This window comes from Musca domestica, unplaced genomic scaffold (genome assembly GCF_030504385.1).
Source record: "Musca domestica strain aabys unplaced genomic scaffold, Musca_domestica.polishedcontigs.V.1.1 190, whole genome shotgun sequence".
NCBI lineage: Eukaryota > Metazoa > Arthropoda > Insecta > Diptera > Muscidae > Musca > Musca domestica.
Genome location: NW_026712246.1, coordinates 220035 through 292123, shown reverse-complemented (window position 1 = coordinate 292123; position 72089 = coordinate 220035). Strand labels below are relative to the sequence as shown.

The following is a 72089-nucleotide window of genomic DNA, read 5'->3' as shown; positions in this document are numbered from 1 at the left end:
CTCCACAAAGGACGTGGATTTTTTAAAAATTATTTTTTTCAACTACCAACAAAGACGTGGTTTTTTAAAATATTTTTGCAAATACCAACCACAAGGTCGTGAATTTTTTAAAAATTATTTTTTCAAGTACCAACAAGGACGTGCATTTTTTAGAAAATATTTTTTCAACCAACAAGAAGGACTTGGATTTTCTACAAATTATTTTTTCAATTACCACATAGACGTTGATTTTTTAAAAATTATTATATTATTATAGACTAGCAAGGACGTGGATATTTCAAAAATTATTTTTTTTCAAAGTCCAGCAAGGACGCGGATTTTTAAAAAATATTTTTTTCAAAGACCAACAAGGACGTGGATTTTTAAAATTACTTTTTTAAAAACCAGCAAGGACGGGGATTTTTAAAAATTATTTTTCAATTGCCCTGAAGATGTGGATTTTTTAAAAATTATTTTTCAATTTCAATTTTAAAAATTAATTTTCAATTACCCTGAAGGACGTGGATTTATTAAAAATTAATGTTTTAAAAATTTATTTTCAATTTCCCAGAAGGACGTGGATTTTTTTAAAATTAATTTTCAATTTCCCTGAATGACGTGGATTTTTTAAAAATTAATTTTCAATTTCCCTGAATGACGTGGATTTTTTAAAAATTAATTTTAAATTTCCCTGAAGGACGTGGATTTTTTAAAAATTAATTTTAAATTTCCCTGAAGGACGTGGATTTTTTTAATAATTAATTTTAAATTTCCTGAAGGACGTGGATTTTTTAAAAATTAATTTTAAATTTCCCTGAAGGACGTGGATTTTTTAAAAATTAATTTTAAATTTCCCTGAAGGACGTGGATTTTTTAAAAATTAATTTTAAATTTCCCCTGAAGGACGTGGATTTTTTAAAAATTAATTTTAAATTTCCTGAAGGACGTGGATTTTTTAAAATTAATTTTAAATTTCCCTGAAGGACGTGGATTTTTTAAAATTAATTTTAAATTTCCCTGAAGGACGTGGATTTTTTAAAAATTAATTTTAATTTCCCTGACGGACGTGGATTTTTTAAAAATTAATTTTAAATTTCCCTGAAGGACGTGGATTTTTTAAAAATTAATTTTAAATTTCCCTGAAGGACGTGGATTTTTTAAAAATTAATTTTAAATTCCCTGAAGGACGTGGATTTTTAAAAATTAATTTGAAATTTCCCTGAAGGACGTGGATTTTTTAAAAATTAATTTTAAATTTCCCTGAAGGACGTGGATTTTTAAAAATTAATTTTAAATTTCCCTGAAGGACATGGATTTTTTAAAAATTAATTTTAAATTTCCCTGAAGGACGTGGATTTTTTAAAAATTAATTTTAAATTTCCCTGAAGGACGTGGATTTTTTAAAAATTATTTTTCAATTCATTTTTTCAAAAATTATTTTTTATCTAATCTATCCTTTCGTGAATATCCCCACTAAACGCATTCACTTCAAGTCACCGAACAGCGACTATAAATGAAAATATATGAAATTGTTTTTGAAAAATGTTTTCTGCGAATGCCGTACATTTTGTTGCACTCTGGGAAAGCGGCGGTGGACGTGGTCCTCTATTTGGTTCATACACTTTTTGGCGTTGTTGTTGCTATTGTTTTAGTGAAAGTGGATGCCAACATAGCTGCTGATATTCCTGTAACTCTGAATGCTAGCACTTCTCCCGCTATTGTTGCTCACGAAGTACCAACAAAGGGCCAACCACAAAAACGAGCTGAGGAAACAACTTCAAGTGCAAATAGAAAATAGTAGTGTTGTTTTTGTTGTTGTTATTCGGAACACAATTGTGGATACAGTTGCCCGTTCGCTCCATTTTATAAATAAATGTATGAATTTTATTATTTTATTTCGCTTGGTTTTTGTTGGCTTTTGTGTGAGTGTTTTGGCGAGTTCTCTTTTGTTGTTGATTTTTTGGTTTTCACAGCATAGCTGCTGTGCAATGACTCAGTAATGATTTATGATGTTCGAGATTAAACAATTGTATAAAGCATTCCAGCTCTAGCCAGCGAACAAGCGTCGGCGGTACATTAGCTTTGTGTATTTTTGCCGAATTGAAATGACAAACCAGGCAAGGCAAGTGGATTTGGCGTAACTAATTAAAAGCCAAACATATATTTCGAAGATTTATGAATCGAAGCTTAGATGTCGTTCAATTTTGTGTTTGTGTGCGGGCACTAACTTGCAATAAATTTTCGAATATGAAATCGCATGGATTTTCGCAAAATGACATTTCAATAAAAATGGATGTTTTTAAACAATTAGCTTAGCTTTTTTGTTTTGTTTTAGAATTTAGTTATTGTCCACAATGGATTACAAATAAAAAATTGATTTAATGTATTAAAATAAATCTAAGTAAATTTATAATTCTGTATTGCACAATAAATAAATGTAAATAAATCCATGAATATAGCCTTAGTGGGATTGAAAGCAAATAATATACAAAAAATATATTTAAAAAAATCCACATCCTTAAAATATATGATATATAAATTAATATTAACAAAATATTAATTTCCTACTAAACCACGCCCTATAAACTAATTTAAAAAAATTGCATCATTTGACAAAAAAAAAATAAATAAATAGAATAAACAATTAAACAAGTTAAAAAGTATCTGTCGGTTTTGCAGACAGATGTATACCTCAGCCAATGTACGATTATTTTAAAATAATTTGACTTCTGTTATGATTACTCAAACCGTGGACCCTCTATGAAGTGGGTTCTGAGGGAATGGGCCGATATTGTCCATTTCGCCACTTGTATGAAATATGTGATAATTTTTAGATGATGTAGCTTGAGGTACCAGATATAGCCGACCGACTAATTACAAGGAAATTGAAATCATAAATTCCATATTCGTCTCAGGTTTCTGTTTTAGAGAAATATTAAAATACAGGGTGAGATAAAAAACTGCAAAAAAAGTCAAACGCCATAATTTTTACATTTTTTTTTTTTAATTTTATTGAATGAAAGCAAAAAATGTCGGAAATAGCATCTAATTTTAAAATAAGTATAGATTTGTTCGAATTGGTCGCCTTTGGCACGGATTATGGCCTTCAAACGGCCACTGAAACCGTCACACGCTGCCCGAATGTTGCTCTGCAGTATTTTGGCCCATTCCCGGCGAAGCGTTTGCTTGAGGTGATCGACACTTTGGTATTTTTTAGTGCCAACCTTGCTTTCGAAAATACTCCAGACAAAATAGTCCAACAGATTGGTATCCAGAGATTTTGGTGGCCCTTATGCACTGGAAATGAAGCGAGGAACCTCCAGATTATTTTCGCGATCATATTAGGCATTTATTCTGATCCCACGGTCGATTAATACGAGCGGAGAGCGACCATCGGTTTTTATGGTGGCCCATTCCATCACCATGACCGGCGCTTTAGTACTGGTGGCCAACAGAAGTTGCAAATTTTCAACTGACCTCTTTGGCAAGTGAACACGATTATTTTATTTGTTTACAAACTGCTGAACAATGAATGTTTTCTCATCGGAGAAAACCAAATTCGGCAGTTCACAACTTTCGGCCAAGCGAAGCAACTCTCTAACTCTTTTGAGTCTATTTTCTTACTGTGGCGGTGTAAATTCTTGCACTTTATGGAATTTCAATGGAATGGAATTTTTCGATTACTGCGACTTGTTTATTTTTCATTCCATTTCTGCTGGTGTTGCTGTTTTCTTGCGCCCACTTCCTTGACATCGGGCTACGCTACCAGTATCACGGTAACAAGCGATGGTACGAGACACAAAAGATTTATTTACATTCAAATGCTGGAGTGCTTTAACGATACCAACTTGTGGTTTTCCAGCCAAATATAATAAATCACACTATCACGCTAGAATTCCATTACGAATAACTTTATTTCTGGAAAATTCTCACCAAAATCCTTTTGTACGCTTGTAAACAATATAATGAGCTGTCACTGGAATAATTTTAACAGCTGTCGGACAAGTGGTTTTGAAATGACAGCAGTTTGAAATTGGTTGCAGTTTTTTCATCTCAGCCTGTATTTTCAAAAATCCTTGACCTTCCAAAATTCAATTAAAATATTTAGAACTTCGAAAAAAATATTTTTTATATCTATTTTTTTAAACTCTTTATTGAAAAAAAGAAAAAAAAAATAAAACCTTCCTTAAAGAAATTCTCTTTTAAAATTTTTTATGACTGTTTTTCAAGGATAAACAGAAAAGTGGATTTCTTAAATAATATTTTTTGAAGGGCCCACAGGATTTCTTAAAAAATATTTTTTAAAGAACCAACAGAAACGTGAATTTTTAAAAAATATTCTTTTAAGGACCAGCAGGATTTCTTGAAAAATATTTTTTTTCTTCTGGTTTTTCGTTTGGCTCGAGGTCAGAATTTAAAAAAACAGACGAATTTGTTTTTTTTTTATATATTAATTTATTTGTCCGATATTTCGACTATCTTCGATAGTCATCATCAGGGATTTGAATTGGATTTTAACTCTTCTGTTTTTAAGTTCTCTGATGCAGCTTTTCCATCCTTTCCTTTTTTTCCAGTTGAAAAATTCGAGTAAAAAGGAAAGGATGGAAAAGCTGCATCAGAGAACTTAAAAACAGAAGAGTTAAAATCCAATTCAAATCCCTGATGATGACTATCGAAGATAGTCGAAATATCGGACAAATAAATTAATATATAAAAAACAAATTCGTCTGTTTTTTTTTTTTTTTTTAAATTCTGACCTCGAGCCAAACGAAAAACCAGAAGAAAATATATTGATCAAAGGTCAACAATAACTATACAAATATTTTTTTCAAGGGCCAACAGGATTTCTTAAAAAAATATTTGTTCAATGAACAACGGATTTCTTAACAATTTTTTTCAAGGACCAACGGAATTTCTTAAAAAATATTTTTTCAAAGTCCAACAGTAACGAGGATTTTTTAAAGAATATATTTTTTTTTTTACTCTTAGGAAATTTTGCATTTGGGGTGCGGTTAGGGTCAGAATAGAGACCTATTGTTTTGCAAGATGTTCGCAAAATTTTTAGGAAATTTAGCTGTAAATGGACCACAACTTTCGTGTGAAATTATTTTGAATACCTAACAACACGAGGGAGTGCGTAAATATTGGACAAATGGCCCCTGTCAAAAAGCTAACATCTGGACAGGGCTTTATGACATAATCTCAAATACGAACTCTTCAAAAATGGATTTGGACATAAGGGGGCTTCAAACATATTGTGGTGTTGTAGGGTGTCACACGGTCGGCCCCGTACGACTATAGCCTTCGCTTACTTGTTTTGAATATATATTTAGCCCTCATTAAAGTATTTTTGTAAAATTTTCTAAGGGCAGGCATTCAAGAAGTAGTCTTTAGGGAAATCTATGTTAATGATGGGCATCGCCTTTTTAAAAGTCTTTTTCTTTATTGATTTTTATAATATTTATGATTATAGTCTATAAAAATGCAATTGAAAAATAAATTAATTCAGTCTTAAAATTGTACCAAATGCTGTTATCTTTTAATCTTTTTCGTCCACGAGTCATGTTTATTAACCATTACTTCCAGCCACCGCATAAAAAATACCAGTCAGCATGCCAACTTTCTTTTAATTAAAAACCAAAAAAAAAAAAAAAAATTGAAAATTTTCGGGAGGCGTATAAGTGATATGAATAAAAATACCAGTAGTTGAGTTAATAATACTCATACGCCCACGGAATGGCTGACAAGAGGCAATTCAATTATGGCAACGACAAGTTGGCCAGTTGTTGTTTTTCGTCCATACGTTTCTATGTGAACTCATTTATGTATTCATATGTGTGAACATATACACATATACAGATGGACATTCAATCATACATAGAGAGAGTGGGAGAGAGAGATTGCATGTGTCGAAAACATTCTTAAATTCCATAATTCTCTTTATTTTTTTTTTTTGAGCTGTGCTATGTGTTGAGAAATTTTTTATGGTATTCTCACACGTTAAATTTCAATTTTCAATTTTAACACAATAATTTATAATTTTATATAACAAATAAAGAAATTATGAGTTCGGATTGTGAAATGTTGCCATAACAAGTTGAGTTAAATTGCGTCTGGTTAACAAGTCCATTTCTAATCAGTGAATTACGAATTAGCATTTAAAAATGGGCCCAGAACAAATTTGTATTTTATGTAAATTAGAAAAATTTAACCCTCAAACAGGAGGAACGACCAAAAGAAAACAATAACCCAAAACTCTTATAAAATGCCACACTTTAAAAAAAAATAAATTTTGAAAATACTTCATCAAATTCTTCTAAATTTTCCGTTGAAATGAAAATAATTTCCCTTGAGTTTCAATACAAGCCCTGGTCATTTTTGGGTTAATAACTTGAGTTTCACATAAAGCCAAAGAAATGGCGAAAGGTCCTATAAAAATTCACAAAGTTCATGTTTATATTTAAAATATTTAATACGAAATTGTTGCAACAAACCGTGCCAGAGGAAAAACATCCAAATTACGTGAATTAACAAACGACAAAATAATGGGACTATGAAATGCCGGAGGTGGTATGCAACTGTGCATGCAATGTCCATCCGTCCGTTGGCTTGTTGTCCGCCTTTTGGGTATGTCACTTGGTCATACCATATAATATGCAAAGCTGAACATACCCTGGTATATTGGGGTATGACATGGATACAGTCGAGAATATTTATTCAACGACCAAAAAGGTGTCGTGGATTTTTTAAAGAATATTTTTGAAAAGGACCAACAGAAACTTGGATTTTTTAAAGAACAATTTTTCCAGGACCAACAGAAACGTGGATTTTTCAAAGAATATTTTTTCAAGGACCAAGAAGCAGGCGGATTTCTTAAAGAATATTTTTTAAAACGACTAAAAGAACGTGGATTTTTTAAAGAATATTTTTGAAAAAGACCAACGGAAATGTGGATTTTTGATAGAATATTTTTGAAAAGGACCAAAAGGAACGAGGATTTTTTTTAAAGAATATTTTTGAAAAGGACCAAAATAAACGTGGATTTTTTAAAAAATATTTTTTCAAAGAACCAACAGAAACGTGGATTTTTTAAAAATATTTTTTTAAAGAACCAACAGAAACGTGGATTTTTTAAAGAATATTTTTGAAAAGGACCAACAGAAACGTGGATTTTTTAAAGACCAATAGAACGTGTTTTTTTTTTTAAAGAATATTTTTGAAAAGGACCAACAGAAACGAGGATTTTTTAAAGACCAATAGAACGTGTTTTTTTTTTAAAGAATATTTTTGAAAAGGACCAACAGAAACGTGGATTTTTTTAAAGAATATTTTTGAAAAGGACCGACAGAAACGTGGATTTTTTTTAAGAATATTTTTGAAAAGGACCAACAGAAACGTGGATTTTATAAAGAATATTTTTTGCAAAGGACCGACAGAAACGTGGATTTTTTAAAGAGTATTTTTGAAAAGGACCAACAGAAACGTGGATTTTTTAAATAATAGTTTTGAAAAAGGCCAAGAGACACGTGGATTTTTTAAATAATAGTTTTGAAAAAGGCCAAGAGACACGTGGATTTTTTAAATAATAGTTTTGAAAAAGGCCAAGAGACACGTGGGTTTTTTACTAATGTTTTTTTAAGGACCAGCAGAAATGTGGGTTTTTTAAGAATACCTTTTCAAGAATCAACTGTAACCTGGAATTTTAAAAAAAATACTTTTCTGAAGAAAACAAGGAAGGAAGGCAAGAATATTTTTTCAAAGGTCTCAAACATGGATTTTTCAAAAGAATACATTTCAAGGATCGACAGAAACGTGGATTTTTGAAAATAATATTTTTCAAGGAACGACAGAAAAGTGGATTTCTCAAAATAATAGTTTTTCAAGGAACGACAGAAAAGTGGATTTCTTAAAAAAACTATTTTTTCAAGGATCGACAGAAACATGGATTTTTCAAGAGAATTTTTTTAAGGCCAGCAGATGTGGATTATTTAAACGAATATTTTGCAAGGACTTAAAGCCAGCAAAAGTGGATTTTTTAAAAGATTATTTTTCAATGACTTAAAGGCCAGCAAACTTAGATTTTTTAAAAGAATATTTTTCAATGGCTTAAAGGCCAACAAACGTGGATTTTTAAAAGAATATTTTTCAAGGGCTGAAAAGCCAGCAAACGTGAAGTTTTTAAAATAATATTTTTCAATGGCTTAAAGGCCAAAAATGTTGATTTTTTACAAGAATTTTTCCAAGAACATAAAGCCCAGCAAACGTAGAGTTTTAAAAGAATATGTTTCAATGGCTTAAAGGCCAGCAAACGTGGATTTCTTAAAAGAATATTTTCCAATGGCTTAAAGGCCATCAAACGTGGATTTTTTAAAAAAATATTTTTCAAGGGCTGAAGGGCCAATAATGTTGATATTTTACAAGAACTTAAAGCCCAGCAAAAGTAGATTTTTTAAAAGAATATTTTCCAATGGCTTATAGGCCATCAAATGTGGATTTTTTAAACCAAATTTTTCAAGGGCTTAAGGGACAAAAATGTTGATTTTTTACAAGAACTTAAAGCCCAGTAAACGTGGATTTATAAGAGAATATTTTTCAAGGGCTTAAAGGCCAACAACGTGGGTTTTTTAAAGAATATTTTTTCAAAGGCTTAAGGCAAACGTCGATTTTTAAAAAAATATATATTTCAAGGGCTTAAAGGCCATCAAACGTTGAGTTTTTAAAATAACGTTTGCCAACCATAAAATTTCGTTCTTGAAAAAAGTCCATGAAATTCTGTTTTTTTTTTTTTTTTGTCCTTAAAAGAAATCCCTTAATGATCCACATTTGTTTGTCCTAACTAAAATCCTTAAAATTCTTCTTCCATTTTTGTCGGCACATAAAAGAAATTTTCATTCTTCAGTTCCACGGAGAAACAACTTTAAGAATACACGTTAGTTGGTCCTTGAGAAAATTCCTTAAAATTGTTGTTTATTCTAGAAAATTACTCCCAAAATCCACGTGTGCTGATATTTAAAAAAAAGTTCTATATTGGTCCTTAAAAATAGTTGATCCGCGAAACGATCTTAAAAATGCTCCTTTTGTAGATTTTTTTGTTTACCAGAAACTGTTTTCTTAAAAACCGTATAAGTCCTTGAAATAGTTATTTTATTTTACAAAATTTTTGAAAATTTCTGAGACTAATTTTTTAACCCTTTTTCCGCATTCTAGTTCCCATATTTGCGTGTTAAACATAAACATTGTTTGCATTTTTGCCATAAACACGATTACGTTGTTCATTTTAAAGTTATCGCCGAAAACCCTATATTTAAATTGCTAACAACAACTACAACTACAACAGCAACAAAACATAAAATTATTAAAATAATGCCATGTTAAATCAAGCTACTTAAAATTGTAAGGAATTAATTTACAATAGAAGAACTAACTTTAATCTTGTTATAACTAATCAAACTGATGTGAGTGACAAGCATATGCGCTTTGTGGTGAATGGGTCAGGGCAGAAAAATTACAATAACTTGCCAACATTGTGAGAAAAGTAATCCTTTTTCGGAAGGTGATAACATTTTACAAGGATTTCCAATTCAGAAAATTTAAAGATTTTTTCCCATACAGATCTCTTTCTTTTTAGCAGTCATGGTCCCCGATTATTATTTTATAGTACAAATTTATATATATTTTTTAAGTTTTGCTTTTTACAGATATTTTCCAATGTTGTTTTTCTAATTATTCTATTTCGAGGCGAGTTTAGGTATCCGAAATTTGCAGTAATAAGAAAGGTCCTTCAGATTTCACTACTATGCGACTCCAACAACCTTCAAAAATATTCCCTTATTTTTCAACTTTGTATTTATGTCTTCTTGCAAAGGGTTGTTGCAATGCCATACAGTTTACGACAACTTCTCCGACGAACAAAAAGTGGAAGAAGTGTTTCGACATTTTCCGGAAATAAAACAACAATACAAAGTAAACGAAACACGTTCTCACGTTGATTAACAACATCCTTTATTCCGTAAAAGTTTAACAGCTACTGCAGTCAATGCAACATCTAATCAGTTTCTAACAAAAAACTAAAAATGTCTTTATTTCTTTTTTTGCAGGGACCACATAAAGCCTTTGTTCCGAAGAATGGTAAGTCAAATTCAAAATTTAAATTTAAGTTTTTTTTTAAATATTTTAATAGCACTTGATAATTTATTTTTAATGAACGAAAAGAATAAGTCGTGGGTGCCGACTATATGATACCCTATTTCATGTCAACGGTAATCGTTATTGAATCCGACTTACGTTTTAGAGGAATTTCGATTTCAGATTGGATGGAATTTGAAGGTATTCCTGCCTCTCACAAAATTAAAGTGAAGGTCCATAGAGGTGTGTGACGCTTGTTATGGTAGGTGATAGATCTTGGTTTTGGTAATTCGTAATATACAGGATGAGATAAAAAAACTGTAACAAAGTCAAACGCCATATTTTTACATTTTTATACCCTCAGCCATATGGCTACAGGTATATATCATTTGATACGGTCAAAACGTGCCTAGTCAAAATAACGGTTTTAGACCCTAGGTCTCTTTGGACCAAATCCGTTTCAGAACATTTGGAGTTGACCTACCGATGTCCGTCCGTCTGTCTGTCTGGCAGGTGCGCATGATAACTCTCGAAGCGAGTATCTGATTCGGTCCAAACTTTGTACATAAATTTATTTTTATCAAACTTAGATCGAATTCGGAGATGGACAATATTGGTCCACTCCTTCTGATACCTCTCCCACAAAAGTGGAAATTTTCAAAAAATATATTTTTTGCACAGAAAGAGAACGGATAATCCGATTTTGCTCCAACTTTGTCCACTCCATCAAGTACCTCCCCCACAAACGGTCAAAATTTTGAATAATTGCAACTGTCATAAAATGTGATGTAAGAGTCCGGTTTTATCAACCCAATGTCTGTTGTTAAGATGAAATATATCGGTCAACCCTTTCTGTAAATATGTAATATATCGGAATTTATAATTTCGCATAATAGTGGATATAAATGTTCGATTTCCTTCAAATTTTGAACATACTAATAAAATTTCCACATATCTCATAAGAAGTATAGGAAGTAGTCGATATACTCCAAATCGGTCACGTTGTAATATTTAAATCAGTCTTAAGTCAGATACGAATTTTTTAATATTGGCCAACTGCTTCGGAACCTCCCCCATAAACAGTCAACAGTTTGAACAATCATAACTCATGGCTGGGGGTATACATCTGTCGGCAAAACCGACTGATACTGTTTTACTTGTTTCATTTAAATTTTAATGAATGAAAGCAAAAAATTTCGGAACTAGCATCAAATTTTAGAATAAGTTTAGATTTGTTCGAACTGGCCACCTTTGGCACGAATTATGGCCTTCAGACGGCCAATGAAACTGTCGCACGCTGCCCGAATGTTGCTCTGCGGTATTTTGGCCCATTTCCGGAGAAGCGCTTGCTTGAGGTTATCGACACTTTAGTATTTTTTAGTGCCAACCTTGCTTTCCAAAATACTCCAGACACAATAGTTCAACGAATTGGTATCCGGAGATTTTGGTGGCCATTGTGCGCTGGAAATGAAGCGAGGAGGCTCATTTTGTAACCATTCTTGGGTGGCGCGTGCTGAGTCCAATGGTGCTGAGTTCTCTTGGAATGTCCAAGTTCTGCGGCCAAAATGTTTGCGTGCCCAAGGCTTAAAGACACCCTCCAGAATATTTTCGCTATAATATTCGGCATTTATTCTGATGTCATGGTCGATTAAAACAAGCGGACAGCGACAATCGGCTGTTATGGCGGCCAACACCATCACCATGGCCGGCGCTTGAGTTCTGGTGGCCGACCGAAGGTGTACCTTTTCAGCTGACCTCTTTGGCAAGTAAACACGGTCATTTTGTTTGTTTACAAACTGCGGGACAACGAATGTTTTATCATAGGAGAAAGCCAAATTCGGCAGTTCACCACTTTCGGTCAAGCAAAACAACTGCTTATCTCTTTTGAGTCTATTTTCTTTCTGATGCGGTGTAAGTTCTTGCACTTTTTGGAATTTCAATGACTTTACCCTGAGCTCATTTTTCAATATTTGCCGAATAGAATACTGCGATATGTTCAGCTCACGAGCCATTTTTCGGCCACTTCGACGCGGGTTTCGATCAAGTCGCTTCTTTACTTTTCGAACCATTTCTGCTGATGTTGCTGTTTTCTTTCATCCACTTCCCTGACGTCGGACTACGTTACCAGTATCACGGTAAAGAGCGATGGTACGAGACACAAAAGATTTATTCAAATTTAACTGCTGGAGTGCTCTTACTCTAGCCACTTGTGGTTTTCCAGTCATATATAAAGAAATCATACTATCACGCTTGGATTCCATCACGCATAACTTTTTTTCTGGAAAATTCTCACCAAAATGCTCTTGTACGCTTGTAAACAATATAATGAGCTGTCACTGGAATAATTTTAACAGCTGTCGGACGAGTGGCTTAGAAATGGCAGCAGTCTGAAATTATTTGCAGTTTTTTTTATCTCACCCTGTATATGGATCTTCCTATCTCGCCGAGCTGAGTCGATCTAGCTATGTCTCTCCTTCCGGCTGTCTGTCCATGTTAATTTGTAATCACGAAATTGAAAATGGAGGTGGAGTTAGGATCAGAATAGCCTATTGTATTTGAAGATGATCGCAAAATATTTAGGGGTTGAAAAACTGAAAAAATTTGTGATTTGCTGCTGCTTTACAGACCACAATTATAAACCAATCGACGGAGAATTTTGCATGAAGTTAGATTTTAGGGCTGGGCCGAAGCCTACTGATTTAGACGGTTATCGGACAATATTATCAGCATTAAATTTTTTGTCAAAAAATTCGAAAATATCCAACACTATGTCTTGAAGGCATTATATACACGTCGCAATTTCCGTCTAATCCTCACGAAATTTTGCATGAGAATAGGGTTAGCGTCAGAATTAAAGCCTATTTTTTTGAAGATGTACATTTATGGATTCAAATGGACCAAAAAATTAAAAGTTTCCTGATTTTGCAGTCGCTCTACAGGTCACAATAGAAAACCAATCGACATGAAATTTAGCATGAGAAGAGAGTTAAGGATGCATAAGAAGTCTAGCATTTTAGATTTGGATAATATTTAGCCGTAAAATGGACCACAACTTTCGTGAGAAGTTGGTTTGAATATCTAACAACACAAGGGAGTGCGTAACTATTGGGCGAATGCCCCTAGTCAAAAAGCTAGTATAACATATTTTCAGAAACGAAATCTTCCAAATGAATTTGGACACAATGGAGGGGGCTCCGCACGGCTATAGCCTTTGCTTACTTGTTTTATTTAGAATTAATTTGGCCTGAAAAAATTCGAACATGTGTGGAGGAGGAGGAGTGGGCCGATTTTGCCCATCCTAACACCAGAGCTTGGTTGGATAAATTATTGGGATGTGTGAAATTTGAAGACAATGGGACTCTACACAAATCTCAATACTGAAGGGATGGGTTTATATTGACCGTTTTTCCACCTGAGATGTTACGATGCTTCAAGAGATATCAGAATATGTCATGTTTGTACCAGCCCGGTTACTTTCTTGGAGAGCTATTGGGTACAACATTCAGGACTCAGAATGGACAGGACTTCAACCAAAGAGACTTAAAGTCCAAAACCATTATTTCGATGAGGTCCATCTTGGACATTTCGAATAATAGATGGCCATATGTGGCCATAGGGTAAAACGTTTTTGAACCCAATCATAATATTGTCCTACTCTTTTAAATATGAACATTTAAAGTCCATTTATTTTAGAAAGCTAAGCATCTGTACATTACCACACATTCTCTTATACCCTCATAAGATTTTAAGCCGCAGGCTGACATGTTTAGCCTGTTTCCTGACGTCTGCTTTTCACGTAACACGTTATCGCACATAACAAATATGTTACGTTTCCTGTAACATTTATAATCGTTAACATTTAAAATACACACACACATCCACAAATCAAATTGTAATTCGAGCAAAACGACCTGTTTTCGAATTTAATTTTAACTTTACAACAATTGCCACAATAATAACAATGTTAAAATATGGCCTCCGTTTTACAGTCGTATATTTAGAATTTTCATTTAAGTTTTGCTTTTCATGAAATATAATATGAAGAAATATGACTTTAAAGTTAAGAGAAAGTTAAAATTTATAACTGCGGAACATGCAATATAACGTTTGAGGATGTTTTATTTTTCAGATGAAGGACTTTTTTCGGAACCAAAAGTCAAGTTATAAAAATAATTGTGGCCATACGACACGAAAAGGTTAATGAAAACAAACATTTGAAATTGGGTCAGTTAATTAATTTTGAAATATCATCGATGACATCAGGTAATAAACAAGGAAATGGCAATCGTATGGCATTAAATATAGTAACTTTATCCTTGAAAAAATATTCTTTAAAAAATCCACGTTTCTTTTGGAGTTTGAAAAAATATTTTTTAAAAATCCACGTTTCTGTTGGTCCTTTTGAAAAATATTCTTTAAAAAATCCAAGTTTCTTTTGGTTCTTTTCAAAAATATTCTTTAAAAAATCCAAGTTTCTTTTGGTCCTTTTCAAAAATATTCTTTAAAAAATCCAAGTTTCTTTTGGTTCTTTTCAAAAATATTCTTTAAAAAATCCACGTTTCTTTTGGTCCTTTTCAAAAATATTCTTTAAAAAATACACGTTCATGTTGGTCCTTTTCAAAAATATTCTTAAAAAAATCCACGTTTCTGTTGGTCCTTTTCAAAAATATACTTTAAAAAATTCGCGTCTCTGTTGGTCCTTTTCAAAAATATTCTTTAAAAAACCACGTTTCTGTTGGTCCTTTTCAAAAATATTCTTAAAAAATCCACGTTCCTTTTGGTCCTTTTCAAAAATATTTTTAAAAAATCCACGTTTCTGTTGGTCCTTTTCAAAAATATTCTTTAAAAAATCCACGTTCCTTTTGGTCCTTTTCAAAATATTTTTAAAAAATCCATGTTTCCTTTTCAAAAATATTCTTTAAAAAAATCCACGTTTCTGTTGGAGCTTGAAAAAATATTCTTTAAAAAAATCCACGTTTCTGTTGGAGCTTGAAAAAATATTCTTTAAAAAATCCACGTTTCTGTTGGAGCTTGAAAAAATATTCTTTAAAAAATCCACGTTTCTGTTGGAGCTTGAAAAAATATTCTTTAAAAAATCCACGTTTCTGTTGGAGCTTGAAAAAATATTCTTTAAAAAATCCACGTTTCTGTTGGAGCTTGAAAAAATATTCTTTAAAAAATCCACGTTTCTGTTGGAGCTTGAAAAAATATTCTTTAAAAAATCCACGTTTCTGTTGGAGCTTGAAAAAATATTCTTTAAAAAATCCACGTTTCTGTTGGAGCTTGAAAAAATATTCTTTAAAAAATCCACGTTTCTGTTGGAGCTTGAAAAAATATTCTTTAAAAATCCACGTTTCTGTTGGAGCTTGAAAAATATTCTTTAAAAAATCCACGTTTCTGTTGGAGCTTGAAAAATATTCTTTAAAAATCCACGTTTCTGTTGGAGCTTGAAAAAATATTCTTTAAAAAATCCACGTTTCTGTTGGAGCTTGAAAAAATATTCTTTAAAAAATCCACGTTTCTGTTGGAGCTTGAAAAAATATTCTTTAAAAAATCCATGTTTCTGTTGGAGCTTGAAAAAATATTCTTTAAAAAGTCCACGTTTCTGTTGGAGCTTGAAAAATATTCTTTAAAAAGTCCACGTTTCTGTTGGAGCTTGAAAAAATATTCTTTAAAAAAATCCACGTTTCTGTTGGAGCTTGAAAAAATATTCTTTAAAAAATCCACGTTTCTGTTGGAGCTTGAAAAAATATTCTTTAAAAAATCCACGTTTCTGTTGGTCCTTTTCAAAAATATTTTAAAAAATCACGTTTCTGTTGGTCCTTTTCAAAATATTCTTTAAAAAATCCACGTTTCTGTTGGAGCTTGAAAAAATATTCTTTAAAAAATCCACGTATATTCTTTCTAATATTCTAATATTCTTTAAAAAGTCCATGTTTCTGTTGGAGCTTGAAAAAATATTCTTTAAAAAATCCACGTTTCTGTTGGAGCTTGAAAAAATATTCTTTAAAAAATCCACGTTTCTGTTGGAGCTTGAAAAAATATTCTTTAAAAAATCCACGTTTCTGCTGGAGCTTGAAAAAATATTCTTTAAAAATCCACGTTTCTGTTGGAGCTTGAAAAAATATTCTTTAAAAAATCCACGTTTCTGTTGGAGCTTGAAAAAATATTCTTTAAAAAATCCACGTTTCTGTTGGAGCTTGAAAAAATATTCTTTAAAAAATCCACGTTTCTGTTGGAGCTTGAAAAAATATTCTTTAAAAAATCCACGTTTCTGTTGGAGCTTGAAAAAATATTCTTTAAAAAATCCACGTTTCTGTTGGAGCTTGAAAAAATATTCTTTAAAAAATCCACGTTTCTGTTGGAGCTTGAAAAAATATTCTTTAAAAAATCCACGTTTCTGTTGGAGCTTGAAAAAATATTCTTTAAAAAATCCACGTTTCTGTTGGAGCTTGAAAAAATATTCTTTAAAAAATCCACGTTTCTGTTGGAGCTTGAAAAAATATTCTTTAAAAAATCCACGTTTCTGTTGGAGCTTGAAAAAATATTCTTTAAAAATCCACGTTTCTGTTGGAGCTTGAAAAAATATTCTTTAAAAAATCCACGTCTCTGTTGGAGCTTGAAAAAATATTCTTTAAAAATCCACGTTTCTGTTGGAGCTTGAAAAAATATTCTTTAAAAATCCACGTTTCTGTTGGAGCTTGAAAAAATATTCTTTAAAAAATCCACGTTTCTGTTGGAGCTTGAAAAAATATTCTTTAAAAAATCCACGTTTCTGTTGGAGCTTGAAAAAATATTCTTTAAAAAATCCACGTTTCTGTTGGAGCTTGAAAAAATATTCTTTAAAAAATCCACGTTTCTGTTGGAGCTTGAAAAAATATTCTTTAAAAAATCCACGTTTCTGTTAATGCTTGAAAAAATATTCTTTAAAAAATCCACGTTTCTGTTGGAGCTTGAAAAAATATTCTTTAAAAAATCCACGTTTCTGTTGGAGCTTGAAAAAATATTCTTTAAAAAATCCATGTTTCTGATGGAGCTTGAAAAAATATTCTTTAAAAAATCCACGTTTCCGTTGGAGCTTGAAAAAATATTCTTTAAAAAATCCACGTTTCTGTTAATGCTTGAAAAAATATTCTTTAAAAAATCCACGTTTCTGTTAATGCTTGAAAAAATATTCTTTAAAAAATCCACGTTTCTGTTGGAGCTTGAAAAAATATTCTTTAAAAAATCCACGTTTCTGTTGGAGCTTGAAAAAATATTCTTTAAAAAATCAACGTTTCTGTTGGTGCTTGAAAAAATATTCTTTAAAAAATCCACGTTTCTGTTGGAGCTTGAAAAAATATTCTTTAAAAATCCACGTTTCTGTTGGTCCTTTTCAAAAAATATTCTTTAAAAATCCACGTTTCTGTTGGTCCTTTTCAAAAAATATTCTTTAAAAAATCCACGTTTCTGTTGGTCCTTTTCAAAAAATATTCTTAAAAAATCCACGTTTCTGTTGGAGCTTGAAGGAATATTCTTTAAAATATCCACGTTTCTGTTGGTCCTTTTCAAAAAATATTCTTTAAAAAATCCACGTTTCTGTTGGAGCTTGCAAAAATATTTGTTAAAAAATTCACGTTTCTGTTGGAGCTTGAAAAAATATTCTTTAAAAAATCCACATTTCTGTTAATCCTTGAAAAAATATTCTTTAAAAAATCCACGTTTCTGTTGGAGCTTGAAAAAATATTCTTTAAAAAATCCACGTTTCTGTTGGTCATTTTCAAAAATGTTATTTAAAAATCCACGTTTCTGTTTGTCCTTTTCAAAAATATTCTTTAAAAAATCCACGTTTCTGTTGGAGCTTGAAAAAATATTCTTAAAAAAATCCACGTTTCTGTTGGTCCTTGAAAAATATTCTTCAAAAAGCAAATTTTAATTTTTTATTTATTTTTATTTTTATTTATTTTTTTTTATTTAGTTATTTTTTTTTTTTTTTTTGTAATTTATTCACCATTTAAGAACTACTTATATTAAAATTCCTTAACCCAGACTACATCACAAAATTCTATTACAACTACATACTATTTACAGACATATATACATGATCTATAATTAATTTGAGAAGATTTTGAAGTAATCCATTTTTTGTGCACTATTTTCCTGAGCATTTAATTCTCGAGTCTCCTAATCAGTCTTTTTGCTTTCATTTGTTTTATCTTTCTCCGAAATTGTATCGACAGTTGTGTCCTTTTCGGTTTTTGGTGTCTCTTCTGGTGGGTCTTCTCTCACAGTTTCCGCTGGGGAAGAGGATTCCTCGGAAATTTCTGTTACCCTTGTTAGGGTTTGAATATTTTCTGATCCAGGCGGAGTTTCATTGGTATTTTCGGTGTCACCACTTTGGGTTTCCTTGTTGTCAGTTTCGATGGCAGGACTTTCTGTGCTTTCGCCAGGATAAGAATCTCCACGCCATTTATGCGTTTTGGTTATATAAATACCAACAACAAGCATGACAACACCAATTGTCAGAAATGCCGCACCTATATACACACCGATAGAGGGGACATTTAAGAGAAGCTGTAAAAAAGAGGGGGGATGTTTGAAATAAATTTTAAAAATTTTAAAAATTTTAAAAACTTTTTATGTCCAAATTTAAATCCTTACCTTGACCAAATCCAACATTTCATCATTGATTTCGGCATCCAGAGATATTCTCAAAAGCGGAGCATAGAAATTGTGACCCAAATCCTTGAGAATTCTAGAAAAAAAAAATTCAAAATGAATATCAAAATTTATTTTTTGTTTGCTCTCCTCCTCAAAACTCACTCCATCTGGTTGTCTTTTTCATACAAAATACTGGCCATCATTTGACCCTTCACCTTCATGGGTATACCCCATTTGGGTTCGAGTACAACATAAGTAGCATGCTCCGGCACTGGTTCCAGACCTGTTATATTTTCCCTATATCTCTCAGATGCCATATAAAAATGAGGATGTGACATATAAACAGGGGCTCGAAAAGCCTTTGGCGAAAAATCCAGCACCCCATTTTCGGGACACTCATTGCGTTTGACACAAAAACATTTGGTATCCTCCACAATTTGGCCATTATCAAGGGTCCGATTTGTAGCCTCATAACGCCGTACATCAATACCCCGATAGGTTTCATTTCTAATGGGGAAAATATTTAGAAAACGTCCTGCGTCGTAAAGGAAAATTGACGTAGGATCATCCCATGATTTTCCAGGAGCCCATAAATCGCCCAGACTGCCATTGACACGACCACATTCACCCTCCCAGAATTTGGTATGATCAGAGCCATTCCACATCTTCGATTCACCCATGTCCTTTAAATTTCCCTTGCCCGTGTAGATGGTATACGAACCCTCCGCCTCCTTGGAATTGTTGCGATCATAGAACCAGCCAAAACGATTTGAAACCAAAGGAAACAATGGTGAATGTAAACGATAAACAAAATCCAAAAGATTATCTATAAAACCATCAAACAACCACTCCAAAGCGGTATGGGTCATGGTCATGGCCCCACCTTCTCGTTGCAGGCCAAAGTTGACAACTTTTCGAATTATTTTATGCCATTTGCGGGTGATTCTGGCAGCAGCCTGAAAAATAATTTTCATAAAAATTAAAATGTTTTTTAAGAAAAATTAAATTGTATTCCACTCACCGCCGTTGGAAAGTGTGGCATTCTTATGACATCATCCAGGCCACCACTGGATTTTTCTGGTACAAATGTCCATGTATTTGTTGAAAAGAAAGTCACCGTATGATCTTCATTATTCCATTTTAAATCCTCCTTAACTTTAACATTCTTAAAGGTATAGGGACCAACTTCTTTAAAATTGGGTTTTATTCGGGTATTATTGACTTCTTCCGGATTCGTCCAATTGTACATGTAAAAGCTCATATAGATTGGTAGCGGTGTAACAACCCATTTGTTGTAGATAACTGATCCTGGAGACAATGGGAGTATCTGAAACATAAAAGAATTATTAGAAAAATGTCTAAAATCGGAGGAGAATATATATAATGGCTATTTCAAAATATGTGTCCCTTTTCAAATATTTGCTAGGATTTTTATACCATATTCAAATATTGTAGGGCATACCTTTTAAGTAAATTAAGTCCTTGAAAAAAATATTCCTTAAAAAAATCCATGTTCCTGTTGGTCCTTGAAAAAAAAATTTCCTTAAAAAATCCACGTTACTGTTGGTCCTTTTCAAAAATATTCCTTAAAAAAATCCACGTTTCCGTTGGTCCTTTCCAAAAATATTCTTTAAAAAATACTGAACAAATATTCCTCAAAAATATTCCTTAAAAAAATCCACGTTTCTGTTGGTCCATTTCAAAAATATTTTTTAAAAAATTCACGTTTCTGTTGGTCAATTTCAAAAATATTTTTTAAAAAATCCACGTTTCTGTTGGTCCATTTCAAAAATATTTTTTAAAAAATCCACGTTTCTGTTGGTCCTTTTCAAAAATATTCTTTAAAAAATCCACGTTTCTTTTGGTCCTTTTCAAAAATATTCTTTAAAAAATCCACGTTTCTGTTGGTCCTTTTCAAAAATATTCTTTAAAAAATCCACGTTTCTGTTGGTCCTTTTGAAAAATATTCTTTAAAAAATCCACGTTTCTGTTGGTCCTTTTCAAAAATATTCTTTAAAAAATCCACGTTTCTGTTGGTCCTTTGCAAAAATATTCTTTAAAATATCCACGTTTCTGTTGGTCCTTTTCAAAAATATTCTTTAAAAAATCCACGTTTCTGTTGGTCCTTGGAAAAATATTCTTTAAAAATCCACGTTTCTGTTGGTCCTTTTCAAAAATATTCTTTAAAAAATCCACGTTTCTGTTGGTCCTTTTCAAAAATATTCTTTAAAAATCCACGTTTCTGTTGGTCCTTTTCAAAAATATTCTTTAAAAAATCCACGTTTCTGTTGGTCCTTTTCAAAAATATTCTTTAAAAAATCCACGTTTCTGTTGGTCCTTTTCAAAAATATTCTTTAAAAAACCCACGTTTCTGTTGGTCCTTTTCAAAAATATTCCCTAAAAAACCCACGTTTCTGTTGGTCCTTTTCAAAAATATTCTTTAAAAAATCCACGTTTCTGTTGGTCCTTTTCAAAATATTCTTTAAAAAATACTGAACAAATATTCCTCAAAAATATTCTTTAAAAAATCCACGTTTCTGTTGGTCCTTTTCAAAATATTCTTTAAAAAATCCACGTTTCTGTTGGTCCTTTTCAAAAATATTCTTTAAAAAATCCACGTTTCTGTTGGTCCTTTTCAAAAATATTCTTTAAAAAATCCACGTTTCTGTTGGTCCTTTTCAAAAATATTCTTTAAAAAATCCACGTTTCTGTTGGTCCTTTTCAAAATATTCTTTAAAAAATCCACGTTTCTGTTGGTCCTTTTCAAAAATATTCTTTAAAAAATCCACGTTTCTGTTGGTCCTTTTCAAAAATATTCTTTAAAAATCCACGTTTCTGTGGGTCCTTTTCAAAAATATTCTTTAAAAAATCCACGTTTCTGTTGGTCCTTTTCTAAAATATTCTTTAAAAAATCCACGTTTCTGTTGGTCCTTTGCAAAAATATTCTTTAAAAAATCCACGTTTCTGTTGGTCCTTTTCAAAAATATTCTTTAAAAAATCCACGTTTCTGTTGGTCCTTTTCAAAAATATTCTTTAAAAAATCCAGGTTTCCGTTGGTTCCTTGAAAAAAAAATATTCCTTAAAAAAATCCACGTTTCTGTTGGTCCCTGAAAAAAAAAATATTCTTTAAAAAAATCCACGTTTCTGTTGGACCTTGAAAAAAAATATTCCTTAAAAAAATCCACGATTCTGTTGGTCCTTTTCAAAAATATTCCTTAACAAAATCCACGTTTCTGTTGGTCCTTTTCAAAAATATTCTTTAAAAAATCCACGTTTCTGTTGATCCTTGAAAAAAAAAATTCCTTAAAAAAAAACCACGTTTCTTTGGGCCTTGAAAAAAATATTCCTTAAAAAAATCCACGTTTCTGTTGGTCCTTTTAAAAAATATTCCTTAAAAAAATCCACGTTTCTGTTGGTCCTTTAAAAAATATTCCTTAAAAAAATCCATGTTTCTGTTGGTCCTTTTCAAAAATATTCTTTAAAAAATCCACGTTTCTGTTGGTCCTTGAAAAAAATGTTCCTTAAAAAATCCACGTTTCCTGTGTTCCTTAAAAAAATATTCTTTAAAAAATCCACGTTTCTGTTGGTCCTTGGAAAAATATTCTTTAAAAAATCCACGTTTCCTGTGTTCCTTAAAAAATTATTCTTTAAAAAATCCACGTTTCTGTTGGTGATTTTCAAAAATATTCTTTAAAAAATCCACGTTTCTGTTGGTGATTTTCAAAAATATTCTTTAAAAAATCCACGTTTCTGTTGGTCCTTTTAAAAAATATTCTTTAAAAAATCCACGTTTCTGTTGGTCCTTTTAAAAAATATTCTTTAAAAAATCCACGTTTCTGTTGGTCCTTTTCAAAATTATTCTTTAAAAAAATCCAGGTTTCTGTTGGTCCTTTTCAGAAATATTCTTTAAAAAACCATGTTTCTATTGGTCCTCGAAAAAATATTCTTTAAAAAATCCTCGTTCCTTTTTGTCCCCGAAAAAATATTTTTTAACAAATCCACGTTTCCTGTGTTCCTTTAAAAAAATATTCTTTAAAAAATCCATGTTTCTGTTAGTCCTTTCGAGAAATATTCTTTAAAAAAGCCATGTTTCTGTTGGTTCTTAAGAAAAAATTCTTTAAAAAATCCACGTTTAGAAGAAATTTAGTTCCTTCCATACATTTTTTCGCTTGGATGTTATTTAGGTACATTTTTTGTAGGTTTCAAAATATTATTATGCATTTCAGGGACATTTTTAATCAAATTTTAATCTTTCAAGCATTTTAAGAATTTTATGAAAGACGAACACCGTTCAGATTAAGACAGTTTTAATATGATTAGTTTATCAGTTTCACGTATTAGCCAAACGAAATTTTATAACTACATATTAGTAGAATAAACACTTTCAAATAGCATATTTCTGCGAATTTTATGTACACCTGTTTTCATTTATTTTTAATAATTTCACATATTTTTATTTTATGTCAAGGATTTGTTTTTTTATTTACCGATTTAATGATATCCTCCGACCAGGTTGGCCACATCGGTATCAGTATAGCACCCAGCACGGTTAGGATTGTTCCAATGGAGAACACCCATATTTTCTGTTGTCTGACACTACAGCAATTGCAACACATTTTGTTTTTAAATAGTTCACAATTTTCTTTTCTCGATTATTTTCACCACAAACCAAAAAAAAAAAAAATATTCTTTAGTCCACACAACACTTCAAAATTATTTTGTGCTGGCTCCTCCTTTTTGGTTCTTGCTTGCCAAAAAGTTCTTAGCCAACTACTAATCTTTGTTATTGTGTCGTTTAGTTAAATATATTCTTCAAAATTGCAATATTTTTTGATAGTGCTCGCCTATGTACGTAGACCCCACCGGGTTTATTATTAGCAGATCTTTATCGGATTATTTGTATTTTCAAAATTAGAATATCTTAATAGGCAATTGATTGAAGGTGTATGCATTGTGTTTTACGATTTTTTATTTATATGCAGAATAATCGACGACTGTCACACTTTCACTTTCCACGACTTGCTCAATGTCCTACTAAAAAGTTTGTGAGCAATTAGTTTGAACAAAAACCTCAATATAAGCCCAACCACTTCAAACATTGTTTGGAATATACGCATTTGTTGTTACAACAGCCAAGTGGTTATTCTTTAGATTATTTATATCAATTGTCGCGATCTAAAAAAAAGTTTCCCATTTAAAGTCCATATGATAATACAGCATGGGTACCATTTCACTTGGAATCAAAAAGTGAGTAATTTGAAACTATCAGTCGACTTATATTTGATAAAATTCAAGGTTAGCAACTCGATGGGAATTCCAAATCGAATTTTTAGTGTTTAGTGTCTGTCTCACCACCAAAGCTATTAGAAGCATGGAAAACATAAAATCTGATATTTATAAAAAAAAAAAAAAAAAACAGAAATTGTATCCAAAAAAATTGCCATAGAAAATAAATGCTACTATGGTAAATAAACTTATACACATAAAGGATTTTTGGATATTCGTACCAAAAAGTTAGAGATACAATGTCGATACCATTGGTATGGAAAGATTGGAATAAACTGGAATTGTAAACTTCTGTATGAAACAGGCAAACACATAACAACCTGATATAATTCTGAAAAATTTTCTAAAAGGCTCTAAATCATGTACGTAAAGGGTGAGATAAAAAACTGCAACAAAGTCAAGGACCATAAGTTTTACACTTTTTTTTAATTTTATTGAATGAAAGCAAAAAATGTCGTTAATGGTATCAAATTTTAGAATAAGTTTAGATTTGTTCGAATTGGTTATCTTTGGCACGAATTATGACCCCTTGACCTGCAGTCATTGACCTTGACCTGAGAGAGGAAGAGGGAGGAAGAGAGATAAAGAGGAAGAGGGATAGAGGAAGACGGAGAGAGGAAGAAGGCGAGAGGAAGGGGGTCTTGGGGGAGTGAGAGGAAGAGGGAAAGAGGAAGAGGGAGAGAGAAGAAGAGGGTGATAAAGGGAGGGAGAGTGAGGAAGACAGAGAGAGAGAGAAAGAAAGATGGAGAGGGTGATAGACTGAGAGCGAGGGAAGGAGAGAGAGGGGGAGGGAGGGAGATAGGGAGAGAGGAAGAGGGAGTGAGAGAAAAAGAGAGAGATAGGAAGAGGGAGGGAGAGTGAGAAGAAGAGGAAGGGAGAGAGAGAGAGGAAGAGGGAGGGAGAGTGAGTGGAAGAGGAAGGGAGAGAGAGGAAGAGGGAGAGAGAGAGAGGGAGAGAGAGAGGAAGATGAAGAGGGAAGGAGAGAATAAAAAGAGAGAGAGGAATAGGAGGGAGATAGAGAGGAAGAGTGAGAAAGAGGAGGGAGAGAGAGAGAGGAAGAGGAAGGGAGAGAGAGGAAGAGGGAGAGAGAGAGAAAAGGTCATTGACCCCAGGTCAAGAGGTCATTGACCCCAGGTCAAGAGGTCATTGACCCCAGGTCAAGAGGTTATTGACCCCAGGTCAAGGGGTCATTGACCTTTCCTCTCTCTTTCTCTCTCTCTCTTCCTCTCTCTTTCCCTCTCTTTCGCTCTATTTTTCTCACTCTCTTTTTCGCTCTATTTTTCTCACTCTCTCTTCCTCTTTCTCTATTTCTCTCTCTCCCTCTTGACCTGGGGTCAATGACCTTTTCTCTCTCTTTCTTCCTCTCTCTCTCTCTCTTCCTTTCTCTCTCATTTCTGTAATTTCAAAACACATACAATAACAAAATAAAAACATACAATAAAAACTTTTGAGTTTCTCTGCCTACCCCTGCTCTGTAGATAGAACACATTTGAGTTCTCGTCTATAACCTACTTAAAGCTCTCCAAAAACAAAGACGGACTGCAGTTGTTACACTGTCTTACCAAGACTTTTAAAACTGATGATTTTCAATCAAATCTTCTTTGAATGGAAAACCTCATACGACCTCCTATGATTGGTGACCTTTGGGAGTTCTATTTGATATCATTATTATTTTGTATCATGCTGAATATAGGGTACCAAATAAATGATGTCTCTTACTATATTGTCATGCTGTGCATTGTTATTGTTTGGATTTTAGAAATCTAATCAATCGTTAACATATAAAATTAGCATATTATTACGATTAGGAATGCCATAGGTGTTGATATAATATTTTTAATTTAATTTTTGAACTAATATTCCCCATTAAAATGCTGGTCACAAAATGTCTAACTGAAAGTAAATGTTCTGAAACAAATATAAGGTAAAAAGGAGTATAAAAAAAATTCTAAATTATCCATACTGTTTATTTTTCTTTTCGTGTAATTTTTATCCCAAAATTGATAAATTTCTATGGGAAATAAATTTTTTTAACAATACATTTAACACGAATTTTTTATGAGAAATTGATAAAAAAAAAAAAAAACTAGAACTTGTTCATAATTTGTGAGATTATTTGTATTCAAATGCGTGTAAATTCAATTAATAATATCTCTTAAATCCAAATAATACCATTAAAAATCAATTGAACATAAAAATACGCAATAATTGCTCAACTTCATAATAGTTTATTATTTTTTTTTTACTTTTTTTGGAGAACTACATTTATGACCCTAATCTCATTAGTCTATTATAAAATGTTATTGGTCTTAATTTAAAATATGAAATCTTATCAAAACTTTTATTTCGTATTTGTATAAGAAGCCAAAAAATCATTATCTGATTAACAATTTTAAAATTGTTTTGTATTCAAAACAGTAGCAGTAGCGATTATAATATTTATACAATTTGTTTGTAATGTCAAAATGCAAGGGAAAATGTAGTTTCAATTGCAACCTACAACAAAAGAACAAGTCTAAATCAACTAATAATTCTAAAATATTTATGAAAAGGCGTTAGGTGATTGCCAATACAGGGTGAGGTAAAAAAAACTGCAACAAAGTCAAACGCTATAATTTTTACTTTTCTTAATTTTATTGAAAGAAAGCAAAAATGTCTGGAATAGCATAAAATTCTAGAATAAGTTTAGATTTGTTCGAATTGGTCACCTTTGGCATGAATTATAACCTTCAAACGGCCAATGAAACCGTCACACGCTGCCCGAATGTTGCTCCGCGGTATTTTGGCCCATTCCCGGCGAAGCTTTCCAAAATACTCCAGACACAACAGTTCAATGGATTAGTATCCGGAGATTTTGGTGGCCATCGTGCGCTCGAAATGAATAGAGGAACCTCTTTTTGTAACCATTCTTGGGTGGCGCGTGCTGAGTGCGATGGTGCTGAGTCCTGTTGGAATGTCCAATGCCTGCGGCCAAAATGTTTGGGTGCCCAAGGCTTTAATATACCTTCCAGAATATTATCGCGATAATATTCGGCATTTATTCGATTAATACGAGCGGAGAGCAACCATCGGCTGTTATGGCGGCCCACACCATCACCATGGCCGGCGCTTAAGTTCTGGTGGCCAACCGAAGGTGCAAATTTTCAGCTGACCTCTTTGGCAATTAAACACGATCATTTTGTTTGTTTACAAACTGCTGGACAACGAATGTTTTCTCATCGGAGAAAACCAAATTCGGCAGTTCACCATTTTCGGCCAAACTAAGCAACTCTTTAGCTCTTTTGGGTCTATTTTAAGTTCTTGCACTTTTTGGAATTTCAATGGCTTTACAGCGATCTCAGTTTTCAATATTTGCCGAATGGAATATTGTGATATGTTCAGCTCACGAGCCATTTTTCAGCCGATCAAGTCGCTTCTTTAATTTTCGAGCCATTTCTGCTGATGTTTGCTGTTTTCTTCCGTCCACATCCTTGACGTCGAACTACGCTACCAGCATCACGGTAACGAGCGATGGTACGAGACACAAAAGACTTATTCATATTTAAATGCTGGAGTGCTCTAGCGATAGCCAATTGCCAAATATAAAGAAATCACACTATCACGCTTGAATTCCATCACGAATAACTTTTTTTCTGGGAAATTCTTCACCAAAATGCTTCCGCACGCTTGTAATAAATATAATGAGCTGTCACTGTAAAAATTTTAACAGCTGTCGGACGAGTGGCTTAGAAATGACAGCAGTCTAAAGTTAGTTGCAGTTTTTTCATCTCACCTCATTGGTCCTTCGGAGAAAAAAAGTGGAAAAATCAAACCCAAACCATTTAAATATTTTTTTTCATAGCAAATTATGTTGCAAATTCTGAAAGTGGATAAAATATCATTTTTAAGAGACAGCAATGTCACAACGGTATTAAAAAGTTAATGATGTAAAAGTGTGTGACAGCAAAGTACATTTTAAAATTGCTGCATTTCAATCAAACAGGAATCGCATAATATTTAGGGGTTGAAATGGACCAAAAACTGGAAAAATTCCTGATTTTGCAGTTGGTCTACAGGTCGCAATTATAGATCAATCGACGAGGAAGTTAGCATGGGGCTAGAGCTTAGGGCTAGCCAGAAGCCTTCCAATTTTGATGGTCATCGGGTAATATTTAGTGGGTGAAAAAGGCTATGACATTTGAGTTAAATAAAATCAAATTTTCCATTAAACCGCGAATATTTTTAATCCCGGTGAAATCACAAATAGGCGAACAGGTCAATCCTGATCGTTACGTAGATGCCGATAGTAGGTATTTCGCGAAATATATACGATGTATATATACAAGGGAAGGGGATGTTAGCTAAAATGCTTATATCTCAAGTATGGCTGGACCGATTTTGACAAATTTTGTCAATCCAGAATGCCCTCATGGCATAAAAGGATAAAATCTAAAAAAACGCATAAGAAGACGCATGCAATGATGTTAATATAGATTTTTTAGTATATTGTGACATATTTTTATTTTTTTATATTTTTTATCGCATGCGATTTTTCAATTTGACTTAATATGGAAGTGTATATTTTGTAATATTTTTTCACCTTACAACACAGGTTGGGGATATTATATATTAAATCATAGTCTAAATCATCAATCGTAGTCTAAATTTGGAGATTCAGAGGGGCCTCTTGCTTGCTTAAGATGGCTTCTAACATGTTGTAGTGTTGTAGTCGGCCCCGCACGACTATAGCCTTTGCTTACTTGTTTTTTTTACAACTTGAAATTCTATATGTCAGGTACATACAGAGAACGCCATATACATTAATATTTTTCATAGGTGATACAATTATGTTTCAAGTTCCAATCAAACGATAACAGCCTTTCAAAAATTTCACAAGTGCAGGTGCAAATTGTACCGAACTGAACTGGTAGAGCTTTATCAAAAAATGGTAGCAGATTGCATTACCACATAATCTCTCATTTTTTTTTTCATTTATTTATTAATCTAATCGCTATAATAAATTGTTAATGGTCCTTATGTCTAGGCTAGTGTTTTTATGTAATCTTTATAAATGGAATGATAAAAAATAAATGTTTTTCTCGACACCAACATAAAGATTAGGCGGAATGCATGCATCCCTCAGTAACGCATAAACATTGCAGTTGCTTGGAGCTGATAGGGGATCAAGGTGAAGATATGGGTAAAAATTTAAAGCACATATGAAGCACCTGCACCCAAACCATAAGTGCTGAAGAACCAAAAGATGTTCGGACGGGCAACAGGTATAGAGCTGGACATAGCTTTATAAGATTAGAATTTTATTTTATAGAAATACCATCAAAGTTTTATTGTTTGAGGTTATTAATAGAAATGATGTGAAGAGCGACGTTTATAAAAAAATATTGAATTATCTAGTGTGAGTGCAGTTTTTATTTGTTTAACTCATATAACTATATAATTCCATGTTCAAATCTTAATCCAATGCTCCCTTCCCGTCTATACGCAGTAATACAATATCACAATTAGTTTTAAAATTAACAACTTTCTTATGTCCCAACTATTAGTATGTACTGTAGAAAAACCTGTATATTTTTGTTTTGTTAAAGCATACCTTTAGGCGAAGAAATTTAATGAACAGTATGAAAAAAATTACCTGTTAATTTAATTCACAGGGTGGTCCAAAAATAAAAAAATTATGCATTGATATATTGTGACCCTGTTTAAAATTTGTAAAATTTGCGAAAATAAATCCGAGTATAAAAAAATATTTCTCATCTTTAGAGTCAACAATTATTATAACCTCCACCATTCTATGGAGGGTATATTAACTTTGTCATTCCGTCTGTCTGTTGCAATCACGCTATCTTTCGAACGAATTGAGATAGAAGGCCAATATTTTGCATACAAGCATAGTTTACCAGTAGGCAGGTTAAGTTCGTAAATGGGCCATGTCGGTCCACGTTTTCGTATAGCCCCAATATAACGGTAGCTCCCGATATTCGGTATTTTGATGATTTCAGCAACATTATTCACCGGAATCGTTTCAAATTTCGAATTGGGAGATCTTAATGGTTACCACAACCTATGGAAAGAAAATTTGTATCCAGGTCCACGTCTTCGTATAGCTCCCATATAACGGTACCTCCCGATAATGGGTATTTTCATGATTTTAACGACAGAATTTACCAGAACTATTGCAAATTTCGTATTTGAAGTTCGTAATGGATACTACAGCCTATGACAAACATTTTTGTACGTAGGTCCACGTCTTCGTATAGCCTCCATATGACGGTACCTCCCAATATTCGGTATTTTGATGATATTAGCGACATTATTTACCGAAGTAGTTTCAAATTACGCATTTAGAGTTCGTAATGGATACTACAGCCTATGACAGAAAATGTTCTGAGCAGGTCCATAACTTCGTTTAGCCCTCATATAACGGTACCTCCCAATATTCGGCATTTTCATGATTTTAGCGACAGTATTTATGGGAATTTTTTCAAATTTCGTATTTGAAGTTCGTAATGGTTACTACTGCCCATGACAAACATTTTTGTGTGCAGGTCCAAGTCTTCGATAGCCCCAATATAACGGTATCCCCTGATATTCGGTATTTTGATGATATTAGCGTCATTATTCACCGGAGTAGTTTCAAATTACTCATTTAGAGTTCGTAATGGGAACTACAGTCGGTGACAGAAAATTGTCTATGTAGGTCCAGGTCATCGTATAGGCCCTTATACATCAGTACCTCCCTACATTCGGTCTTTTGACGATTTTAGATACAATACTTACCGCAATTGTTTGAGATGTCGTATTTGAAGTTCGCAATGGATGCTACAGCCTGTGACAGAAAATTGTCTATGCAGGTCCAGGTCTTCGTATAGCTCCGATATAACGGTACCTCCCCAAATTCGGTATTTCGAAGATCTAAGCGACATTATACACCGGAATTATTTCAAATTTGGTATTTGAAGTTCGTGATAGATTCTACAGCCTATGACTGAAAATTGTACGTGTAGGTCCACGTTTTAGTATAGCCTCCATATAATGGTACCTCCCTTTATTCGATATTTTTAGCTACATTATTCACCGATTTTATTCAAGTTTCGAATTTGAATATGGTAATGGCTTATGATAAACAATGCCTATGTACGTTCACGTCATACAGACCCCAATATAACGGCAATATTCGGTATTTTTAAGATTTTAACCAAATTTTTAACGGATTTTTTTTTTTGAAAATTTCCAAGTTCTTTGCAAATGGGAAGGTATTGAGGTCTTTTGGTATTGAAAATGGGTCATGTAGGTCCATGTTTTGGTGTAGCCCCCATATGGTATGTCCCTCTTTTCAGCATTTTAGTGATTTAAGCGACACTATTCACCGGAAATCCTTCAAATTTGCCATTTGAAGTTCATAATGGATACTAAAGCCTATGACAAATAACTGTCCGTGCAGGTCAGGTATGGCCCATCTATAACGTTACCTCCCGATACTCGGCATTTTGGTGATTTTAGCGACATTATTCACCAAAAAAATTTCAAATGTGCTATTTGAAGTTCTTAATGGATATAACTGCCTATGGCAGAAAATTGTACGTGCAGTTCTACGTCTTCGTATACCTCTCATATAACGGTACCTCCCGATATTCGGTATTTTAATGATTTTGGCTACATTATCCACCGATTTTTTTTTAAATTTTCGCATTTGAATATTGTTATGGCTTTTGACACTTCGTCGTATAGACCCTAAAATAACGGCTATATTCGTTATTTTTAAGATTTTAACAGAATTTTTAACGGATTATATATTTTTTGAAAATTGCCAAAATCGATCCAAGTTTTTGAGGGAATTCAAAGATCGGCCCAGCCGAACTCACAGCTTTTTTACTTGTTATTTTTTTTATTTCTTGTTCTTTCGAACAGAGATCTTATGTAACAATAGTATTTCATTTGGCAAGGATACAAAAAAATTAAACTATAAAATAATAATTAAAAAAGCGGTACAAAAACTCTTATGACTAACTTAAAACTATAAATTTGTTCTTAACTCCTGCAAATGCTTTAGCCCTAGTAAATGCTTTGGTGCAGAGTTGGGAATTGTTGATTCTAAAACTAGTGATTATTAATGATGGTGTTTTCATCACCGATGGGTTCATACCATCGCTTGGTAACCGTGACAAATATGCCCACAGATGCTATTAAAACGGCCAGGCATGTTATGCCGATGCCGGTGTATAGGCCAATGTTGGGGATATTGAGGGCGAGCTGGAAAAGAATGTTTAAAAATTAAAATTATTATTTGAAAAAAAAAAATATTTATTTAAAAATTGATACCCCATACCTTAACTTCCTTGGCAATATCGGGTGTAATTTTGGCAATACTGTTAATGGTGAAGAGAGGGGCATAAAACGAGGGTATGCCCCTGAGTAGTCTAAAATTGAAAAATAAATATATATTTTACAAAATTTAAGCATTCAAAAAATACACCACAAACTTACGATATATCCCTATCCAGTTGAATGTACAAACTAATCTGTATGGCCACATTTACATCCAAGGGTACACCTAATTTCGGTTCCATGGTTATGAAGAAAACATCCTTTTCCGGATCTGCCCTGGTTCCCGTTGTGGTATTTGCATAACTTGGATCGGCATATAAAAATCCGGGATGTGACATAAACATGGGAGCGCCGTCAGCACAACTGCGTATATCTGTGGCACCATGCTTGGGACAATTATTAGGCATCAACTCTGGCGGGCAATAACACTTCATATCCGGATTAAGTGTACCACTATCATATGTATCCGGTTTCGTTTCATAGCGTATACCCTCAATTCCCTCAATTGTAGTCCGACCTGATGGCACCAAATTGATGATGCGACATGTGTCTTTCATGAAAATCGTTATCCACTCATCGGGCTTGCGATTGGGTACAAACAAATCCGATGTGCTGCCATTCACACGACCACATTCGTTCTTAAAATATCCTGTGTGATTAACACCATTCCATAGCTTCAATTCACCCATTTCTCGTAGATCTTCGACACCGGTGTTGATCGTAAAAATCCCCTCGAAATCTGCCGAACCATTACGATGCAGGAACCAAGCAAAATGATTATCCTTTATGTCACCCGTCATTGAGTTGTTCAGTTTCATGGCATAGTCCAGAAATTCATCATAGAAACCCTTAAACAGCCACTCATCGGCTGTGTGCGTCTGATACAGGGCACCACCATTGCTATTCAGAGCAATGTTGAAGAAGACTTTTATAACTTTGGGAAAGTCACGAGCTATGTTGGAGGCAGCCTGAAAATACGAACAAAAAGAGATAATATTTTAGGATTATGGTTTTCAGGAACATAGTTCGTACTATAATTAAAATGACAAATATTTTAAGAAGTTTATTGATGTTACCAAAAATTGCTGATTCGGAAATAGTAATGCAAGTTTGGACCCATTCGGCGATTTTTGCAAATAACAACCCTGCCACAAAATGGAGCGTATATTAAATTTGTCATGCCGTATGCAACATCTCGAAATATGTCGATATATCTATCCTCGGAGAATATTTATGAAGTCTCGATAGACTTCGTACTTTAAAAGATAAAGCTTTGAAATTTTGTGCAGACATTTATATTATTCATAGGAAAAAATCGATTCGGGCTAAGGTATAGCACCTTTTTATACCCTCCACCATACATAGTATGGAGGGTATATTAAGTTCGTCATTCCGTTTGTAACTCATCGAAATAATCATTTTAGACCCAACAAAGTATATATATTCTTGATCAGCGTAAAATTCTAAGACGATTTAGCCCTGTCCGTCCGTATGTCCATCTGTTGTAATCACGCTACAGTCTAAACGAATTAAGATAGGAAACTAAAATTTTGCGCAGATCTCTCTTTTGTCTGCAGGCAGGTCAAGTTCGAAAATGGGCTATATCGGTCTACGATATCGTATAGCCCCCATATAACGGTACCCTCCGATATTCGGTATTTTGAAGATGTTAGCCACATTTTTCAATGGAATTGTCCGAAAATTCACACAAGTAGTTCCTTGTGAATACTTCACCCCCTGAGAGAGAATTATCTTTATCGGTCCACGATATCGTATATCCCCCATATAACGGTACCCCCGATATTCGGTATTTTGATAACTTTACCCACATTTTTCAACGGAATTGTCTGAAAATCCACACAAGGAGTTCCTTGTGGGTACTTTATAACTCGGCAGAGAATTATCTATATAGGTCCACGATATCGTATAGCCCCCATATAACGGTACCCTCGATATTCGGCATTTTGATGATTTTAGCCACATTTTTCAACAGAAATTGTACACAAGGGGTTTTTTTGTGAGCACTTTACCCCCCGACAGATAATTCTTTATATAGGTTAATGACATCGTATAGCACCCATATAACGGTACCGCCGATATTCGGTATTTTGATGATTTTGGCCACATTTTTAAATCGTATTGTCTGAAAATCCCCACAAGGAGTTCTTTGTGAACACTTTACCTCCTGAAAGGGAATTGTCTATAAAGGTCCACAATATCGTATATCCGTCATATAACGGTACACCCTCCCATATTCGGGATTCTGATTATTTTAGCCACTTTTTCCAGTGGAATTATCTGAAAATCCACACAAGGAGTTCCTTGTGAGTACTTTACACCCAAACATAGATTTGTCTTAATAGGTCCACAATATCATATATACCCCCATATATCGGCACCTTCCTATATTAGATATTGTAAAGATTTAAAATAAAATTTAATGGATTTTATTTTTTTTGAAAATTTTCTAATTCGTTCCAAATGGTGGAGGGTATTCAAAGTTCGGCACGGCCGAACTTACAGCTTTTTTACTTGTTATTTTTATTTTCGGTTTTTTAAGTTTCTGTCCATATTCCAACAAGAACAGACACAATTCAAGATTTCGGGGTCTCAGTAAGAAAATTAAATTTGGCGTGAATATTAAATTTTGCTATAGCTCACTTACTACAGTGGCTCCTGAGTTTTGGTATTTTAATGGCTTTGGCCCACTTTTGTAGATTATTTCTGACAATGTATTTAATATGGGTTCACTTATGGTATAGTCTCTATTAAGGGCTTCCTTCTGGTTTTTTTAAGAATTTTGAAGACCAGTTTCCAACAAGATCAGTTCATGTGTTTGTTTCTCTTTCGAGACGAAAATGGTCTGAAATTTGCAGGGAAAAGGAAAGCCAGATAGACACTATCACACACTCACCACTATGTGACGCGTTTCGCCGTTGGTTAAGCGGCTCATCAGGCATATTTGGTGTGGATGATGGCTTACAAGGGCCGTTCTCTGGAAAGTAGTATATATTTCGAACTTATTGCAAACTAGCATATTCGAATTATACACTAGAAACTCTCCAAGTTCGACTCAAGTTGGTCAAGTGGCAGATCTTTTTTACAGCAAAGTTGTTGTTTTTGTAGTGATGGATTTTTTGTCCACAACAACTACATTGCTTCCAATGCATACACTAGTTTTAGTGCTGCTTTAGGAAGACGGGTTAATGGCTCTGAACGTAGAGACGGCAACTTCTAGTTGGCTGCACACCGAGGTCCGCGGTTGAGAGAGAGATTTTTATAAAAAGTTGAGATTTTTATAAAAAGTTCGGACCGACGGAGCTTAATGTCTCTTTTATTTGTCTCTTTATTGAGAAGAAAAAACTGTAACCAACTTCAGACTGCTGTCATTTCTAAACCACTCGTCCGACAGCTACTAAAAATTATTCCAGTGACAGCCCATTATATTGTTTACAAACGTACAAAAGCATTTTTGGTGAGAATTTTCCAGAAAAAAAGGTATTCGTGATGGAATTCAAATGCGATATTGTGATTTCTTTATATTTGGCTGGAAAACCACAAGTGGCTATCGTAAGAGCACTCCAGCATTTAAATGTGAATAATTTTTTTGTGTCTCGTACCATCGCTCGTTACCGTGATACTGGCAACGTAGCCCAACGTCAAGGAAGTGGACGGAAGAAAATAGCAACATCAGCAGAAATGGTTCGAAAAGTAAAGAAGCGACAGGATCGAAACCCGCGTAGCAGTGACGGAAAAATGGCTCGTGAGCTGAACATATCGCAATATTCCATTCAACAAATATTGAAAAATGAGCTCAGGGTAAAGCCATTGAAATTCCAAACAGTGCAAGAACTTACACCGCATCAGAAAGAAAATAGACTCAAAAGAGCTAAAGATTTGCTTCGCACAGCAGAAAGTGGTGAACTGCCGAATTTGGTTTTCTCTGATGAGAAAACATTCATTGTCCTGAAGTTTGTAAACAAACAAAATTATCGTGTTTTCTTGCCAAAGAGGTCAGCTGAAAGTGCACCTTCGGATGGCCACTAGAACTCAAGCCAGCCGATGGTCGCTATCCGCTCGTATTAATCGACCGGGGCATTAGAATAAATGCCGAATATTATCGTGAAAATGTTCTGGAGAGTGTATTAAAGCCTTGGGCTCGCAAACATTTTGGTCACAGACGTTGGACATTTCAACCGGACTCAACATAATCGCAATCAACACGCGCCACCCAAGATTTTAGTTACACAATGACGTTCGTCGCTTCATTTTCAGCGCACTATGGCCACCAAAATCTCCGGATACCAATCCGTTGGCGGTTGTGTGTCTGGAGTATAATTCTCATCCTAATCTTACCCCATGCTAAATTTCTTGAGGATCGGACGATAATTGCGACCTGAGTATAATACCTTCAAAACACATAGTGATAGGGGGTGTAGAAAAAATTTTAAAAAATGTTCAATTCAAAATTTTAAGTCAAACTGAAAAAATCGCATGCGATAAAAAATTACAAAAATTGATAAAAATTTAACAAAAAATATTCACTTTTTTATTGACATATTTTTACGCGATTTTCTTTAATGTTATTCTTTTCTGGCAAGAGACCATTTCGAATTGATGAGTATTGTGAAAATCAGTCCAGCAGTTCTTGACTTATCAGCGATCTAACTAACATTGCCTTCTTTAAATATATAAGATTGTATATATTTTGCTTTATATGCGAGATTTTGGATATGAGCATCAATGTAACGGTCAGAAGTGACATTTTCGTGTATTTGTGATTTCGCCAGAATAAAAAAATATTCGCGGTTTAGTGGATAATTTCGTATTTTTTTTTTTTTTACAAAAAAAGTTAAGGTCTATTTTACCCGCTAAATGTGGTCTGCCCAGGCCTAAACTCTAACTACCTGCACAATACCGCTTCGATTGGTCTATAATTGTGGCCTATAGAGCAACTGCAAAATCAGGAAATTTTTATGTTTTTGGTCCATTTTAACCCCAAAATGTCGTGCGATCATCTCCAAAAACAATAGGTGGGGTTATCTGACCATAACCCCACCTCCACTTTCAATTTCGTGAGGATCGGTTCATAATTGCGACCTGTAGCTTGATTACAAATCAACATGGACAGACGGACGGACGGACGGACGGACATACATAGCTAGATCATCGGCGAGCTAGGAAGATCCATATATACTTTCCTATGTGGGAAACCATTATTTCGAGGTGTTATATAATTTTTGTCTCAATCAAACTTATAATACCCCCAACACATAGTGTTGTAGGGTATAAAAATTAAAATGATTTACCGATTTAAGTAATTTGAGCCACGATGTTGGTTTTGTCGCTTAATTCTTGGGAATCCCACCAGTTTACATGCTTGGATTCTAGTTCAAATCAAAACATCTTACTGCTGAATAAAAATGAAATGAAGTAAAAAAATTGTGATTTTGATTACCATCTTAACTGCCAGTTATTATTTTTGAAACGTGACCGCAAAATTTCACGTAATAAAGTTAATTACTTTAATAATTATTTTATTGTAATTGCTAATTGAGAAATACAATGTTGTAATTTTTAAGATTTTGCTTACTTAGAAGAATTTCATCACGATTTTGTAGATTTAAATACAGCAGATCATAAGTTTACACACACACACACTCACAAGAGTAAAAAAATAAATTTTGTGTATTTGTTAGACAGAGGTGGAGAAGAAGGCATTGATTTGATTCGGCTTCTTGCTATAAAATGTTATTCGGAAAATTGTGTCTAAATTCTACTCTTAGTCTTGTATACTAAAAATAGATACATTGGTATTTTTATACCCTCCACCATTCTATGGAGGGTATATTAACTTTGTCATTCCGTTTGTAACTCCTCGAAATATTCATAATAGACCCTACGAAGTATATATATTCTGGATCAGCGTAAAATTCTTAGACGATATAGCCATGTCCGTCTGTCTGTCTGTTGTAATCACATTATCTTTCGTACGAATTGAGGCTAAAATTTTGCATACATGCATAGTTTACCAGTAGGCAGGTTAAGTTCGTAAATGGGCTATGTCGGTCCATATTTTCGTATAGTCCCCATATAACGGTACCTCCCGACATTCGGTATTTTCATGATTTTAGCGACATTTTTTACCGGAGTTATTTAAAGTATTTGAAGTTCGTAATGGGTATTACAGCCTATGACAAAATTTTTTGTATTCAGGCCAAGTCCTAGCATAGCCCCAATATATTTGGATGATTTCATAAGCATTATTCACAAGAATCGTTTCAAATTTTGTACTGGAATATCATAATGAGTACTACAGCTTATGCAAAAAATTTTTGTATACAAGTCCAAGTCTTCCTATAGCCCCCATATAAATTTACCTCCCGATATTCTGTATTTTGATGATTTCAGCAACATTATTCACTGGAATTGTTTAAAATTTCCTACTGGAAGATCCTAATGGGTACTACAACTTAAGACAGAAAATTGTCCGTGTAGGTCCACGTCTTCAGTACCTCCCGATACTCCGTGTTTTCATGATGTTTGCGACATCATTCACCGTAATTGTAACAAATTTCATATTTGAAGTTCGTAATGGTCACTACAGCCCACGACAAACAATTTCGTATATACGATTTTTTTTTCAAATGTTTCAATTTCCTTCGATATGGTGGAGAGTTATAAAAATTCAGTCCGTCCGAACTTACCTCCTTTTTTACTTGTTTTATTATATAAATGTACTAAAATTCCTTTCCTAAATTAATATTTGGATGCGTTGGTGCAGTAAATTAAAATATAGGATTTCAATGATGATAAGCAAAATTGTGTGAAAAAATGGTCAATGGTCTATGACTTATGCCTCCTTAGTTTATTAAATTTATTTTAACAATTTTTTAGAAATCAATCCCACTGTACACATTTAATTTGCTTTGGCAGATGAACTCAGTTTCTGGGAATCCCATGAATATTAGGATTTGTTGAAACTTAAATGCATTTTTTTCAATGTCCAAATGACACAAATAAAAAAACAATGTAATAACTGGTTTCTAATGAGTTTCACTGTGTCGCCGGCATAAAAATTTATAGTATTCAATATCGACAGTACTTCGTAGCACACATTCTCACAATACATATTAGCGAACAACATTTATAGTTTATCAAAAGCTTTTTCTTATCATGGAAAGTTCAAATGCACCATATATTTTTTAAGACATCTTCATAATATCATTTCTTAGAGGCACCAAAAAATTTTAGACATGTTTTTCGGCACATAAAAAATTACTGGAAATTAAATAAACGTAGTATCCTCATAAAATGCCCCAAATGATGAACAGTTGTTCATGTCGAAAATCCTTTAAACCATTAAATGCGCTTAAAAACAAGTAAAAAAGTATCGGTCGGGTTTGCCGACAGATGTACACCCTCAGCCAATGTTCGATTATTTAAAAATATTTTGACACTGTTATGAATTTTCAAACTCTTAACCTTCTATGGAGTGGGTTTTGAAAGAATGGGTCAATATTGTCCATTTCATATCGGACCTAAATAAATATGATATAAAAATTTTTATGAATAAATAAGAAAATCAAACTTTTAAATCCAATTTATTGGAAATCTTAAATTCCTTATTCATCTCAGGATTTTGGTTGAGAGACATATAATTAGATATAGCAAGTTGTAAAGAATCGCTGAGTTGTTTTGCAATTTATGACAGATAAAAGTATTAAAAATTGTATCCCTTTGTGGGTGGGGTACCAGAAGGGGTTCGCAGATATATAGCATCTTCACAGCAGATCTTGTGTTAGCAAAAATATTTGTATGTGTGAAATTTGAAGAGTTTTGAATTCTTATTTCTCTTTCTTTGAGCATTTTGATTTTTAAAATCTTGAACCCTATATAGGTCAGGTAGCAAAAGAAATGGTCCGATCTCTACTATCTTTATAACAGATCTTGTGTTGATGGAAATATTTTAGATGTACCATGTCTGGAAGGGAATCGGATGTTGATTTCGCTTTTTATGAGCTTCATGGATATTCAAAATTTTGAGCCTTTGTGAGGGAGGTACCAGAAGTAGAAGACCGATATTATAAATTTTCGCACCAGAACTAGCACTGACGCAAATATAAGGATATGCAAAGTGGGGGCAAAATCGGATTATCGTTTTTCTTCCTATGCAAAAAATATATATTTTTGAAAATATCGATTTGTGAGGGAGGTACCAGAAGGAGTGGACCAATATTGCTCATCTTAACACCAGACCTTGGGTTAATATATATATTGGAATGTGTGAAACTTGAAGACAATCGGACTCTTACATCACATTTTATTAGAGTTGTATTTATTTATTTAATTTTAAACCCTTTGTGGGCGAGTTGCCAGAAGGAGTGGTCCGATATTGTCCATTTTCGCACCTGACCTAGCACTGACGCAAATATTAGGATGTGCAAGTTGGAGCAAAACTTTCGGTGCAAAAAATATATTTTTTGAAAATTTCGACCGTTTGTGGGGGAAGTACCAGAAGGAGTGGACCGATATTGCCCATCTCCGAACTTGATCTAAGTTTGACAAAAATATTACGATATACCAAGTTTGGATCAAATCGGATACTGCCTTCGAGAGTTATCGTGTGCACCAACCAGACGGACGGACGGACATCGCTAGATCGACTCCAAATGTTCTGAAACGGATTTAGTGCAAAGAGACCTAGGGTCTAAAACCGTTATTTCGACAAGGTCTTACCTAAATTGATCTAGTGCCATTAGTATATTTTTTTTTCATCATTCTGATGATACGGAATCTGATCGTCATATGTCATTCAAAAATTTTTAACAATAATGCAGCATAATTTTGAGATAATAATTGTAGGACATTCATGGGTTATCACCTACAATTGCATGTGGTATTTTCATGACGAATGAACATAAGAATGTTAGGATGTTATGTACATATGTACATGCATTTGATTCTTTTGATTAATCAATGTGTGCTGTGCTTCAAACAGATTTCATTAATAAACAAGTGATTTCGAAAATATTTAAGTTCAAAATTTTTTACCTGAGGCCATGGAAGCTAAAAATGTACTTCCATGGCCAGAGAAAAAGGTGGGAGTATCAGTTGGATTTTTGTCTTCAAAACAAAAGACATATATTAAGGAGATATCGGAAGAAATGGGAATATGTTTTGAATCTTAATTAAAATTCAGAAAATATATTATAATGTTTACGTATACTCCAATAGCCTTAAATGGGAATTTTTAATATATATAAAAGAGTGGTAAAATAACTAACTGACTAATCTAAACTCAACACCCAGATCGAAAATCAAACGGCTGAAGCTAGATTCTTGAAATTTTGCACGAGGGTCAGTCTTAGTACATAGGCGTGTGGTGAGACTGGATTTTTGGAAATTCGTATCAGAAGGATACAAAAAGTACTAAAATGTACAAAAAAATTAATACCTTGTATTGGACAAACGGAATGAGCTAGAATTCTAAAATTCGGAACAACAGTCACAGATGAAGGGCAGGATATACGAAATGGTAGTATACTGAATGGTACTATATCTGTAATTGGGTGAGGACATTGAGATAAAATACAGACATTTTATTTTTAGATTATTGAAGGTATCTGAATTTAAGATTTGGCGGCGGTTGGTAAATGCGTGGATGAAGGGATAGACCTGAAATCTTCAAATTTGATATTAAGGTTTCCGTTGGTATATGGAATTGAGATATGAAGGTGGTTTTGGAAATATGTACTATAATTGTTCGGAAGATACTAAGTGGTACTGAATTTGGTATTGGGTGAACAGATATAGCTGGAATCCCGAAATTTGATATTGAGGTCTCTGTTGGTAGCTGGAATTGAGATATGGAGGTGGTTTTGGAAATGTCTACCATAATTCTACAAAAACTTGTAAATAGTACTAAATTTGGTATTGGGTGAAGGAATAGAGCTGAAATCCTGAAATTTCATATAGATAGCACTGTTGGTGTCTTTGGTTAAGATATGGAGGTGCTTTTGGAATTTTGGGTCATAATTCTATGAAATATACTAAATTTAATTAAATTTGGTATTGGGTGAAGGGATAGACCTGAAATCGTGACATTTTATATTGCGATAACTGCCCGTGTCTAGGATAGGGATAGGGAAAGGTTTTCAAGGGAGTATTATAGTTATACAAAAATAACGATTTTGAAGATTTTTTTCTTTAAAGGTAAACATTTTTCTATTATTCTTTCCGAAAAAGGAAAAACTTGAGTAATGTATAGAACTATGTACTGATTAAAAAAATGTCATCAAACTGAAAAATTTTGCTTTTTAAGTACTAAAAAGGCCTAAAAAGGACGAACTACTGAAAATAATCTGAAATTTAAAGGTGGATTTTTCGCTAATGAAGTTGATTTATATCGCCAGCGAAATGTGCATTATCGAAACAATAGATATATTTGGGCCAAATCCCTTCGAGGATATTTAGAGAATCCAAATTATTCCAAATTTGGTACATCGTAACATATTATCCAAATTGGGATCGAGTCCGGAGATAAGAAGCATTGGTCCATCTTCTCAAATGTTCATAACGTTTGGAGAAAATTATTTTCCCATAACTCAATACTTCTACTTGAGGGTATATGTCTTCCGAGACACCACTGAAACCTATTTTTTTTTTGTTTTTTTTTTTTAATTTTTGAAAGAGCAGTAGAAAGTCTCGTAATCTTCACTCCAGATCTACCAGTGGTAGAAATATTGAAATGGACAAAGTATAAATTTGGAAAATTTTCGGAACAAAAGAAGTTATTTTTAGATCCTTTTTAAATAATCGACTTTCGGTCACATCTTACGATTTTCTTCTCTGGGGTATGTCCGGCTTTGCGAGCCAAAGTTTACCTAAATTTAATATTTTTTAAATAACCGACAAAACATAAGGAATTTTTTGTTATATGAAGCCTACTATTTCTGGAATTATGGACCCACGTCCCCCAAAAATGTTTTGTTTTTTTATTAGGATTCAAAAACCTACCTGTATTGACATTTTGAATTTTTTATTCCGATTATTAAACAGCAAAGTAACAAATAAAAAAGTAGCAGTCGGTTTTGCCGACAGACGTATAACCTCAGCCAATATTCGATTATTTAAAAATATTTTGACTTCTGTTATGATTATTGAAATGTTTAACCCCTTATGCAGTAGGTTCCAAAGGAATGGGCCAATATTGGCCATTTCGTATCGGACCTAAATAAATATTATATAAATATTGGGACATGCAATTAAACGAAATTTTGGGATGTACCAAGACTTGAATAGAATCAGATGTCAATTTCGCTTTTTATGAGCTTCATGGATATTCAAAATGTTGAGCCTTTTGAGTGGACCGAGATATTCCATCTCAACACCAGGCCTTGGGTTAATATAAATATTGCGATGTGTGAAATTTGAAGGCAATCGGACTTTTACACCACATTTTATGAGAGTTGTAATAATTCAAAATTTTGACCATTTGTGGGGGAGGTACTTGATGGAGTGTCCATTGTACATTTTCGACCTAGCAATATTGCAAATATTAGGATGTGCAAAGTTGGAGCAAAATCGGATTATCCTTTTACTTTCTGTGCAAAAAATATTTTTTTTTTTTTTTTGAAAATTTCGACATTTTGTGGGGGAGGTACCAGAATGAGTGTTCCGAAATATTCCATCTCAACACCAGAGCTTGGGTTAATATAAATATTGCGATGTGAGAAATTTGAAGGCCATCGGACTCGTACACCACATTTTATGAGCGTTGTAATAATTCAAAATGTTGACCATTTGTGGGGGAGGTACTTGATGGAGTGGACCGATATTGTCCATTTTCACACCGGACGTAGCACTGACGCAAATATTAGGATTCTCAAAGTTGGAGTAAAATTGGCTTATTATTTCTCTTTCTGTGTAGAAAATATTTTTTTTTTTTTTTTGAAAATTTGACCTTTTGTTGGGGAGGTACCAGAAGGAGTGTACCAATATTATCAATTTTCACACCTGACCTAGCTTTATCTCAAATATTAGAATTCGCAAAGTTAGAGCAAAATTGTTTTATTATTTCTATTTCTGTGCAGAAAATTTTTTTTTTTTTTTTTGAAAATTTCGAAATTTTTTGGGGGAGGTACCAGAAGGAGTGAACCGATATTGCCCATCTCCGAACTCGATCTAAGTTTGGCAAAAATATTACGATGAACCAAGTTTGGACCAAATCGGATACTCCCTTCGAGGACATCGCCAGATCGACTCCAAATGCTCTTAAACCGTTATTTTAACTAGGCACATTTTGACCATATACCCTCCGTAGCCATATGGCTGAGGGTATAAAAAGGTTCATTTTTGTAACTTTGGACCCTATAACTCGGAAAGAATTGATATCGTTGTGATTAGGATAACAAGACCTACCGTCGGTAAAATTTTCAGAATTTTTCAATAGCTGAAAAATTGAAAAAAATTAAAAAATTTGTAATAAATATTTTTTTAAGGCACAAAACACTAAACATGTCTCCCAATGCCTGGACTGCAGATTTTGAATCTTTCGAGACGAGCTTGAATTTTTATTGTCAAAAGAGTTTAGCTATTTAAAGGATAGTTGTAACTTAAATTTTTGGTTAGCATGGTTTGCATTTCTAGGTACACCTTCTTTAATTCTTTTTAAGATTTATTCAGATTTTATATGACGTTTTCGTTTCTATGGTCAGTCATTATTTTTATACCCTCCACCATAATATGGAGGGTATTTTGTCATTTCGTTTGTAACTCCTCGAAACTCCTCATGTCAAACCTAATATAGTATATATACTCTTGATCAGCGTAAAATTCTAAGTCGATTTAGCCATGTCCGTCTGTCTATCTGTCCGTCTGTCTGTTGTAATCACGAGATAGAACGAATTGAGATAGAAGGCTAAAATTTAGCACACGTGTTAATTTTTCCAGTAGGCAGGTTAAGTTCGTAAATGGGCTATGTAGGTCTACGTTTTCATATAGCCCCCATATTACGGTACCTCCTGATTTTCGGTATTTTGATGATTTTAACGTCATTATTCACCGGAATTGTTTCAAATTACGTATTTAGAGTTCGTAATGGGAACTACAGTCTGTGACAGAAAATTGTCTATGCAGGCTCCATATATCAGTACCTCCCTATATTCGGTATTTTGATGATTTTAGCGAAATCATTCACCGGAATTGTTTCAAATTACGTATTTAGAGTTCATAATGGGAACTACAGTCTGTGACAAAAAAATTGTCTATACAGGTCCACGTCTTCGTTTTGACCCCATATATCAGTACCTCTCTATATTCGGTATTTTGACGAATTTGAGTTTAGGTACAATACCCACCGAAATTCTTTGAGATGTCGCATTTGAAGTTCGTAATGGATGCTATAGCCTATGACAGAATATTGTCTATGCTGGTCCAGGTCTTCGCACAGCTCCGATATAACGGTACCTCCCTATATACGATATTTTCATGATTTAAGCTACATTATTCACCGTTTATTTCAAGTTTCGAATTTGAATATAGTAATGGCTTACAACAAACAATGCCTATGTAGATCCACGTCGTATAGACACCAATAGAACGGCTATATTCGGTATTTTTAAAATTTTAACAGAATTTTTTAAGGATTTTATTTTTTGAAAATTTCCAAATTCGTTCCAAATGGTGGAGGGTATTCAAAGTTTGGCCCGGCCGAACTTACTGCTTTTTAATTGTTCTTTCTTGATTCAATATTTAGGGATTGTAAGTTTCTTTTTTCTCTTCACATTTGAAATATTTCAAATCTTGATTTTTTTTCCAATTTTCTTTCACATTTTGGAATTTATGCTACTTACAATTGTTGGCAAATGCGGGCAGGTAATCTTATCCTCCAGTGTGCCACCGGACATATCGGGCTCAAAATACCAAAAACGTTGCGGCATAAATGACACCGTATTATTCGGATACCAGGTGATATTCTGTTTGATTCTCTCCTCGCGGAAAACATAGGGTCCGACACGTTCAAAATTTGGTTTGACACCCTTCACTCTTACATCCTCGGTGTTGGTCCAATTGTAGAGATACATGGCCATGTAGATTGGTACTGGAGTATTGGCCCACTTGTCATAGGTGCGACCGCCCTCCTTTAGGGGTAGCATCTAAAATGAAAATTTGGATAAAATTAAAAAATAAAAAATAATTTTCAAATTTTTAATGAAAAAAAATGTTGATTTTTAGACTAACCTTATAAATCATATCCATAATCAAGCTGGGCCCACAAATAATGCCCACAAGTCCTAGTACCAGGAACACTGTTGCAGTGCCAAAGACCCATATTTTTTGCTGAGTCTTCGAACAGCAGCGACAACACATCTTGAGGCGGGTAATGTTTGAATGGAAATGAAACAAATTGAGATTTATTAATAATGACCATGTTTTTCTATTGTTTTCTTGTTTCGTCGTATTACACACACTGCCCGTAATTAACGAACAGCCGAACAAATTTGATAGGAATGTCAATAGTAGTCGTTTCAGCGGAGCTTTTGCAGCGATTAGAAGGCAACAACAACAATGAGAAAACTTCTAACTCATGTTGTTGTTATTGAATGAAATTGTTCGATGTGTGCATTTGAAGAAGAAATATCGTCTTTGTTCAACATAATTCATTGCATTTAATCGCAAATTGTTTTAGGGCCTGCAATTGGCAGTAGCGCAGAAGTATAAAATTATTATCAGTTGATATCATGTCAAGACAGATCTTGATTAGCGGCAGTCGTAAAATTTCAATGGGGACAAACAGTTAAATAGATTTCCAGTCATAAAATTATTCGATAGGTATTGCTAATTAAATTGGAGTACTTAATTTTTGTACATAGGCTGACAAGTTAAGAGCTAAGGACTCAAATTATTGCACCCCACACTACTATCTGAAGAAGGTATTATGCGTTTATTTTTTTGACCTATATCGAATTTCGAAAAAAATTAAAGTTGTACTGAATTGTACGAGAATGGGTGGAAATTCGGTGTAGATGGACAAACAATTGTGCTAAGTGAGCACAACTCAGCAGAATTTAACACTTCTCGATATTTATACCCTACAACACTATGTGTTGGGGGGTATTATAAGTTTGATTGGGCCAGAATTTGTGTAACACCTCGAAATATTGGTTTCCGATATAGGAAAGTATATATGGATCTTCCTAGCTCGCCGAGCTGAGTCGATCTAGCTATGTATGTCCGTCCGTCTGTCCGTCTGTCCATGTTTATTTTGTAATCACTCTACAGGTCGCAATTATGGTCCTATCTTCACGAAATTTAAAATGGAGGTGGGGATAGGGTCAGAATAGAACCCTATTTCTTTTGGAGATGATCGCATAATATTTAGGGGTCGAAATGGACCAAATACTGAAAAAATATCGGATTTTGCAGTAGCTATACAGGTCGCAATTATAGACCAATCGACGCGGAATTTCGCATGTAGCTAGAGTTTAGGGCGGGGAAGAAGCCTACCAATTAAGGTGGTCATCGGATAATATTTAGCGGGTAAAATAGATCATATATTTTGTGTTGAAAAAATTCAACATTTTTCATTTAACCGCGAATATTTTAAATCCCGGCGAAATCACGAAGCCATGACAAGGTTACTTCTGACCTTTACATTGATGTTAACATCCAACAAATCGGATATATAGCAAAATATGTGCGATAAATATGTCTATCAAAGAAGATATGCTTGAAAGATCTCTTTTATGTCGAGAACGGCTGAACTGATTTCGACAGTTCTCATTAATTCAGAATGGCCTCTTGACAGGAAACAAAAAACATCTAAAAAATCGCATAAAAATATCTCTCTAAAGATGAAAATATTGATTTTGTAAAATTGTCTCATATTTTTTCAATTTTGTCATATTTTTGGCATATTTTCATTTTGAATTAAACATTTGGTAATATTTCTACAGCTAACAAAACTAAGTAGTTAGGATATCAGGATATCATATATAGATCGCATTTATGGCCCGATCTTTACGAAATTTTGCATGGGTTTAAGATGAGGGTCAGAATAGAAGCCGACTCTTTTTGGAGATGATGGCCATATATTTAGGGGTTGAAATGGACCAAAAAACTGCAAAATTGTCAGCAGGTCGTAATTATCGCCCGATCCTCACGCACATTTGAATGGGGGTTACCGGACATTGCAAAAGCCAAGCAGTTTTGGATGGCCATCCAAAAATATTCAATGTGTGAAATAGTCCATTCCAATGAATTCTTTCGAGTATCTCGCCTATATAAACAGTATCGTTTATTATAGTGTTGTAGGGTATTCAACGGTCGGCCCCGCTCGACTGTAGCCTTTGCTTACTTGTTGCATTTTTACAAAAATTAGAGAGTTTTCTGAAAAATGGTTGTTTTAAGTTCGACCGGGCAGAGCTTTTAATACCTTCCACCTTTGGGCAAAGAAAACATTTTTAGTTGTTGCAAAATGGTCAGGTTTAATCCCTTTATTGTTGTTTTTATAGAAACAACGTTTGTTTTTTAATGGGGAACGAAGGTAATGTTTACCAGGAGGTAAGGCAGGGAATGCCTAGGTTTCGGAAGGAGCCATTGGTGAGGCTCCGGCTCTTTCCGAAACCTAGGGATTCCCTGCCTTACCTCCTGGTAAACATTACCTTCGTTCTCCACCAATAAACAAACGTTGTTTTGATAAAAACAACAATAAAGGGATTAAGCCTGACCATTTTGCAACAACAAAATATTATGGTGTCCCAAACAAACAAGCCAACACTGTTCTGAAAACATTCTAAATAAAAGTATCTGAATTCAAACGCGTTCCACTGCAATATACAAATACCTGTAAGACCGCTTGGATAATGCTGTTAAACTTTTCAAAAGGCCATACAAATCGAGCGAGGCCTTTGTATGGGGCCATACCAAAACGGGAACCTCCATAGACAACTTCAAGGATTGTCATCTACCAAATTTTCTTAAAAACCAAATTTGAAACAATTTTGTGAATAAATGCGACTAGGATTATCAAAATACCGAATATCGGTGGGTATCGTTATATGTACGCTATAGGAAAACGTGGACCTAAATATTTAATTTTCTGTCACCGAAGCTAGAACCCAGTATGAACTACAAATGTCAATTTTTAGACAAGTCCGTGGAAAAATGTGACAATAATCATAAAAAAATCTGAATATCCGGAGGAGGGCTGTACCAAACCACGGACATATACATACAAAGTTTCGGCACCAGAGCTAGAACCCATTATGACCTACAAATACCAATTTTTAAACAATACAAACAGACTCACTTCGTTAAATCGATTTAGAATTTTATGCTGATTATGAATACAGGGTGAGATTAAAAAAAACTGCAACAAATTCAAAAGCAATATTTTTTACATTTTTTCTTAAATTTTATTGAATGGAAACAAAAAATGTCGGATTTGTTCGAATTGGTCACCTTTGGCACGAATTATGGCCTTCAAATGGCGAATGAAAACTGTCACATGCTGCCCGAGTGGTGCTCTGCGGTATTTTACCCCATTTCCGACGAAGCGCTTGCTTGAGGTGATTGACACTTTGGTATTTTTTCGTGCCAACCTTGCTTTCCAAAATACTCCAGACACAATAGTCCAACGGATTGGTATCCGGAGATTTTGGGTGGCCATTACGTGCTGGAAATGAAGCGAGGAACCTATTTTTGTAACCATTCTTGGGTGGCGCGTGCTGAGTGCGATTGTGCTGAGTCCTGTTGGATTGTCCAAGGTCTGCGGCCAAAATGTTTTGCGTGCCCAAGTTTTAAATACACCCTCCAGAATATTTTCGCAATAATATTCGGCATTTATTCTGATGCCACGGTCGATTAGTATGAGCGGAGAGCGACTATCGGCTGTTATGACGGCCCACACAATCACCATGGCCGGCGCTTGAGTTCTGGTGGCCAACCAAAGGTGCACATTTTCAGCTGACCTCTTTGGCATATAAAACGATCATTTTGTTTGTTTAACGAATGAAACTCTTTGGCTCTTTTGAGTCTTATTTATTTCCGTTGCGTTGTAAGTTTTTGCACTTTTTGGAATTCTGGAGTGCTTCCAGCCAAATATAAAGAAATCACACTATCACGTTTGAATTTCATCACGAATAACTTGTTTTCTGGAAAATTTTCACCAAAATGCTTTCCGCTGTCCGCTTCAGGACATTTGGAGTCGAACTAGGGGTCTCCGCGTCCGTGCGTCTATCTATTTTTTTATTTGGCTTGTGCGTACGATAAATGTGGAAAATAATATCCGAGTTGGCCCAAACTTGTTTGTTCGTAATAAAATTATCGGAGATGGGAAACATCGGTCCACTTCTTCTGGTACATCTCCCATTAAAGGTCAATATTTTTAAAGAAAGTAAAATTAATCAACAATAATTTTCGTCATAGAAAGAGAAAGCATTATAGTTTGTGCAAACTTCGCAATATCGGTCAACTCCATAAAGTACCTCCCCCACAAAGGGTCAACATTTTGAGTAATTATAACTCTCATAAAATGAGATATACGAATCCAATTTTCTTCAAATTATACCTCACCCATAAGGGTTTAAGATTTTGAATATCCATGAAGGTCATAAAACGCGAAATTAACATCTGATTTCATTCAGACGTAGCACATTTCAATATTTCCATCAACACAAGATCTGCTATAACGAAGTTTGAGATCGGACCATTCCTTCTGGTACCTCCACCACAAAGGTTCAAAGTTTCGAATAACCAAAACAATTATTAAATCCGAAATAAGCATCCGGTTCTCTTCATATTTCACACATCTCATTATTTCTACTAACACAAAATATGCTGTGAAGATGGGATATATCGGTCCACTCGTTCTGCTAACTCCCCCACAAAGGATCCAAATTTTGAATATCCATGAAGCACATAAAACGCGAAATTAACATCCGATTCCATTCAGACTTGGCACATTTCAATAATTCTATTAACACAAGATTTGTTATAAAAATGCTAGAGATCGAACCATTACTTCTGGTACCTCCCCACAAAGGCTCTAAATTTTGAATAACCAAAATGATAATAATAACAGAAATAAGCATCCAGATTTATTTAAATTTCACACATGCCATTATTTTGACTGACAGAAGATCTGCTGTGAAAATGGGATATATCGGCGAACTCTTCCTGGTTCAAATAGGTTCAAAATTTTGAAAGCCAAAATGCTCATAAAGCATTCAACACTCTTAAAATTTCACACATCGAAACATTTTTGCTAACGCAAAATCAGTTGTGAAAGTTATAGATACTGCCAACCTGTTCTGGTATCTCAACCACAAAGGATCATAATTTGTAATTCTTATATCTGTCACAAATTGCGAAACAAGCCAGCGAATTGTTTAAAAATTATCACATATCTCATATAAAGTGAAGGAAGTAACCAATGTAGTCGAAACCTGGCCGTCGCAATATTTACATCAAAATTTATTTAGGTCCGATACGAAATGGACAATATTGGCCCACTCTTTCGGAACCTACTCTATAGAGGGTCGACAATTTGAATAATCTTAACAGGTGTCAAAATATATTTAAATAATCGAACATTGGCTGAGGGTATACATCTAACTCTTAAATTTTTAACTTTTTTATTGTCACATATCTATACGATTTTCTTAGATTGTATCCTTTTCTGGCAAGAGACCATTACGAATTGATGAGAATTATGAAAATCTTGTCTTATGTGCGGAATAATATGTATGTAATTTTAACTATAGGTTGAACCAATTTTGCTATATATCCGATATCTTGGCTATCAGCATCATTGTAATGGTCAGAAGTGGTACTTTAATACATTTGTAATTTCTCTTTGATTAAAAATATTGGTAGGTTCGCCCAGCCCTAAACTCTAACTCCATGCAAAATTCTGCGTCGATTGGTTTATAACTGTGAGTAACAAAAAAAAAAAAAAATAAATAAAAAAAAAACAAGTAAGAAAAGGCTTTAGTTGTGCGAGGCCGACTATGTTATACCCTACAACACTACAATATGTTAGAAGCCCCCTTATGTCCAAATTCATATTGGAAGATTTCGCTTTTAAAATTAGGATTTTGACTAGGGACATTTGCCCAACATTTATGAACTCCGTCGGGCTGTTAGTTATTGTAGTCCATTTTACAGCTAAATATAATCCAATGGTCATCCAAAATGCTAGAATTCTTCCCTGTCCTTAACTCTCTTCACAGGCGTGTCGATTGGCTTCAATTGTGTGATCGGAAAAACATTTCTGTTTATTGTTAATTTGAAACCCTAAATATTTTGCGATCATCTCCAAAAGCAAGAGGCTCCTCTTTATCTCCAAATTGAGACCCATCTATATGATTTGCTTGCCTACGATATTTGCCTATATTCGTCAACGAAATCAGCACAAAAAAGCCAGAAGTTCGCCTTTTGTGTATTTCGGATATCGGCTGTAAGTTATGCTGGTATTTTTTCACACAAAATTAGTGGCCCATTCTACCCGCTGTCCTAAATGCGAGATTTCGTGTCCTCTGGTTTCTATTTGGCTGCAAAATCAGGAAAATTTTTAATTGTTGGTCCTTTTCAACCCCTAATATATTGCAGACATCTTTGAAAAAAAAAAGACCTAGCCCTCCTGATTCCAACCCTACCCTTGTGAAATTTTTCGTGAGGATCTGACGATATTTGCAAACCTTATATAATTAATTCAACCTGTATTGTAAGGTGAAAAAATATTAAAAAATCTTATAAGTCAAATTGAAAAAATCGCATGCGATAAAAAATATGAAAAAATGTCACAAAATACAACAAAATCTATATTAACATCTTTATTGGCATATTTTTCTGCGATTTTTTTTAGATTTTATACTTTTTATGTCAAGAGGGTATTCTGAATTAACAAAATTTGTCAAAATCGGTCCAGCCAAACTTGAGATATAAGCATTCTAGCTAACATCCTCTTCCTTTGTATATACACATTTTATATATTTCGCTATATATATCCGATATATTTACTATCGGCATCTACGTAACGGTCAGAATTGACCTATTCGTCTATTTGTGATTTCGCCGGGATTAAAAATATTCGCGGTTTAATGGAAATTTTGACTTTTATTTAATACAAATGTTGTGGCCTATTTCACCCACTAAATATTACCCGATTACCATAAAAATTAGAAGGCTTCTGCCCAGCCCTAAGCTCTAGCCCCATGCTAACTTCCGCGTCGATTGGTCTATAAATGCGACCTGTAGAGAAACTGCAAAATCAAGAAATTTTTCTGTTTTTTGTCCATTTCAACCCTTAAAACAATAGGGTTCTATTCTGACCCTATCCCGCCCTCCATTTTCAATTTCGTGATGATCGGGCCATAATTGCGACCTGTAGAGTGATTACAAATTAACATGGACAGACGGGCGGAAGGACGGACATACATAGCTAGATCAACTTAGCTCGGCGAGATAGGAAGATCCATATATACTTTCCTATGTGGGAAACCAATATTTCGAGGTGTTACATAATTTTTGGCCCAAACAAACTTATGATACCCCCAACACCTAGTGTTGTAGGGTATAAAAACAGTTGTTGTCAACGTTTACCATGATTTTCAGACAGATCAATAATTTTCCATTGTTTGCTAATACTCATTATATTGACACCTATCAATAAATTCAAATAAAATGGCCTATCGTAAAAAGGCTATAGAAATTTCCAAGTATCTCGTGTATAATACCCCAGGCTATATCTGGCAACCACGGTCTGTGGGCGTTTGATCGTGATTACTGCAACTCAGTTAATTGTTAACCACAAACGCCGATGAATTTGCAAATTGTTGTGGTTGTAATGTGTAAATTTTTAGGTATGTCCAACAAATACACTATGATATTTAGACGTCTAATCCAACAGTTATATTAACCTCCAAGTAATCACCGTAGGCCCCACAAAGCACCGACGAGACCAGGGGACCCGAGCCCCCTCCGAAAAGGTAATTTTTTAGATTTTTTTTTAGGGTTTTTTTGCTTAAAAATCACATTTTTTGCTGGTGGAAAGCCTCCCTCCCCCCTCCTTTAAAAACAATTAAAAATAATTTCGAATGTACTTTTTTGGCTACGCCGGTTCCATAAGGTTTATATATTCCTCTGGATTTCCCTCGTAATTATTCCAAAAATTGAATTTTGCGGCCCAGTGTAATTGATTCGAGAACCACGCCAAAAACCCGTGTTTTTTAATAGATCCCACCGATTGTAGAGTGCTTTGTAGATACGTTGTTGTCACTAACCCAGTTTAAACTTTATTTATTCTTTTGTTTCTTAATCTTTTTACTAGTGGTGCAGGTGCACCATTTCACTTATTAAAGTTATCGGGGATTCGATGGTATCAGCAATGGTCGTATTTTTTTCCCATGAAATTAAGAACGTTTCCACTCGTTTGCTTTGTGGGATAATCACACAACTTTTATTGCATTTTGAGGTGTCTAGAGTAATTGTTTCAATGACATTTAATTTTTTGTTTTGTTTTGTTTTTTTTTTTTTTTTTTTAGTAGGTGAAGTATTTTCAAGGCCTAATCGCCGATTTTTTTTTTTTTTTTTTTGAATCCACCAATTTTCGCAATCAGAAATTCATTGCCTTACATACCTCTGACCTTATAGCCATGATTTTGTACAATGAAAAATAGAAAAAAAATCTAGAGCAACAACAACAATTGTTCTACTAATCTCACTCACGCACAGTGCGTAGACCGATTATTTGAAGTTGCGCGTTGCCGTGGATTCTAATCAAATTGCACTGGCTGTAATAAAAATGTGCACAGAACTTTTTCGAATTACTCTGCTGATGTTGTTGTTTTTTTTTTTTTTTTTTGGTCTTTATTTTTCTTATCTTTCGTTTTCGCCAACAACATTTTCTAGATAAACATTACAATAATAATAAATACGCAGTGAACAGGCTGTGATCGGCAATTAATTGGCCTATCCAGCTGGTCCGAATATGTATTTATTTATTTATTTCGATTGGGTAGAACTATTGTTGTTTTTAGTATTGTATTTATTTATATTGGCGATAAATTTAGCAAATTTTTTTTTTTTTTAGAAAATTTTCCAGAAAGGAAAGCTTATTTTCGGCACACTCTTTTGTTTAGTAAATATTATCAATACCCCCAAAAACGTGCCGGGTGATATCTCAAGTGTGTTGTTATTTATTACTTTTTTCAGCAACAATTAAAATAGTTTTCCAATGTCTAATCCAGGTGGTTGGGTGCGTGTTTTATGTTGACCAGCCAAAGATCTGACCAGCCATGATGTGAATCACAACCTTAGGTTCAATTTTAAAGTGGTGAAAAGTGTGTTAGATTCTGATTACGTTCTAAAGATAACATTATTAGGTGTCGGTGATAAAATGTTACAGCGTTAGCTTGAACCTAATGGTGCTCCGTTGAGGCCAATAAAAACAGTTCCTTATCTATTAGAAAAGGCAATTAACGTCATTTAGGTAAACATGTCTTATGATTTATGATTCATTAGCCTCCAATCCATTGCGTAATACCGTGTGACATTAGATTGGGAGATTATTACAGAAATAAATCGAAAAATTAGCTATGGAATTTTTCGCCATGAGACTTGTCCTCGTCAAGTTATGGGGATTTATGATTTTTTAAAATTTCAGTTGTTATACCCTCCACCATAGATAGAGGGTATATTAAGTTTGTCATTACGTTTGTAACACTCGAAATATACATTTTAAACCCCACAAAGAATCAGCATAAAATTTTATGTCGATTAAGCGATGTCCGACCGTCTGTGGAAATCACTCTAGCTTCCGAACGACATGAAGACGCTTGATAAAATTTTACTTAAGTGTATATTATGTCTGCAGGACTTTTGGTATTGAAAACAGGCGATGTAGGTCCACGTCTTCGTATAGTCCCCACTTAACGGTACCACCCGATATTCGGTATTTTGATGATAATAGCTACATTATTCACCAAATTTTTTTTTCAAGTTTCGCATTTGAATATTGTAATGGCTTCTCCCATATTCCCTTATGCAACGGCTACATTCGGTACTTTTTTTAATATTTTAACAGTATTTTTAACGGATTTTATTATATATATTTTTTATACCCTACACTACTATGTGTTGGGGGTATTATAAATTTGATTGGGCCAAAACATATGTAACACCTCGAAATATTGATTTCCCACATTGGAAAGTATGTATGGATATTCCTATCTCACCGAGCTGAGTCGATCTATCTATGTATGTTCGTCCGTCCGTCTGTCCATGTTAATTTGTAATCACTCTACCAGTCGCAATTATGGCCTGATCCTCACGAATTTTTGGATGGAGGTGAGGTTATGGTCAGAATAGAAGCATATTGCTTTTGATGATGATCGCATAATATTTAGGGGTTAAAATGGACCAAAAAAACTTAAACATTTCCTGATTTTGCAGGAAATTGGCCTCCTTTGGCATGAATTTTCCGACCCGGAAGTTAGTATGGGGTCAGATCTAAGAAAATCGCGGTAAAATATACCGATAGAAAAATGAATATCTTTTGTCCATTTTTTTTTCAATTTTTTGTCATATTTTAATTTTGAATTGTAATTTTTCTAAATTCTTACTCCCCCCAACACTACGTTTTGAAGGTATTATATGCATATCGCAAAAATATTTAGGGATTGAAATGGACTAAAAAACTAAAAAAATCCTGATTTTGCAGATGCTCTAGAGGTCGCAATTATAGACCAATCGAGGCGGAAGTTAGCATAGGGCTAGATCTTAGGGCTGGACAGAAGCCTTCCAATTTGGATGGTCATCGGGTAATAGTTAGTGGGTGAAATATACCATAAAATTTGTGTTAAACAAAAGTCAAATTTTTAATTGAACCGCGAATATTTTTAATCCCGGCGAGATCACAAATAGACGAAAAGGTCAATTCTGACCGTTACCCAGAAACCGAAAGTAAGTATATCGGATATGGAGAAGGTGAGATAAAAAAACTGCAAAACTGCACTCGTCCGACAGCTCTTAAAATTATTCCAGTGATAGCTCATTATATTTTTTACAAGCGTGCAACAGCATTTTGGTGAGAATTTTCCAGAAAAAAAGTTATTCGTGATGGCATTCAAGCGTGATAGTGTGATTTCTTTATATATGGCCGGAAACCCACAAGTGGCTATCGTTAGAGCACTACAGCATTTAAATGCGAATAACTCTTTTGTGTCTCGTATCATCGCTCGTTACCGTGATACTGGTAGCGTAGCTCGACGTCAAGGAAGTGGACGGAAGAAAATAGCAACAGCAGCAGAAATGGTTCGAAAAGTAATGAATCGACTTGATCGAAACCAGCGTCGCAGTGGCCGAAACATGGCTCGTGAGCTGAACATACCGCAATATTCCATTCGGCAAATATTGAAAAATGAGCTCGGGGTAAAGCCATTGAAATTCCAAATTACACCTCAAATGAAAGAAAATAGACTCAAAAGAGCTAAAGAGTTGCTTTGCTTGGCCGAAAGTGGTGAACTGCTGAATTTGGGTTTCTCCGATGAGAAAACATTCGTTGTCCAGCAGTTTGTAAAAAAAAAACAAATGATCGTGTTTACTTGCCAAAGAGGTTAGCTGAAAATGTGCACCTTCGATTGGCCACCAGAACTCAAGCGCCGGCCATGGTAATGGTGTGGGCCGCCATAACAGCCGATGGTCGCTCTCCGCTTGTGTTAATCGACATGGTATCGGAATAAATGCCGAATATTGTCGCGAAAATATTCTGTAGGGTGTATAAAGCCTTGGGCACGCAAACATTTTGGACACACAGGTACTCAGCACGTGCCACCCAAGAATAGTTACAAAATGAGGTTCCTCGCTTCATTTCCAGCTCATGCAATTGCCACCAAAATCTCCGAATACCAATCCGTTGGTGTCTGGAGCATTGTGGAAAGCAAGGTTGGCACTAAAAAAATTCCAAAGTCTCGATCACCTCAAGCAAGCTCTTCGCCGGGAATGGGTCAAAATACAGCAGAGCAACATTCGGGCAGCCTGTGACGGTTTCATTTGCCGTTTGAAGGCCATAATTCGTGCCAAAGGTGAGCAATTAGAATTTATCTAAACTTATTCTAAAATTTGATGCTATTTCTGATTTCATTCAATAAAATTAAAAAAATGTCAAAATTATGGCGTTTGACTTTGTTGCAGTTTTTTTTTTAATCTCACTCTGTATATTCTGGATCAGCATAAAATTCTAAGACGATTTACTGCTGTATATCGGCCTGTCTGTCTGTTGTAATCACGCTATCTTTCGAACGAATTAATATAGAAGACTAAAATTTTGCACAATATTCAGATTAAGTTCGTAAATGGGGCATGTAGGTCCACCTTTTCAAATAGTCACCATATAACGGTACCTCCCGATATTCGGTATTTGATGATTTTAGCGGCATTATTCACCGGAATTGTTTCAAATTTTGTATTTGAAGTTCAAAATGGATCTTAAAGCCTAAGGCAATATATTATCTGTGCAGGTCCACGTCTTCGAATAGCCCTCATATAACGGCACCTCCCGATATTCGGTATTTTGATGATTTTAGCGATAATATTTCCGGGATTGTTTCAAGTTTGGCACTTGAATTTCCTAATGGATACTACAGCATAAGACGGAAAATTGTCTGTGCACTGTCACTGTATTTTGAGCGATTTGGCTCCCACTCTAATTATACCCTACAACACTATGTGTTGGGGGTATTATAAGTTTGATTGGCCCAAAAATTATGTAACACCTCGAAATATTGGTTTCCCACATAGGAAAGTATATATGGATCTTCCTAGCTCGCCGAGCTGAGTCGATCTAGCTATGTATGTCCGTCCGTCCGTCTGTCCGTCTGTCCGTCTGTCCATGTTAATTTGTAATCACCCTACAGGTCGCAATTATGGCCCGATCTTCACGAAATTTAGAATGGAGGTGGGGCTTGGACCAGAATATAACCCTATTGCTTTTGGAGATGATCGCCAAATGTTTAGGGCTTGAAATGGACCAGTTACTGAAAAAATGTCGGATTTTGCAGTAGCTATACAGGTCGCAATTATAGACCAATCGACGCGGAATTTCGCATGTAGCTAGAGTTTAGGGCGGGGAAGAGGCCTACCAATTTGGGTGGTCATCGGATAACATTTAGCGGGTAAAATAGACCATATTTTTTGTGTTGAAAAAATTCAAAAATTTTCATTAAACCGCGAATATTTTAAATCCCGGCGAAATCACAAAGCCATGACAAGGTTACTTCTGATCTTTACATTGATGTTAACATCCAACAAATCGGATATATAGCAAAATATGGGCGGTACATATGTTTATCAAAGAAGATATGCTTGAAAAATCTCTTATATGTCGAGAACGGCTGCACTGATTTCGAAAGTTCTCATTAGTTTAGAATGGCCTCTTGGCAGAAAAGAAAAAACGTCTAAAAATTCGCATAAAAATATCTCTCTAAAGATGAAAATATTGATTTTGTAAAATTTTCTCATATTTTTTCAATTTTGTCATATTTTTTGCAAATTTTCATTTTGAATTAAACATTTGGTAATATTTCTACAGCTAACAAAACTAAGTAGTTGGGATATCAGGATATCATATACAGAACGCATTTATGGCCCGATCCTTACGAAATTTTGCATGGAGATAAGATGAGGGTCAGAATAGGAGCCTACTGTTTTTGGAGATGATCGCCATATATTCAGGGGTTGAATTGTACCAAAAAACTGCAAAATTGTCGCCCGATCCTCACGCACATTTGAATGGGGGTTACCGGACATTACAAAAGCCAAGCAGTTTTGGATGGCCATCCAAAAATATTCAATGTGTGAAATAGTTTGCCAAATTTTGTAGACAAAATACGAAAATGTCGATTCCAGTGACTTTTTGGAGAATTCACAAATACAGGAAAGACGCACTTCTGACTATTTCGTTAACGCTGATTTCGTTGAAGAATATAGTCAAATGTCTGTTTCTCATTTTTTGGGGAAATATTGGTTCCAGATCTAGGAAGACCATTTACGTGCAACATCTACCAATAAATTGGAAATGAGCAAATTAGTTTAAGTTGCTATTATTCGAAAATTAGAGAACGGAACCTGATGGTTTTCTTTTATTATTTGTCACAAAATCTTGTGGAATTCTTTCGAGTGTCTCGCCTATATAAACTGTATGGTTTATTATAGTGTTGTAGGGTATTCAACGGTCGGCCCCGCTCGACTGTAGCCTTTGCTTACTTGTTTTTAAACTGGAGTGACTAGGGAGCGCTTCCAAACAAAACAAAAAAAAAATAAGAAGAGTAAACTCCCTATAAAGCTCCCACTCTTCGAGAAATCCCACTCGCCAGCAAGTTTTACTCCCGAGTTAAAACGCGCAAATCTCTGCTCTAATTTGTAGTACGTTTCTAACATAATTTTACTTATCTACTCCACACGAATCTCAACCCTCTACATAAGACTCACCATATTTTAATGCCCTTGATAGCCATTACCTTGAAATCGAATGTTGTTCGCTCCGTTTCGTAGTAGATTCCATTATATGCGATTTATTATTTTTCGAAAAGTTTTACTTCCAAATGTCAGAATGTCTGGTCCTTAAGCTTAACTGTATATAATACTTTTTAGGGTATTTCATTAGCGTTGTTATTATATATAAACCAAAATAATTATTTAGATAAATTCTTTTTTTTTTTTTTCTATCATATATAATAAATATAATTGCTATCTAAAAAGTTATAAGATAAATTTCAATAAAATGTAACTATTAATATTAAATATATGCCTGCTTATCACAGTGTGTCACATTAAAAAAACAAACGCTTCTATGTTTCTGTTTTTATTGTATTTTTAATTTTTTTATTTCGTCTTCAATACTAAAACTAGTTTTCGAACTAGAAAACAAGCAAAAAGTGATGTATTAAGTCATAGTCGAGATGATACCGCCAAAGATCGCAACAAACAAAGAAAAAATTGGTGGTCTGGTAACTTTGCCAATGGCACTCATTCACTCTCTCTTTCAATTGCTCTGTCTCTCCCAGTACCATTAAAACTCTCTCTCGCTCATTTAATTATCTTTTGATTTAATTTAGTGGCTCTCTATGGCACACTTTGGGTTGTTGTGGTCGTCGTTATTGTTGTTGTTCAAGTACTTATTTTGTTTTGTTTACAAATTTGTTGTTGTAGCTACATTATTTTGATTTGTTTCTATTGCTGAATAAATAAATACATTTATTGACAACAGAAAAACCATGTGCTGCTCTTATCATTTAATTTGGTGAGTAAGTGTGTGTGTGTGTGCGAAAAAAATGCATTACTTTGCGGCGGGGGAGGGAGAGGTTCTTTGTTATTATTATTTTATGGTGGCACAGTGTTATGAAAAGAGAATTGCGGTAAAACAATATTTTTATATGTATCCTACGACGCAATGTGTTGAGGCAGCGGTGCTCAAGAAAAAATATCTCTTTCCAGTCAAATTTCTCTTTGCTTAATTAAATCAAGAACAAAACAGTATTAAATCATTATTAATACAAATATTTTTTATCCATTTGCTTTATAAATTGTTTTGGCAAACATTATTGTTTAAAAACAATTAAAAAGTAAAATATAAAAAAAAAAACTGAATTTTAATTTTCCCTTAAATTATCTCTTTTTTCGACTCATGTTCTAGAACACGTTTTTGAGCACCGCTGGTTGAGGGCATTGATTGCTTGGTTTGATTGACTCACAAGTTTGTAATACCTATTGGATATTGGTATTGATATTGGTCCCAGAATCATCCTGAGGTGAAACGATATTTCTATCTCGATGAGCTGACTCGATCAGCTATGTGTGCGCGTCTGCCAATGATCAATTGTAATCAAACTACAGGCCGATTATCGCTAAAATGAGCATGGTCAGGTTTAATATCAGATTAGAAACCTATTATTTTTGAAGATATTTGCAAAATATTTAGAAGTGAAATGGTCCAAAAATATAAATTTCTCGTGTTATTGTTTTATTCGCCCTACAAATAAAAATTATTAACGGAATTTTTCATCGGAAAAAATTAAGAGAATGAAATGAATCATAAATTTTCTGAAAAAAAAAATATAAGAATTTGCATTTAACCCCGAATATTTTTGATCCTGAAAGACATTGCGCAACGAAATGCATAAGAGTATATTTCTGTCTTGAAAATTATGTTGAGTTCTAAAAAAGCCAGATTTTAGAGATATAGCAAAATATATACAGGAATGTAAAATGTTCAAATATTTTGTTTTTAATTTCCACTATCCTAATAGAAGGTGTAAATATGAGCTGATGTGAAATATTTTTCAAATGTAATTTACATAATATTCATGTAATACAAGAAACCCTAATTATACCCTCAGATGACATATATTATTTAATATCATAAGGGGTACCCGATTTGTTCCAAACATGGCACATTGTAAAATATTTACAAAACTTAGATCGAGCTTTCTGCTTTTGGTACCTCCCTAAAAAGTTCAATTTTTTTCACTCCAGCCTAATAATTATTATATACTATTATGAATTTGACTCCTTCTTCTACAAAATTATTTGTCGTATAATCCCCATATAACGGCACCTCCTTATTGAAAGCATTTCAACTATTTTCGGCAAATTTTTAAATAGAATTGTCTGGAATTTCGTAATTAAATGTTTTTGCGTGTTCCTAATCACCTTGCTAAAAAAGTTTATATAAGTCCACATTGTGATATATCTCCCATAGGAATCTACCACCTTATATTCGGTATTCCCCAATTGTTCCGGAATTGTTTGACATTTCGTATTGGAAATTCCTGTTATTTTGACTTTGTATATGGAGGATGTCATCACATTTTCTGCCCGATCGAACTTACTTGTAGTACACATTCCCAAACCATCTCCATTCCTCAATTACTGATACCAACAGAGGCCGCAATATCAAATTTGCGGATTTCAGTAACATCCCTTCGCCCAATACCAAATTTTGTACCATTTCCACATTCACACATTTCCACGCTACCTCCATATTTATTTATTTATTTATTTAGGTTTTTTTGGTCCTTGGAAAAAATATTCTTTAAAAAATCCCGGTTTATTTGGTCCTTGGAAAAAATATTCTTTAAAAAATACCGGTTTAATTGGTCCTTGGAAAAAATATTCTTTAAAAAATCCACGTTTATTTGGTCCTTGGAAAAAATATTCTTAAGAAATCCGCGTTTATTTGGTCCTTGGAAAAAATATTCTTTAAGAAATCCGCGTTTATTTGGTCCTTGGAAAAATATTCTTCAAAAAATCCACGTTTATTTGGTCCTTTAATACCACTTAGAATTTTTCGTACAAATATAGGCCGCATTTTCAACCCAACATCAGCAATTAAAATTTCAACTTTCAGAATTGTATATCTATTCCTTCACCCATTATCGAATATAGTACCATTCTTTACATTTCGTAAATTATAGTACACATTTCCGAAGCCACCTTCATATGTCCAGGCTACACATGAACAGCGACCCTAATACCAAATATCAGAGTTCAAGCTGTATCCGGTTACCCAATGCCAAATTGTACCAAATGTAGTACTATTTAGTACATTTCGTGCACTTGTAGTACAAATTTCCAAAACCACTCCTTTATCACAAACAGGGATCCGAATATGAAATTTCAAAATTCCAGCTCCACCCGATCACCATTTATCCGAATTGTTCCAAATTTAGTACAGTTCGTAAACTTAGCACACATTTCCAAAAAGACCTTCATCACCTTCATATATCGAACTTACCATCTATAACTTGATTCTAATACCAAAATTTAAGTTTTTAACTCTATCCGTTCACATAACACCAAATGGTATCATTATAGAAGTTTAGTACCATTTCGGAACTTTTTGCAACCTTAAATTCGAAATTTCTAAAAACCCTTTAGTACATCTATCTTGCACTGCATCAGTGACATTCATTCCAAACTTCAGAATTTTTTTCCCAATACAAAGCATTTAAGTTTTAGTACATTTTTGTAATTTCAAGATTGTAGCCTCAGACGTTTCCTTTGGGGGTTGATTCTCAATCAGTCAACCGGAAGATGTAAGAATATCTCAAAACGGATTAATGAATTGGATTTTAAACATTTGCAGGGGGTCTACTTTTACAAATTTCTTTCAGAAGACTCTGAAAGGATAAATTTTTAAGAATTTAAGACGGCCTGTTAGAGACCCCCACAAGTATACAATGTGAACATTTTTTAAAGAATTCTAGAAAGCTTCAAAAAGTAGAATACACGCGTTTTTTTTGTATCAAACCAAAAAGACCCAAAAGAACACCAAGCGTGATTTAAAAAAAAAAATGTTGAGAAATCCTGGATAATCGAAGTAATGTCTGGACGTTGTTTCTCGGCCAACTACTCTGTTATATCACTACGCTTTTAATTTAAATCCGAAAAAAGTGTGGAAATTTTCTTTTCGGGTTGATTTGCGATTATACGCTGGATTTAGGAGGAAATAATTGAAAAATTTAATTTTGTCGAATCTTACATAATTTTCTAATTTATCAAATTAAATTATTTCTAAAAATTTTTCCTCGTTTCAAAACACTGTGCTCAGGATTTTATTACGATGCTTTAGCGTTTACAAATAATGCACCAAAGTAGTGCTTTAAATATTGCGACTCATAATGAAATTCAGTTCTATACACCCAAAACACAAACAGCCAATAATGAGTCAGATTAAATGACATTCAATATTTATTTACTCGTTTTTTATTTTGTTTTATTCCAGTTGATAATAATTTCTATTGTTTGCAAATTATTTTAAGCTCTTTTTTTGCGATTATTATTATGCAGCAAGAACAAAGGGTAGACAGAGAACAAATCTCAAATTTCATCTAACGGAAATCGTAGACAAGCGAACGGCATTGTCTTATATAACCAAAAAAATCCACTTTCAATAACCATTAATTTTTCCAATCTATGAACTTTTAATTAAATGTCAACTGGTGAATGACAGTCGGAATAAATCACAAGACGTTTTGAAAAAAAAAAAAAAAAAAAAACAATCAACCCAATACTTTAATCGATTTCAATAAATTGTTCTTCAAGTCAATTGTTTGCCGGTGGTCAATCAAACTATCAATGTTTATTTGGGCGCCATAAACCTCATCTATCTCGATCTTAGATTACATGACAGAATAGCCAACTGATGTATCGATAAATAGTCGTCTCGTGAATGCAGATAGATACAAATGTATTTATGTACGGGATACTCACATATTTCAAATGTTCTCGGGCCGCAATAGAACACATCTTGCACGAAGTAATGTCACGAATCAACTGGGCTTGCATTCGTTTTGAGGCGATACTCTCTTCGTTTGTAAACAAATGAATTTTGATAATTTTATTTTATTCTCTCTCACAGATCTCGCAGTTGATTATGAGAATTGTTTGCTGCATCGAATTTGTTGTCTGTTATGAATGTTTGGGTGACGATGTCTCGAATTTTTATTACTTTTAAAATAAAATACCTATTTGTTGTTAATGACTTTCAACTTTGAGTAATTAGGGATTTTAAATGAGTTAGCTTTAAATATTAAAAAGTGACCTCGTATGGCATAGAAAAACTGTTAAATACCTATAAAATGCTATGGAGCGCTTTCACAAGGGTTTTATATGAATTGCGATTTTTTTACCCTCAGCCATATGGCTACAGAGGACATATATCATTTGATAAGGCCAAAACATGCGCAATCGAAACAAAGGTTTTAGACCCCAGGTCTCTTTGGACCAAATTCATTTCAGGACAATTTGGAGTCGATCTAGCGATGCCCGGCCGTCTGTCTGTCTCTTAGACCGGTGCGCACGATAACTCTCGAAGGGAGTATACGATTTGGTCCAAACTTCGTACATCGTAATATTATTATCAAACTTAGATCGAGTTCGGTAGTAGTTCAGGTACCTACACCACAAAAGGTTGAAAGTTAAAAAAAAATTTTACTGCTCAGAAAGAGGAAGGATCACTCGTTTTTGCTCCAGCTTTGCAAATCACAGTATTTTCATCAGTGCTAGCTCATGCGAGAAAATGAACAATATCGATCCACTCCATCAAGTACCTCCCCCACAAAAGGTCAAAATTTTGAAAAAATTGACTTTTATAAAATGTGATGTAAGAGTCTGATTATCTTCAAAATACACACATAAAAATATTTTTATTAATCGATATAAGGTGGAATATATCGATCCATTTCTTCTGGTATCTCCTCAAAAAGGGTCAAAATAAATATACATCCGATTCCATTTAGAATTGGTAGAGTTCAATACTTTTATCAGTGATCGGACCATTTCTTTTGGTGGTATGGTATTTTTTTGATTAACACAAGATCTGCTGTGAAAATGGGATATATCGGCGCACTCCTTCTGGTACTTCCCTACAAAGGGTTCAAAGGTGTCAAAAACAAAACGCTTAAAAAACGGCAACAAAGCCTAACGGCATACTTTTTACATTTTTTTTTTAAATTTTATTGAATGAAAAAAAAAAATGTCAGAAATAGCATTTAATTTTAGAATAAGTTTAAATTTGTTCAAATTGGTCACCTTTGGCACGAATTATGGCCTTGAAACGGCCAATGAAACCGTCAAACGCTGCCCGAATTTTGCTCTGCGGTATTTCGGTCCATTCCCGGCGAAGCGCATGCTTGAGCTGATCGACGCTTTGGTATTTTTTAGTGCCAACCTTGCTTTCCAAAATACACCAGATACAATAGTTCAACGGATTGGTATTTGGAGATTTTGGTGGCCATTGTGCGCTGGAAATGAAGCGAGAACCTCATTTTGTAACCATTCTTGGGTCGCGCGTGCTGAGTGCGATAGTGCTGAGTCCTGTTGGAATGTCCAAGGTCTGCGCCCAAAATGTTTGCGTGTCCAAGGCTCTAATACACCTTCCAGAATATTTTCGCGAAAATATTCGGCATTTATATGGCGGCCCACACCATCACCATGGCCGGCGCCTGAGTTCTGGGGGCCAAACGAAGGTACACATTTTCACCTGACCTCTTTGGCAGGTAAACACGATCATTTTGTTTGTTTACAAACTGCTAAACAACGAATGTTTTCCAATCGGAGAAAACCAAATTCGGCAGTTCAACATTTTCGGTCAAACGAAGTAACTCTTTAGCTCTTTTGAGTCTATTTGCTTTCTGTTGCGGTCGAAGTTCTTGCACTTTTTAGAATTTCCATTTCGAAATGGAATATTGTGATATTTTCAGCTCACGAGCCATTTTTGGCTACTTGCGACGCGGGTTTCGATCAAGTCGCTTCTTTACTTTTCGAACCATTTCTGATGATGTTTCTGTTTCCTTCTGCCCACTTCCTTGGCGTTGGGCTACGCTACCAGTATCACGGTAACGAGCGATGGTACGAGACACAAAAGATTTATTCACATTTAAATGTTGGAGTACTCTAACGATAGCCACTTGTAGTTTTCCAGCCAAATATAAAGAAATCACACTATCACGCTAGAATTCCATCACGAATAACTTTTTTTCTGGAAAATTCTCACCAAAATGCTTTTGTATGCTTATAATCAATATAATAAGCTGTCACTGGAATAGTGTTAACAGCTTTCGGATGAGTGGCTTAGAAATGACAGCAGTCTGAAGTTGGTTGTAGTTTTTTCATCTCACCCTGCATATCATTTGATACGGCCAAAACGTGCCTAATCGAAATTAGGGTTTTAGACCCTAGATCCAGGATCTGTTATAAAGATGGTACAGATCGGACCATAGCTTCTGGTACCTCCCAATCAAAGGGTCAAAGTTTTGAATAACTAAAACGATCACAAAATCCGAAATAAGTATCCGATTCTCTTCATATTTAACGCATCCTATTATTTCTACAAATAAAAGATCTGCTGTGAAGATGGAATATATCGATCCACTCCCTCTGGTACATCCCCCACAAAGGGTCAAAATGTTGAAGCTCATAAAACGCGAAATTAACATCCGTTTCCATGTAGACTTGGTAGAGCTCAATACTTCTATCAACACAAGGTATTTTATAAAGATGGTTGTGATTGGACCATTTGTTCTGGTACCTCCCCCACAATGGGCCAAAATTTTCAATAACCAATACTATCAGAAAATCCGAAATAAATATCCGGTTCTCTTCATATTTCACACATCCCATTATTTCTACTAACACAAGATCTGCTATGAAGATGGGATATATCGGTCCACTCCTTTTGGTACCTCCTTCACAAAGGGCATAAATTTTGAATTTTGAAGCTCATAAAACGCGCAATTAACATCCAGTTCCATTCCATACATATATCTGTCCTAACTTGCGAAACAAGTCAGCGATTCTACACAACTTGCTGTATCTAAATATTTCTCTTAACCAGAAATCTGATATGAATATGTAATTTATCGGAATTTATGATTTCGTATAAAATTGGATATAAATTTTCGATTTCTTTTAAATTTTGTAGATACCAATATTTTTATCTGTATTAGATGAAGTGGCATATTTCGATCCTCTATATCTGATACCTCACACATATTTCCACACTTTTCACAAAATTGTCACATATTTCATATTAAGTATAGGAAGTAGACGATATGGTCCAAATACGAATTGGACAATATTTGTCGACTGTTTCGGAACCTCCCTCATAAAGGGTAAACAGCGTGAATAATCATAACTCAAGGCTGGGGATATACATTTGTCGGCACAACCGACTGATACAATTTAACTTGGTTTTTTTTTTTAAATTTAATTATTTGTAAAAGAGGAATACAATCTTTGTTTTAAAGCATATAATTTTTTATCATTGTTCATTTTCAAAGATGCGGGGATTTTTCGTAATCCTACAGATTCCATTATTCTTCTAATATTCCTGGAAATATTGTAATTCGTTAGGAAAATCGGAAATGAATTTCACACTTTGTGCTAACTGTGAATATTCAAAATTGTCCCTTCTTTTAATAGGGTCCATATTTACAATATATTTGAAAATAAAAATCAATTGATACTTTTACGTTCTATGGAAGTTATGATTATCTGGAAATTTGTTATATTTCCGATACACATTTTCTGTGAACTTTTCAGGAAACAGGCATTGCCTACTCCGAAGAGTATGTGCCGAATATGTTCTCACCCATCCACTAATTTATAATTACACACAATACTAAAACATAACTTTAAACAGACTATTCACTGCAGCATGAGAACTTTATTCGAAAAACGCCAAAGTTTCGCACATTATTAAAATGACCCCCACCAGACAGTGGCAGCGGTGGTTGCAATTAGAGGAAAACATCCAACAGATATGTGTTAAACTTGCAATTTGATTCAATAGAAAACGTGTCGAAATTCTGTAGTGGGGTTGAAAAGTTTTTGCTAAACGAATGCAAAAAAAAAAAAAAAAAAAAAAAAATTAAAAGAGGAAGCAACATCATTGGGACGATCGGCAGAAAAATACCCTACAATTTTAAATATAAGTATTTGAATTTTAAAATTAAACTCAACATTTTGTTTTTAATTTAATTTGTATTTTTCTACCACCGCCACCATCGTATAGAGGGTATATTAAGTTTGTCATTCCATTTGTAACACCTCGAAATATACAATTTAGACCCCACAAAAAAACAAAAAAAAAAAAAAAAAAAAAAATATATATATATATATATATATATATATATATATATATATATATATATATAAATATATATATATATATATATATATATATATATATATATATATATATATATATATATATATATATATATATATATATATATATATATATATATATATATATATATATATATATATATATATATATATATATATATATATTCTTAATCGGCATACAATTCTATGTCGATTTAGGGATGTCCGTCCGTCTATCAGTCTGTCCATCTGTGGAAATCATTCTAGCTTTCGAACGAAATGAAGTGGGTTGATAAAATTTTACACAAATGTTTATTATGTCTTCAGGACTTTTGGTATTGATGGGCCAAAAATGTTTGGTATAGTCCCCATATAATAGTACCTCCCTAATTTCGGTATTTTGGTGATTTAAGCGACGTTATTCACCGGAAATGTTTCAAATTTGGTATTTGAAGTTCCGAATGGATACTACAGCAGATGACAGAAAACTGTTTGTGTATAGGCCCCATATAACGGTTACTTCCCGATATTCGGTATTTTGATGATTTTTTTAGAGATTTTTCAGTTTAAGACAGAAAATTGTATGTGCAGGTCCACGTCTTCGTATAGCCCTCAAATAACGGTACCTCTCGATATTCGGTACTTTGTTGATTTTAGCGACATTATTCAGCGATTTTTTTAAAGTTTCGCATTTGCATATTGTAATGGCTTATGACTATGTTGCCTTTGCAGGTCCACGTCGTTGTGTAGACCCTATTATAATGGGTACATTTGGTATTTTTCTGATTTTTACAACATTTGTTACGGATTTTATTTTTTGAAAATAGCCAAATTCGTTCCATTTATTTTTTTTTTTTTGAAAAATTTGTTTCTTATCTATCTAAGGACGGTTAGATAGTCAACAGGTTAGTCAACACCTAGGCAGAAACTCCTGGAGCTATAATCAAATTTTGCATTGGGTTTGTTATTTTTAATCTTCTTAAAATTTATTGAATGAAAGCAAAAAATGTCGGAAATAGCATCAAATTTTAGGATAATTTGTTGAATTTGTTCGAATTGGTCACCTTTGGCACGAAGTATGATCTTCAAACTGCCAATGAAACCGTCACACACTGCCCGAATGTTGCTCTGCGGTATTTTGGCCCATCCCGAAGCGCTTGCTTGAGGTATCACCGAGAAGCAATTTTTTATATTAAAAAATACTCCTTAGCCCTGGACTGAGGGTTAATTATTTTTCTACAGGAAAAACTCTAATCTAGAATGGGGAGTAATTTGTTTCTACTGAAAAAAAATCCTCATCTGAATTGGATAGCTGCACCGATGAGAGTTATTTTTTTAGAACTGAATCCTAGGGTTCTGGAGAGGTCCGATTTTTTATATACAAAAAGATTGGTGCATTGAGAATCCCTATCTGTCATCCTATATATGCAGACACGGTGGCCTTAGAGTTTTTCTTACTAGCAGCCGTGCTATACAGAATCTCTCCTAGTGAGTCTCTGGCCAGCAGCCGGCGATATGGAATCTCTCTGACCAGCTGCTTGACACTTTGGTATTTTTTAGTGCCAACCTTGTTTTCCACAATACTCCAGACACAATAGTCAAACGGCTTGGTATCTGGAGATTTTGGTGGCCATTGTGCGCTGGAAATGAAGCGTGACACCTCATTTTGTAACCATTCTTGGGTGGCGCGTGCTTAGTGCGATGGTGCTGAGTCCTGTTGGAATGTTCAAGGTCTGCGGCCAAAATGTTTGCGTGCCCAAGGCTTTAATACACCCTCCATAATATTTTCCATATAATATTCGGCATTTATTCTGATCACGGTCGATTAATACGAGCGGAGAGCGAACATCGGTTGTTATGGCGGCCCACACCATCATCATGGCTGGCGCTTGAGTTCTGGTGGCCAACCGAAGGTGCACATTTGCAGCTGACCTCTTTGGCAAGTAAACACGATCATTTTGCTTGTTTACAAACTGCTGGACAACGAATGTTTTCTCATCGGAGGAAACCAAATTCGGCAGTTCACCACATTCGGCCAAGCGAAGCAACTCTTAAGCTCT

At 34.1% G+C, this 72089-nt stretch overlaps 2 protein-coding genes across 4 annotated transcripts; both read right to left on the bottom strand.

Moving 5' to 3' along the window:
* Window positions 1–18224: 18224 nt before the first annotated feature.
* LOC131802072 (protein croquemort) lies at window positions 18225–23767 on the bottom strand. 2 transcript variants are annotated; one of them, XM_059121426.1, is made up of 5 exons: window positions 23232–23767; window positions 19766–20071; window positions 18907–19700; window positions 18745–18838; window positions 18225–18657 (listed from the first exon to the last, which is right to left on the bottom strand). In XM_059121426.1, exons 1-5 carry the CDS (start codon window positions 23358–23360, stop codon window positions 18268–18270), a joined length of 1713 nt encoding a protein of 570 aa, XP_058977409.1. In that variant the 5' UTR covers window positions 23361–23767; the 3' UTR covers window positions 18225–18267. The 2 variants fall into 2 exon arrangements, with proteins under 2 accessions (XP_058977409.1, XP_058977410.1); XM_059121427.1 differs by lacking the exon at window positions 23232–23767 and adding an exon at window positions 20207–20414.
* Window positions 23768–31895: 8128 nt separating this feature from the next.
* LOC131802062 (protein croquemort-like) lies at window positions 31896–65778 on the bottom strand. Of its 2 annotated transcripts, none has more exons than XM_059121407.1 (6): window positions 65632–65778; window positions 46600–46728; window positions 46212–46514; window positions 32515–33323; window positions 32357–32447; window positions 31896–32280 (listed from the first exon to the last, which is right to left on the bottom strand). In XM_059121407.1, exons 1-6 carry the CDS (start codon window positions 65704–65706, stop codon window positions 32128–32130), a joined length of 1560 nt encoding a protein of 519 aa, XP_058977390.1. In that variant the 5' UTR covers window positions 65707–65778; the 3' UTR covers window positions 31896–32127. The 2 variants fall into 2 exon arrangements, with proteins under 2 accessions (XP_058977390.1, XP_058977391.1); XM_059121408.1 differs by lacking the exon at window positions 65632–65778 and adding an exon at window positions 55001–55033.
* Between the last annotated feature and the right edge of the window lie 6311 nt (window positions 65779–72089).

Excerpts from the sequence above, each read along its gene's own strand:
- LOC131802062 (XM_059121407.1), bottom strand. The coding sequence starts at position 65,706 with ATGCAAGCCCAGTTGATTCGTGACATTACTTCGTGCAAGATGTGTTCT. Across the intron at positions 46,729-65,631 it reads CCCGAGAACATTTGAAATAT|ATGTGTTGTCGCTGCTGTTC; the intron begins GTGAGTATCCCG and ends ACCCGCCTCAAG. Across the intron at positions 32,281-32,356 it reads ATATTGCCAAGGAAGTTAAG|CTCGCCCTCAATATCCCCAA; the intron begins GTATGGGGTATC and ends ATTCTTTTCCAG.
- LOC131802072 (XM_059121426.1), bottom strand. The coding sequence starts at position 23,360 with ATGTGTTGCAATTGCTGTAGTGTCAGACAACAGAAAATATGGGTGTTC. Across the intron at positions 19,701-19,765 it reads TGCCACACTTTCCAACGGCG|GCTGCTGCCAGAATCACCCG; the intron begins GTGAGTGGAATA and ends ATTATTTTTCAG. Across the intron at positions 18,839-18,906 it reads GAAAAAGACAACCAGATGGA|AATTCTCAAGGATTTGGGTC; the intron begins GTGAGTTTTGAG and ends TTTTTTTTCTAG.